The sequence below is a fragment of the Dasypus novemcinctus genome, chromosome 16, assembly GCF_030445035.2.
Source record: "Dasypus novemcinctus isolate mDasNov1 chromosome 16, mDasNov1.1.hap2, whole genome shotgun sequence".
NCBI classification, from domain to species: Eukaryota; Metazoa; Chordata; class Mammalia; order Cingulata; family Dasypodidae; genus Dasypus; species Dasypus novemcinctus.
Window position 1 is genome coordinate 11,620,211 of NC_080688.1, and position 72,089 is coordinate 11,692,299.

Below are 72,089 nucleotides of genomic sequence, written 5' to 3' on the forward strand. Positions count from 1 at the left end.
ACTGAGAATTAAAAACCTCATAGTTGAAACTCTAAATTCTGAAATCTACACACCATTTTCACTTGGCTTCTGTTAGATGCAATTAAAAGTCAGGAGGCAGAAGGTCAAGCTTTAGTAGGCAGACCTCAGTCCAATAATGGATGTCTTCTCCCCACCGTGTAAATGCAGGTGCTCCAACCAGGTGCAGGTCCAGATGTGGTAGGGAATGTAGGTGCCTCTTCTCACCTTTGCCCATTCCTGTATAAATTCAGGGGAACATCATGTTTGTCCAGAAGGGTTTATGGCAATAACAGAATGGTTGTAACTCTCCTGAGGAAATACTGCCAAGGGACACTGATGGTGATCTGTGTTTATCAACAGTCTTAGGCCCTGGGGACATTCTGAATCAACATGGATCATTAACTAGTGCCCTGAGGCATAAAGCAGGGATGCTTCCCTTCAAACTCTCCAACATCTAGTAGGGTCAAGATAACAAACAAGAAGCATGAAAATTTGTCTCCTGATAAGAGATGGATTTACTACTTCATGTAGGTAAATCTGTATGTTTTTATAAGGATATAAATCTTGATGGACCCTTTACACACATCTCCTGTTTCTAAGCGTATTAGGTGGCTACATTAAATCTGAGGCATAATTAGTCCCATCCAAATGGAATAGGATCATTATTTTCCCCCCTGTAAATCTACTGAAAATATGGTAAAAAATAATCTGACACTATTTCACTAATAATATTCTGTGTGAAATGGAAAGAACCTGTTGTCCTGGTTAATGGAAAAATTTCATAGGTACATCAATTAATCAAAAGTTTTATTAAGTGTTGGAGCTAACAGGGAAAACTGTTTTCTTATTTCTTTTGAATTTGAAAAAAGGAGGTCAGCATGTATGGGTTTATACTTTAGCTTTAACAACTACCAAAGGGATATTGAGCATGTATCATGAACCCCCTGATAAACTAAATCAGGTATATTTATGCTATTTTCAGAGAAATATCAGAATAATTAATGTGAGCCATTTGACAAAAAATTATAAAATTGTTATTCTGGTACATTTGGGTCGATATAATTATAGATTCAGAGAGCAAGGGGACTATCCCATAAAGATGAACATTCATATTTGTAGATTATGTATCTATACTCATTCAAGTCACCTCCATCCTTCTCTTATCTCTGTATATTAATATTAGAGAAGGGGATCCAGCAGGAGCAGCAGAAGCATACATAAAACATGCATAGAGAAGCTGGTGCTCAGAGAACAGATTTAATAGATCCCAGTGTTCCAATTTTTCTTTCCATTGGGACCCTAGAAATCAAAATCACTAATCTAAATTTGCTCCATTCCTTCTGCCTGCTAATGAGGTTATTTTACTTCTCACTCCAAATCAGCCCCACATTTCACTCTCCTCCAACTTTCCTTCAGTTAGGGCTTTTTCAACATACCAGGATAATTAGTATATTTAGTTGGTTCACTTACCAGATGACTCACCTGATTTGGAGTGGAGGCATCTTATTTGTTGTCTGAATAAATCATCCAGTCTTCTGCTAAAGTACAGACATAGTTGTGGAAGGTTACATTTTAGGAAAACCAAGAGTTCAAATATAGGATTTGATAGTTTAATCAACTTTTGTAGAAAGAAGGGAATTTGATTGTCAATTAGCTTAATGATATGTCCATAAGGGGAAGAAAAAACAATGATCAGCATGATATGAACTGAAAAATATCCAATGAATAATAAAAGAAAGTGGGCCTCTAAAAAGAGGAGTGCACATATAATGGGGAGGAGATCCAAGGCATTACATTTATAGAAAAATTAACCCTACTACACAAGTCAAATGAAAGGAGGTACACAAAGTTGGAAGAGTTGTTTTAAAAATAAAGCTTTGGTATCTTTAAGTTTAATGAAAGCTCCCCAAACCCGAAGAGAGTATACTGTTCTTAGATGTGGCATATGGGATATTGAGGCAGTGCATAATTCAAAACTGTCACTGTGATGTTATTGGATATTCAGACTAGTGGAGGTACCTGGTCCTGCCAAATTATTGTATCACTGGAATCCATCATCTTCACAAACATTTCTATTAAAATATTCTCTATATGGAAAAATTGATTTGACTCCCTCAAAACTTTACATTAAATTTTATTATTCAGCGGTTTCTAGTTATAAATCACAACAATGACAAGAAGAACATCACTGTAACATTTACAATTCACAGAACATATTCAGGTCTATCATTTAATTCTGCCCTCCAGATAGATAGTCAATCATTTATTCATTTAGCACAGAGGCGTTTGAGTGACAATCACGCACAAAGCATTGTTTTAGGTTTTCTTTGTCAATGAAAGGACAGATAAGATCCCCTCACTCATGGTGCTGGAATGCTGCCAAGAAAAGGCAAAAAAACAAAGAGACAAGAAAGCTAGATCATATATTTAATGCTGAGAAGTAATCCTCAAAAAATGACGACTATTGAGCCCAGTGAAGGGGTTGGGAAGATGGGCTTTGGGGCAGAGTTCCCATATTAAATGAGTAGTCCTAACTAAGAAGTTGGAATTTGAGCAGGAGTAAAGGGAAAGAGTCAAGGGGACCTCTGGGAAGAGAGAAAAACAGGCAGTGAACACAGCTGAGAAAAGGCCTTGTGTTAAAAATGCCTAGATCCAGTCAGAAAGCCAGAGTAGAAAAAAAAGCAAGCAGAGGCAGATGGAATCAAGGGGGCCACATCCTCTAAGGCATTAGAGTTCATTATGAAGATGTTGACTTTAACTCTAAGTTGAATGAGAAGTCACTTTAGGATGTGGCCCAGATAAGTGGGATGGCTGACTTGTATTAAAAGAGATGGTCTAGCTGCTAAGTTCAAAATAGTTGGGCAGGTGTAGGAATAGAGACAGGAGAATTTACCAGATCATAAGAAATACAGAAGGAGTGGAGGCTGCTCAGACCAGGGCTATAAATTGTTAGGACTGGCTAAACTCTGCATGTATGTGGAGAGTAGAGCCAATAGATTTGCTGGTGTAATTGGGGAGAAATTTAGGGTTAAGATTTAGGTATATTGAATTTAAAATACCTACTTTGAGGTCAAGTGAAGAATTGAATATGTAAGTCTGACAATCTTGGGAAAGGTTAGAGGAAGAAGGTAAATGGAAAGTCAGTAAATAGGTATCGATGTAAAGGATTTTCCTGATAAGGAATGAGAATTACAGAGGGAAGAGTGGAAAGTTTTAGGAGTTGGTAAAGGAGGGAAAAGAGGCCATAATAGGAGATGCAGAAAGCTTTGAGAAGCTTAAAGTGCACAGGATGAAGGAGATTAGTGACTGACAAAAACCTTGATAAAAAAAATGCATAAGGTTAGGTTGTAGGGAGAAATCCCTGTTCACTCCATGTAAAGGATGGAGACATGCAAATTAGTCCTCTTCCTGCCTGGCAGGTACTCTTGTCTCTGAAGAATGGAAAAAATAATCATGGAGACATTTCTTTATCATGCTGCTTCACTCCTCATCCCATAGAGAAGGGAGTCTATTGCTGAGGCTTTCTTCTGATGTTCTCTGTCAGGACCCTTGCGTGACCTTCCACTGGAGCTAGGATTCATACTAAATTACCAGCCTCAATTTTAACCCTGATGACAGAGACCCAGTGCATGAACACCTTCCCTAACCTGATCATGGATAGAAGAGACTGAGGGTATGTATGATCTGTAAAATACCAACAAGAGAAATGGTTTGTTCATGATCAGAGAGGTAAAATGTCAAGTAATAAAAGAATGTTAATAATATTTTTGGAAGGAAATTGAAGGTTGTCAATCAAAGAAAGCTCCCTGGAAGTGAAAATTTCTTGCCCTAAGTTTCAAATTAAAGAGGAATAAACTTTTTAATAAGTTACTATCAGGAGGATTAGCTAATTTTACCATTAATTAATATTTACCTAGCATTTAGAAGAGTTGGAGTATTCAATTATGTAGTGTACATAGATACAGAGAAAGATGACAGCAAACAGATTACAATGACATTAAAAAGTTTACTTGGGATGCAACAGAATAAACTTTAAAAATAAATCCAAAATTATTATTTCATTTTCATCATTATCATCATAATCATAATCATCTTTAAATTGTATTTAAATAGTGAAATTGAATTTACTTCAATTACATCACTTATGACCAAACTTTTCTCACAGCCCTGTGAGACTAGTATCATTGTTCTGCATTTAGGAACTTTAACAAGTAGCTCAGAATGAAAGAAATTTTGTTTGAGGTCTCTTTTATCAAATTTCTTGGTCATAAGATCACAGCTATATGAAATCAAAATTCTGATAATTTATACTATAAAAATGTATTAAAATAATTGGCAAAATTTAATATCTTAGGTAAGGTCTGTGAAACAGTGATATTAGAGTTAGAGGAATGACTCCCATAATCTACAAAAACCAGTTTCAGAATATGGAGAGTTTAAATAAATTAAATATAGTGATAGGAAATTTGAATGTACAAAAATGATTTTCAGACATATATTAATACAGAAGAAAATGGAAGGTTCAAATGCATAAAAAGTTAAGAACAGGAAAGCAAGAGGGGGAAACCAAGAGAGATGAAGAGGAAGCAGAAGGAGAGGGAAAGTACAGAAAAAGAAGGAAAAGGACAAGAAAGAGAATTAGGAAGAGGTGGAGGAGAGAGAGGAAGGAGGGAGACTTATGAAGGAGAAGAGATCAAGGAGAAGAAACTGAATTATGAATGTGTTGCTGGAAAATAGTGGAGAGAGGGACAATGGGAACCAAAATAAATATTCAGTTGCCCTGAACCAACTTAAGAATTGACATTTCTCATTCTTAATATAAAAAAACTTGGAGTGAAAGGATATTGAAAGGAATGAATAATTACGTTAATGTATAGGGATAGTAGTTTAATACAAGGTCCATTAATGTGAAGAAATACTCATCAAGAAAGTTTGTGGAGTCATCTAGAAATAGAGTTTGATGAAATTCGTCCATTTCTAAAAGGATAACACTCTACAATACACTTAAAAGTACAGATATTTATATATTCTCTTTTGTCTCTATGGGAAAATTTCCATATGAACAATTAAGTTCTACCTAAATGAGGGCATCTTTTGAGGCTTAGTATATTTGTACCCTCTTCTTTACTCCAGGAGCCATTTCTTGGCATGAGGTGTATCTTGAGAACAGAGTTTCAGTAGGGTCAAGATGACCCATGGGATGCCCAATTCTCTGACTCATTTTCCATAATAGGTGACAAGATAATAGGAGTCATGTCGCAGATGAAAAAATAAGGTCGGAGAACACGAGAGAACAGTTGGTTGAATGTGTAGATATAAGACCCATGTGTGACATTGTAAAATGAAATTTCACCAGCATCGTAGTCCAAGAAAATCCCAATGCAGCGGGGTCGTTCCAGCTGGAGGACTGGAACAGATGGTGAGGTAAGAACCATGTACTCATTTCCTTTCAGTAGCCACATGGCCCAGACTCCATTCTCAGGAGATGGCGTGGTTTCCCCTTTCCTTGGGACTGTGTCTTCACAGACACCTAACCCCCACTCTGCTCTTTCTCCCACCAAGACTTCCCAGTAATGCCTTCCTGAGGAGAAGTTCTGCAAACCCAGGATACAGGGCCATGTGTCAAAGCGCTCAGGGTTGTTGGGGACATCTTTCCACAGTTCTCCATCGTGCACACTGCGCAGGTCAGCAGTCAAGAGGAGACTAGGATGAGCCGTAGCAGGATCCAGCTTTACATCAACTGTGGAAATAATTTTGTAGCACAGAAAAAATGGTAAAAACTCAGGGAGCTGTGACAATGAGGTAATAGTCACATAGTTTCTCATTCATCTCTCTCTAATAACCCCTAAAGAAAGCAAAATATTGATTTTAACTTGTAGGTCCCTGAGCATATTCTTTATTGCCTTCTGGTGTATTCCCTTATTATATCTGCATGTTCCATCATCCAGGATTTATTATGGTCCAATGTATACATAACCATTCTTATGATAAAACAAATCAAGAACATAACCATTTGCATTCCTTTCATTTACACCCAAAACACTTGTATCCACTTAGAGGGATTGTCTGCATTTAAAATGATTGCAGTTTTTTCCCTCAAAACCTACAGGAAAACCACATTATTATAAAATCCACTACTTTCAAAGCTAAGGTACTTCGGTTGGCAGAATTCCGTGATGGACCCCATAACCACCATACTGTGGTATTATTCACATGATTTTGTTGCAGTATATGACAGAAGGAAAATTATCTGAGTGAGTCTAATCTAATCACAGGAGTCCATTTAATTCAAAAGTTTTCTCTGGCTGGAGAACTGGGAGCAGACAGGAAATTCAGAGAAATTCACATTCAGTTTTCCATTAGCAGCTTTGTAGATGGAGGAGTCATGGAATGAGGAATGCAAGTAAACTTGAAGGAGGTTTGAGTCACCCTCAACTGACATTAAGATCTTTTGTGTGTGTGTGTGTGTTTTTTTATCTGATCAAATGCAGGGAGGGATTCTCTGTCTTTCTTCAGATTTTATTATATTTCATAATCACTAAAAATAAAAAGTCACCTTTTCCTTATTGTATCACAGATTAAAAGTAGCAGAAAGAATAGCCCTTAATCAGCATATGCTATTTTTAAAAGTAACAATTTGGAATTTGGTTATTTGTTTTTTGTTTGTTTCTTTTTAATGATAACTGTAAAGATTTGACTCTTCCGAAACAGTGCTTAGATTTAGTGATAGTTCAGGCCTTTTTTAAAAGAAAACAATATACTTTGCATTAAAAAATCATCATTAAGAATTGTTAAGTCAGTGTTTTAAACAAATGTTTCACTCCAAATTAAATGTTTAAAGTAGCTGTTGTTTTGCCAAATAAACTGCTAGATTTCATTGAATAATAAACATACAATTAACAAACTCTATGTGATCATTCCCTATGGCCAAAATAAAAAATTTAAATGATCCTTTTGTCTTTTATAATAAGATGATGGTTCTGAAGCAATGCTCTAACCTAGAAAAACCCATTCATAAACCACAACTTCATCTCAGTTTTTGGAAGTCAGTACATTCATTGATTTTAAATAGGCATGATGATCCAGCTAAGAGTTCTGAGTTTCAATCAGTTGTGGTTTTTTCTCCCAGTGGAAGGCGTTCTCATAAATGGAGCAACTGTTCACCAACTTGAGGTTCTAGTTCCTGCCCATCTCTGCCTATTTGGACTTTCTTGTTGTCATTCCAAGGATTAAGTAAATCACTGGACAACTTCCAAAGTATCTTATAAACAGATTTACATCCAGTGCAGCACTAGAAAGAATTAGTTTCAAAGTTGGGTGATTTTGCAGCAAATCTCTTAACTTTGTAAGTAAAAAATCAAAAATCGATCCCTTTCATGAGATCTTTGACCTAAAACTGAAAGGAACTGCATTCTGCTAACAATTTGAATGAGAGTGGAGATTAAGTCTTCCTTGGAACTTTCAGAAAAGAGCCCAACCTAGTCAACACCTTGAATGTGGTCTTGTGAGTGCCTAAGCTAAAGACCCAGCTGAGCCAGTCTGGACATCAGTGTCAGAGTTTATGTAATTTTCCTAATCTTTTGTAGCAATAAATAGTAGAGATTAGATATATAGGCCATAGAATTGTATTAGGCCAATTCAACATACCTGTCTTTATATATGATTCCTATGCCAGCACATTTCTTACTCCCTTTACAACTAAAGGCCTTGAAATGACTTTTTTTGGTCCTTATTTATTTTTTAAATGTTACATTAAAAAAATATGAGGTCCCCATATACCTCCCACCCCTCCCCCCACCACACTCCTTCCATAACAACAACCTCCTCCATCATCATGGGACATTCATTGCGCTTGGTGAATACATCTCTGAGCACTGCTGTATCACATGGCCAATGGTCCACATTATAGTTTACACTCTCCCCCAGTCCACCCAGTGGGCTATGGGAGGACATACACTGTCCGGTCAAGGTCTGCCTCCTATTCTTTCCTATTTTCATTCTCTCTAAACTCAATTGCTGGTAATAGACTCATACCCCCAACCAAAACTGTATGTGTCCTTATTACCATGACCACATTGATGAAGGGTCAGATATCAGAGTTCATCCTACATGACTTTTCTATAACACCTTACAATGTTGAGAATCCCATTGTCCTGGAAAACCTTCCTTCTATTTTCCTAGGACAAGTGTCAACTCTACCTCCCCGGCCCTCCTCCCTCACCCCCCCCCCCCCCCCCCCCCGTTTTACTCATCATCCCTGTCTCCATTACCATTTTCTTCTTTTCCTCCATCACTAACATTGGAGAAACCAGTCATCTCAGGAAATGTACCTCTTCTCTGTGTTGGCTAATGGGTTGATTAAATTCCATTCATATGCTTCCTGATTCCAAATGCCTATCTCTAACCCAGACCTTTCCCGAAAATTGTATTGGTAAATCCTTCTTAACTGCCATCAATAAGTGGATAGTTAACATTCATCAGAACACCAACATGTGCCTAACCCACCTTCTCTTCTGCCTCACCTTCAGCTTTCTCCATCAATGTTAATGGCAAATTCATTATGCCAGTCCTTGAGATCCAAAATCTTGGAGTTATTCATAACTTTTCTCTTTCTCTGATACTTTGTATTAGTTTTATTTTATTTTATTTGTTTATTTTTTAATGCTGCTATAACAAAGTCTCACAAACTGGATGGATTAAAACAACAGAAATGTATTGTCTCAGTTCTGGAGATTGGAAGTTTAAAATCAATGTACCACCAGGGCCATGCTTCCTTTGAAGCCTAGGAAGAATCTATTACATGTCTCTCTCCTGGCTTCAGCTGGTGTTTTGCTGGCAATCCACAGCACACTCTGCATCAGTCACCATGTGACTGTCTTATGTTTGTGTAAAATTATCACCACCTTTCAATGACAACAGTCATATTAGATTAGGGTCCACCCTACCGTAGAATGGCCTCATTTTACCTTTCCTAATTCCATTTGTAATGGCCCTATTTCCAAATAATGTCACATACTGAGGTACTGGGAATTAAGACTTGAACATACCATTTGGGGGGACACAATTCAAGCCACCACAGATAAGTGCAGTCCAAATACCCATTCCCTTTTATAAGACCCTACTTGGAAACAGGATCTTTACAGATGTTGTTAGATAAGATGATGTCAAACTAGATCAGGTTTGTCCCTTTCTTCAATATGCAGACTGTCTTTATAAGAAGAGAAAATTTGTATACAGAGAGGGAGAGGGGAGAAAATTAAGAGACAACTGAGACGTAGAATGCTGTAAGTGTGTGTGTGGCATACACACATATCCTCTTGGTTCTAATTCCTTGGAAAACTCTGACCGATAAATATCTATTTTGGGGTGCCCAATATACCTAAGGGCATACGTCATATCCAATACAACAGAAAATCTTGTCAACTCTACCTTCCAAATATACTGAGATTTATCCATTTTGCAAAGCCTCTAGTACTGTCCCCATGTTCCAATACACCATCATCTCTTAATGAATTACCACAAAATTTCCCTACTGCTTTTCCCATTTCAGTCCTTAGCCCTCTGTCATTTATTCTCATCAGTGCATGCAGAGTGATCCCTTTAAAACATGCATCCAATGCTGTTATTCCTCCATTTACAATATTTTGGTGATTTCCTATTTCATGCAGAGAGAAAGCATCACACTTGAGTGGCTTCTCTACAGGGACTTGTACTACCTGGTCCTTCACTGACTTCTCTGACTCTCCTCTCAAACACTCTCCTGCACCACACTAGCTTGTTTGCAAATCCTGAAACACACCCAACATGCTTCCATCTCAGTCTATGGCATTAGTTTGCACTGCCTGGTACTTTCTCTTCCAGATGAGATATTTTCTGCTTTACCACCTGCTCTGTGAGGTCTTCCCTGATCACCAAATTTAAATTTATATGACGCATCCCAGAAATTCTGGTAAAACATATTTCATTCTTTTTTTTTCCTTTTCTACAGTATTTTGAATCATCTTCAAACATTCTGTGTAACATAATTAAAATTTTAAACATGAAGTTGTGGATCAGTGCAAATTTTTGTTTCGTTCAGTGATACACTCCAGGGCTTAAAAGAGTGAGTGGTAAAATAGACAATTATTTGTTGCATTAATTTATTATTTACATAATATTGTAAAAAGCAATATAAAATATTAAGATACTGAATATGGACGTTTCTATGACTTGCATCAAGTCATACTGTTAGTACATATTATCTGCAGTTAGAACATGGGTTGAATCATTGAACAGTAATGCTAAGATGGGTTTTCTCATAGGACAAAATTTTCTTGCTGTAATAGTATAGCTCCTATTAAGGAACAGTCAGTTTTTATTTCATGGCATGAATTGGATTAAAGAATGAAATTTTAAAATATTGGTACTACACTGTTTTAAACAATAATATAATTAAATGGAAACAACAAGTTTATGACATTACATTTATTCTCAAATCAGCATAATTGATTATTCCTGGTTTTATGGACTGGCTAATTCAAGCCACTTCTCAAATTGACAGTCAAAAAATCAAACCCTTCTTATTTATATTTTGTAACATTTTCATATTGATTATTTTTGCATATGTGTTTTCAAATACAGTTTATTAAGTCCTCTAAACAATCATATTCTTCCATTTTTATAAACAAGGAAATGCAGAGCAATTGTTACTATTGTTCCTAACGTTAGAACTGATAAGAGTTTTCAAGTCCATTGTGCTTACATGGATGCCAATGAATATGATTGTCTTTAGGAATATTCACAAAAATCCCTATGCTCATCTTTCTGAACACAGGAAGCTGTTCCATTTCATAGTTTGGCATGGTCCTGTGATTGAATTTGGCTACTGAAATTATCAGGGAAGAGATGTGCACCACTTCAGCAGGGATGCATTTAAGAAGCAATGTGGTTGATGTGGAAAAGATTGGGAGGCTGAGGGGGTGGGGCATATGGGAATCCCCTATATTTTTTATGTAACATTTATGTAATCTAAAGCTTCTTTAAAAATTTAATAGAAAAAGAACTTCTGTGGATCATAAGAATAAATGTAAACAGAAAAAAAAAAGCAGTGTGTGATACATCCTAAGCTTGCTCTTTTCTATGGCAATCAGCACCATGACTGAAGTGGAGCCACTATCAGCCAGGGATGCAGAGTGAGGGCCTCAGAGTGAGAGGATGGGGACCAGAAGCCCCAGTAACAAATAGACACCTTGCTGATTTGAGACACTAAGCCTCTGAAATCTTGACTGATACTTTAACAAACTGCAATGATACCCTACCAGAGGTACGGCATTTTCCCAACATACCTTGGAACTTCCTTAGCATTTCCCTCATTCCAGGGACATGACATCTTGTTCTCAGCTCCATGGAGATGATCTCTGGTTCCAAGAGTGTGACACTGTTACTTCTGAAAGCGCACAGAGCAAAACATCTCAGTGTTGCTCCTGAGGTCTAGGGTTATCCACTGACCGCCTAGGTCGCTCTCAACACCCTCGCTGACTTGAAAAGTAAACATACCTGCTCAAGACTTCTCTCACACCCTGAAAGTGAAAGGAAAACACAGTCATGTGTCAATTAGACCTCTGAATTGCTTTTTTTTTTTAAGGTTTTCTTCCTTTGTTTAAGTTTTATTATAGATAATATGCATAAAAACAAGTTCAGATATCATGCGTGAGAAGCTTAATGAATTTTCATGACCTGAAAATAGCCCAATAAACAGAAGAAAACAGAGCATTGCCGATACTACAGAGCACTCCATTTCACTGTTTTCTAGTCACAACCTTTCCTGTAAAGGTAATGCCTATTTTGAAGCAAAGATTGATTTCTTTAGACAGTAGTTGTAAAGTTATGGTCATTTTAATATATATGCATAAAAATCCACCATTTCTATATGTCAAGTTATATGAACTTGAAAATACATACAATTGTGTAACTGCAATCAAACTACAGAACATTCCCATCATGCTCAAATGTCCTCTCAACCACACTGAAGTCAGTCACTTCCATATATTTCCAGTTTTGGGAGCCAGCAGGTGATGTAAGTAGAATCACAATGTATGCAACTTTCTGAGTTTGGCTTCTTCCACTCAGCATAATGTATTTGATACATTATGATATATATGAACACATATACTACAATTATCTTTTCCATTCACTTGTGGATGGACGTGATTATTTCCATTTATGGAACATAAACACTATTATATAGGTTTTTATGTGAATACATGTTTTCATTTCTTTCGGTAAATGAAAAAGAGAAAGATCACTGGGTTAGGGTAAGTGAGTCCTTTCCAGAAACAGAAGAGTTTCAATTACTCTACATACCTACAAGTGTTTTGTATTATCAGTTATTAACATTCATTTTTATTTTATGCATTTTACTAAGTGCATGAGAACTCAGTGTGGTTTTAAATTGTACCTCCCTAATGATGAACGGTAATGACAATATTTTTCTGGGCTTAATTGTCATCTGTGTATCTTCTTATTTTTTTCTTACAGTAAGACTGAGGGCATTCAACATAAAAATCTCTTTGGAAATTATTGGAAATCATTAACTATTAAGACAAAATTATGGAGAACAATGAACATTCTCCTTTTTAGAAAATTAAAACCAAAGATAAACTGTCATTTCATTTTCTCATCAATTTGAAATATTTAAATCAATTCCTTTCTATTAGAAATGAATCAGAATAGACAAAGTCTAGGTTAAGTCTTATAACATCTATCTATTTTTATATTTTCCAAATTGATAATTTTGACACTTTGTTGTTATACTAAAGAGGATATTATATATCTGTTGCAAATAAAATTAGAGTAAAAATAGATTGTAAGTATTCACATAATTTATTTATGGAACAGATAAAGTTATAATCATAAAATATTATCCTAAATATCTCTGTAAAAGAAGCATAAATTCCAAAATTTTTGAACCAACATACCACAGCTATAAACTAATATGTGAGTAAGGTACCTAATGGATAAAATGGAAGTCATATCTAGTAATGTTTTATTTTAAAATAGATTATTTTAAAAGTCACTTACTGCTTATTTTTAAAAGTCAGCTGTCAAATAAATTGTGACAAAGTATAAAAGCAAGGAAATTATTAGCCTTATCCTTTATAGGAATGATAGAACCTAGTCTTGGCAATAGAGGTAAAATGTAGCTTATAGGTACTGGGGAAGAAAGAAAAAGGAAAACATAAATATACACATAACTTTTTGAGAATATATTCTTCATAAGATTTGTATTATACATTATTTTGAACATGCATTTGGGACTAAAAAATACTCATTTAAAATAAAGTTGATATTTGAGATGAAGTAAGATGATAGATGTGCTATTTAAAATAGCTAGTTCAATACGTGTTTATCAGTTGTACCAAATGTACCACACTAATGAAGATGTGGTTACTGTTGGAAAGTATGGGAGGTGAAGGGGTTAGAGATATGGGAAACCCCTATATTTTTGAAGTAACATTTTTGTAATCTAAAGCTTCATTAAAAATTGAAATATATATATATTCAAAAAAGAAAATAGCTAAGTTTTTGTTTATTTACTGTCTGATATTTAAAAAATTAATTCCATTTTGACTCTGATTTAGACCTGACTTAGTATATATAGCTATTTTGAAGATATAATGAGACAAATGAAATAAAACTGTTTTTATATATTCATTCGATAATCTCTCACTGTGTGCCAGACACTGTTTAGTCACTGTATTTGTAAATATTTATATCCAACTCACTTTCAGTGTCTGTATCTATACTTGAAAAGGTAAAATTTGTGGGTTAATTCCTAAATGAAAATATGAATAGTTCAGAATTCACCAAAAGAATACTTGGGGATGAGATAGAATAAAGAATGCCCAGACGAATGGATACATTGTAACACTAACACATATTCATTAATACCTATAGCTTTTCTGTTTCACTTGAAGCTTATTATCTTCTCAGGAGGATTAAGAACAAATTCTTATTACACATATCCTCTTATATTATCCCAAATAGATAGACTCAACACATTGATGGAAGCCCACATCAATTCCTCCTTGTGTGCCCGGAATGGTCATGAAATATGGGTTAGGAAATTAGCATTGACCTTAAATTTTAAAGTAAAAATTTCAAACTAGGCAATTTAAAATATGATTCAAACTTTTGGTTCTTTGCCTTGAAATAAGTTAGTAAAGATGACTCCAAAATGTCCATCACTGGAAAGTAACAATATCATCGACAGATTGTGAAGTTTTAAGAAGTGTTCAAGAGCTGACTTAGTACAGAAAAAAAAAATTATGTAAATCTTTAAATTGATTTTAATGAACTGAAATATTTAAACTTTTCAACTTTAAAATTAGCTGTGTGATACTCTAAGTTCCCTTCTGATTCTGATGCTAGGATTTGGGATTATAATGCTATCCAATAAATTATAGAATGGCTTTTTCCAAAAGAAAGTAAATGCATAAGCCACCCATCTAAAAATTCCACAGTCAGAGTATCTATCTTGACCATCTCACAGCCTACCCTCTAACTCTGGCCTCACCTCCAGTAGACCCAGGGCAGGACGCTGACACCTCTCCTCCAACTCCTCTGCCAATTCCTTCAGGACCTTGCTTTGCTGAAACAATCTGTTCTTGCTCTCCCGCAGCTTCTGCAGGGTTGTCTGTTCCTCCTCTCCCAGACGCCTCAGCTGAAGTTGCTCCTCCTGGGCCAGGAAGCCACGATGCTTCTCAAACTCTGACCTGAAGCACTGCCTCCGCATTTCTACTTTCTCCTATAGGGACATAATGTGTCAAATCTTCAGTGATTGGCACCTGTGTGACACAGGAAAAGGCTCAGGCTGGACTTCCACCCTCACGTATTGGATGATGTAGCAGGAAAAGTTAATGTCTGGAGTCCACTACGCTCATACTTCTGTGGACTGATTGGCTGTATTCTAATATTTAGAAACAATAGACCATTCATAAAAGATGTGGCCTAGTAACGGTTTGTAAGTTAGAGTCTGACAAAGACTGATGGATTTGTGTGCTCGTTTTACCATACCCTTGGGGGCAATGCACTTAAATATTGTTATTTTAATTCTACATGTGAAATGTGGAAAAGAAGTAGTAAGAAAATTAGAGCTAAATACCAAGTAAACTCTGAGTACGTGACTAGTATAAGGCAGTCATACAATAAATATTACTATTAACTATTAGACTAGTCAATAGAATGAGAAATATGTAGAATCATGATTAGATTAGAAAGACCAGCCTTTGTATCATGAATAAAAAAAAGATTTAGACATTAAGAAACATAAACTTCCCTTTGAAATTTGATAATCATGATACAGTAAAGGCAAAGGCTCTCTGCCTAAGTAAAAAAAAAATAGTAAATGTTCTCTAGGCCATTTATTGTTGTTTACTTCAAGGATTTAATCCTGGTTTCTAGTCTGAATCTCACACCTACAATTTATGAATAGACTAAGGAAAATGCAAGCATGCAGGATTATAGCATCTAAATATTATTCTCTTGAGATTGGTATATGTTGGAAAGTAGTTTCAAACTCATTATGAAATTATCTTCCCAGTCTAAAGTCTCATATCCATCTCCCATTACTAACTACTATAATGTCTTCATTTGATTAAAGGATATAAGCTACTAACATTTTTTAACCTCTAATAATGGTTCCCCCCAACCCCAAAGAACACTCAAATCCTTTCTTCAATTTTCCATTGCCACCTTCTTCTAACCACACTCTAAACTACTAGATGCAATATGTTCCTGGCTTTCTTCTAAAATTGAGCAACTCAAAATTCCTTATTCTGATTTCCGTAAGATACAACCATATAAATATGACCAATTCATCTCCCATATTAAAGATTTGGTTATTGAAGAGTAGGTCTTATATTCAGGCATTGGCATGGAGTGGGGTTATATTGGAGAAGAGAAGCAAGGTGCAGTGGGAATGTATTTGGTTGCAATTCCTCCTTCTTTGACACTGTCTTTTTGAGTAATACAATTATATGTACAGATATAGAGAGAAGAAGGTTTATATTAGAATTTAGAGTTCATTTTTATCACAATTGGTGCTTCTTGCATTTTGCTAACAAGGATACATTCTTGATGCTAAAGTTCATGGAAGCTTACATGGCATAAAACAGGATCCTAACTTCATTTCTCTACTTTAATTAGAAGAGGTTTTAAAAATGTGGGGTTTCAGATCATGGATATGGAGATTCTTATTTTATAATCCTCTGGTGAGGCCAAGGTTGGAAACACTTGACTTAGATTAGAAGACTGGGAAGAACAAAAATTGTTAAGCAATGTTTAATTTTACATATAATGTGTGTAACAATGGGAAAGGATTAAGCCATTTATGAAAGAAAACTGAAACAAAAATTATTCTTCTGTAAATATCTGTGTAAGGATATAGTTTAAGAGACAATTTTCAAAGAGAAGAGAGAAATAGAATAATATAAAATTAAGCAGAGAAGAATAGTTATTTGGAGGAGAAAGAACAGGTATAGTCTATATAATATATTGAACATATGTATTATATATTCTATAAATATATGGAACTACAGCTTCTAGAAATACATATAGTTTCTCAAACTAAGCACTATTGATTTTTTTTTTACCATGTATTTCTTTATTTTGTAAGACTGTCCTTATGCAATGTAAGATATTTAGCACTAGATGTCCGTAACAGCACTTCCGCTCCCCTTTTATTAACATGACAACAAAAGATATCTTCAGACATGGCAAAATGTACATGGGGGGATAAAATCTCCCTGGTTGAGAATGGTGTATCCCTGGTTGCAACCACATGTGCATAAATAAAAATGGTGGGGAAAGGAAAAATAAACTCAGGGTGTAGAAAAGAGGAAATATATATCTAAAAGCACATTGCCAAGAAAAGAGACTGAAAATTCAGATTATCCTCTCCTATGTAAAATGGTCAACATTATGCATATATCATTGGTCATAATGTTGTGAAATGTTCATTATTTCTTTCATCCAACAAATGTTTTTAAACAGTGATAGCATGATGATCTCTTGTGTGAAATAAAGAGTACAACAGTGAATTTTAAAGTAAGATCAAAACCAGTAAAGCTATTTATTTATCATTTGGATATGATAGTATCAAGAAAGATAAAAAGAAGAACCAGATAGACAATATAATTTTAGGATAAAAGGATGATCCGGGGTGGTACTGAGATATTTTGTTCTTCAGTGTGTGGAGCTCGAGTGTTAGAAGAGTGGAGAAGACAGTCAGTGAATGGGATGAGCGAGCTTCTTGAAAGCCCAATATCTCATTACCTTCCATATGACAGTCTTCTTCCCCACATTGGCTTCCTGAGTCAAAGTTTCCTCAATTTCTTTCCTTACAAGTCCCAGAGCCATTTGAAGCTTTACCTGTTTGAGAAAGAATGATGAAATCTGTACATATGCCTGCATTCAGGTACCTAAGGTCCAGCCAGATATTTCAGGAAATATAAAATCAACTTAAATAGTACCTGTCCACTACGTTAAACATAAATATATTTTAAAAGGGTAATATCAGGGTAGAAACAAAAATTTAATTAAAAGTATGGTCATTGCAACATTATTTAAAATATTAAAAGTACAATTAATGTAAAAGTTAAAAATAAAGTAGTGTTGCAGCATATTTAATTGCAGGAACGGCTCACAAATGTGAGTTAGTAAAATAAGTATATTTATATGTAATTTGATATCAATTTGAGGGAAAAATAGTACTTGTAATGAATATAAAATTTAGGTAGAGATTGTTAAAAATATACAATAGATGAAATGACTCTTATTGCAAGCTTGGAAAGTGAGGATATTTTATCTTTATATTTCAACTTATCAAAAATATTAATTCATAATGAGAAAATTGTTAACAGTATTATCATTATTGTTAAATTATTATTACTATTATTATTTTGGGCTAGAGTGAACTTCCTAAGTTAACATAAATGAAAAATAAATACAATAAGTGGTAAAAACTCTCAAAGGGTAACACAATAATACAATAACAGCTAAATTTCCTTTCAACTCTAGAATCCTTGCTAGGGGTAAACACATTTCCTTTGCTTACAGGAGACACCCACAAAGATATACATATCACCCATTTTCAGTAAAAAAAAACCTTATTTCCAAAGTCATTTACAATTCTTATGTACAAATTGTTTTTAAAAGGAGAATGGAATTAATATTGTCCATAGTGCTGCACATAAAATAATAGAATTGGCATAAGCATTTGGCAAGATCAGAAAGTGATATTTGTTTTGGGGTTTGGAAGTAATAAAGCACTTGTAGAGCATTTTCAAAGAAGAAATAAAACGTAAACCACAGCAAGGAGATGAAAAAGTTGTGACATATTTGGGTTCAACGATGATTCGGCTAATTTTGTTGGATCTCATGGTTAGTTAAGACAAGAGCTGAGCAGCTTGACTCAGGAGCCTAGAAATTCTAGATGTACAGACCAGAGTGTGGGCAATGCATGAAGGTGGAGGGTTTGAAGGTGATCTAACCCAGGTGCTATGGTTCATTTAACCAATGCTTAACCAGGGCTCAAACCTGACGGTCTTTTGGGTGACAATATTAATTAACATTAAGGTAGCTGTAAGCACCTTGCAGAGAGCAAGGCCTTATAGGAAGGAGTTATTGTGGAGAGTTGGCTGCAAAGATGCAGGGTAAATGAGAACCCTTCAGAGAAAGCAGCCCTACGAGCAGAGTCAAAGTTGTAGAGTCCAGGCCAGTCATCAGGAAGAGTAAGACCTGCATGGCATTAAATGATGGGCAAAGGGCAATCAAAGAGTCTGTCCCAGGCAGCGGGAAAGGGGCAGAAGCAGGGAAGGCAAAGGCTGTCCCCTCCTAAGGCAGGGTTGTTTGGGTTCAGGCCCCAAGCATCACTCCTCTTGAGAGTCCATCAGGGGAAAAGTCTGCTGGAGCAAAAAAGGAGAGAGCCGCTAGGGCCACAGGCAGAATAAGAGATGGACTCTCAGGGGGCCAGGATAAGTGGGGGGCCTCCAGGGACTGGAGGGGCTTCCTGGGGTGGGGGAATGGAGCAGCAGTGTCTTCTTGTTCCCTTTTCCACTCCAGCCCCAGCCATGGCCTATTCTTTTCATGCCCCTTCCACAGGAGAGAAGCTGTGGCTCTGGCCATGTCATCGTGCCCGTGTACCCTGCATGTTCCCCACCCTTTCTTTGCGGGAAGCCCATTACAATAAATTCTTAAAAAATAAGTAAATGACGGGGTAAGGCTTTCTGGGAGAGCTCATCTTAAAGAATGTGGGGGCCTGAGCAGGGATCCCAAAGGGTGATCACCGGGACCAGAAGCAAGACGTTCCAACCTGAGGGTGAATTTTCAGGAAGGAGATGGGGAGGTAGGCAGTGAGGTGGGAGTCACTCAGGATACTGGGTGCTATCCTTTGCCTCTGTTTCTCTGGGCAAGTTAACATCTCCGGCTCTGCCTGCTCCTCGGTCAAAGCCTCACGTCGAGATCCGGAATGAGGCCTCTCCACGCGCGCGGCGCTTAGGATGCAGCTCTCACCTGGTAGGCTCTGGCGGCCTCCTGCAGAGGCGTGATGCGGTGGCTCCGGTGCTCGGGGGTGGTGTCGCAGATCCAGCAGAGCGCCTCCTGGTCCTCCTCGCAGAAGTGGCTCAGCTCCTCGCCGTGCAGCGCGCACAGGCGCGTCCCCGCGCGCCCCGCGCCCAGCCCCAGCTGCCGCACGCTGTCCACCAGGCTGGCCAGCTGCCTGTTGGGCCGGAAGCTCTCCCTGCAGAAGCGGCCGCGGCACTGCGGGCAGGCGTAGACGCCGCCCTGGGCGCTGTCGGACTTCTCGCAGAACTCGGAGATGCACCTGAGGCAGAAACTGTGGCCGCACTCGACGCTGACCGGGTCCTGCAGGAAATCCAGGCACACCGGGCACCTCGCCTCTTCCAGCAGCCGCTCCCCGACAGGCCCCGAGGCCATGGCCTGCCCTGCCTCGCCTGGCCCCGCTGATAGCAGCCTTGCCTGGCCCCGGCTGCCCGCACTATCTCCTCTCGTGGTCTGGCACAGAAAGGGAGGGATCCCACAGCTTCAGGAAAAGCAGGCACGGGATGGGCTTGATACACTGGCTCGGGTTCAAGAGTCCAAATAAGCCCCTCCCGGTGACAAGCTGTGTTTGAGACATCCTCAATCACAAGTATGAAATGGACATGCTCATAAGCCCTCACCCTAGAGGACAGTGGGTGTTTCTAATTGCAATCTGTCATTTTGAACCTTAAGGGCGTCTATAATCTCACATTTCCCATTGTCAATAGCTTTGAGGAATTGCTGATTTTTTTTTTCTTTTAATTTTTAGCTCAGTAGTTAAAACTATTTACTATATTTACAGTATTGACTATACCTGGGCCCTCCCTTCCTTACACACAAGACCAATTTTCATAATATTTTTTTCAAAAGGTCAATTTTCCATCTTTGATTAATTACCTCATGGAAAAGAAATGACAATATCTCAAGGGGAAATGGCAAAGTGTATACAATAATGATTGGTCTTTTTCCCAGGACTAATTCAATACATGTAAATAAATAGGTAGTCCATTTAAGCAAATATCCTCAAATTCGGTCGTGTCACAATGGTTCCAAAGCACATTTTGGATGACAAAGCTACAGGCCAAGACATTCCTTGAAATGAATACTTCCACCAGAAGTCTATCCTTGCAGCACTGGTCGAATAGGGGAGGTTGAGACAGACATAGAAGGAGGAATATGATTGGAAAGCAAGGATGCCATCGCCACAGGGAAGGCTGAATCAAGATGAAAATGATGATCTCATACAGAAAGTAGACAAGTTCCAGGTAGTGTCATCTGAGTAAAATGTAATATCAATACACATGAGTTGAAATTGATGGTGGAACATGCCTTCAGCAATTCATTTCACCCTTAAATTCTTCACTCAGCACAGGTTTGATGCGAAAGTCTAAAAAACTACCTTGTACTTGGGGAAAAATGGTGAGTGAAATACATATGGCCCTGCCTCTCCAGGAGCATTAAGATCTATATGAAGAGGTCAACATGCCATCAGACTAGTTTATAATTACATCTAATAACTGGGAAAAATGGAATGCACCTATTTTGCAGGACTATAGAAGAGTAACCTAAACTATCTTCAGGGTAAGGGATGGGCCCTTGAGAGTCTTTGAGCTGCCATCTGAAGGATGAATGTGACTGGCGAGCAGGAAGGGTGTCTTTGGCAAGACAGTGCAGCCAGAGGGCACAGAATGCAAAGTGAACTGTGCCAGAAGGGAGCAGGATGCACCCAGATGCTCAGAGAATGCTGAGTAGGCTGGCATGAAGGGCCAGATAAATACAAACAGATCAAGTCACAGAGAGAGTCAGGGTCCATGACTCAGGAACTGAGGCTCCTGTGAAGTTTCTGGGTCCTTATTCTAAGGGGGAGGTCTTGGCCTGGAGCTTTGGCAGTGGTCAGGGTCTAAAGGTTTGAGGAATAATTGAAATGGACTGATTTTTGAGAATAAAATTGTCCAGGTATGAGCAAAGCATCAAAACTATGAGGATCACAAAATGCATGGGCTTAAGAATAGGAAAGCAGAAGCTGGACCCAGAATGAAGGTTATACTTCTTTACTTACCTTTAACTCATTTACAGTTACATAATTTCTTCTGTGGGAGTCATCTTGTATTGTTTTACGTATGATCTTGCATTACCTCTCCATGACTCTGGCAACTGCCAGAACTTTTTTTTTTTCTATTTTACAGATGTTTAAACTGAGGCACATTAGAACTATATATTTGTTCAAATTTATGGGCAACTTGCTGACACAGATAATCTTATTCCAGATTTCCTATTGCCTGGTAGGCTAAGGAAAGTTCACACTGGCTTGTACTGAAGGGGTCAATGGAGTGACAGTATTATCGTCAGATGGCACTTCTTTCCTCCTTGTTTCTGGAGTTACTGAGCTTATGCCTCTTTTTGTTTCTGGTACTGGTAGGCTAGGCATGAGGTTTATACCATTTTTATTGGAAAAACAAATTTCCATTATGGCACATCCATGCAGATAATAAGTGGACTTGATTAAAACTAGACTTCATTGTACTTACAAATGGATAAGTGAATTCATCTCCAGGTATTTTCTGGTTGCATAAACATGGGCTAAGTTAAGTTTGTATTTTTTCATGGACTTTCTTCTTCAAAGGTGAATTAGACACCTATTTGTTTGTCCTGATATAACACCATTTTGATGCACTGTCCATCTTTTTTTTTTCCAAAGATTTATTTACTTATTTCTCTCCCTTCCCCCCCCCCATTCCAGTTGTCTGTTCTCTGTGTTTATTTGCTGCGTCTTCTTTTTTCACTTCTGTTGTTGTCAGAGGCACGGGAATCTGTGTTTCTTTTTGTTGCGTCTTCTTGTTGTGTCAGCTCTCTGTGTGTGCAGCACCATTCCTGGGCAGGCTGCACTGTCTTTCGCGCTGGGCGGCTCTCCTTACGGGGGGCACTCCTAGCGCGTGGGACTCCCCTATGCGGGGGACACCCCTGTGTGGCAGGACACTCCTTGCGTGCATCAGCACTGCTCATGGGCCAGCTCCACACAGGTCATGGAGGCCCGGGGTTTGAACCGTGGACCTTCCATGTGGTAGACGGATGCCCTAACCACTGGGCCAAGTCCGCCGCTCTGATGCACTGTCCATCTTAACCTTGAGCCTAAATTCATCCTTTAACTCATTTATAGGTTATATACTTCCAAATCTTTTAGCTAACCACCACCCCCCTTCTCTAATATTCCTTTCTTTCTGTCTCTTGCCTTCTTTGACAAAATTTAAATTCATTTAAATCCGTAATCATCCATCATCTGGCCATTCCTCCCAGCTCTCTTTCTCTAACTTCTTCAACATTGCTGCTTTGAGTTCCTGAAACCAATTCTTTTTTTAAAATATATTTTTAATTTTTTAAAAGGTGCTTAGATTACATAAATGTTACAAAAAATGTAATGGATTCCCATATGGCCCATTCCCTACACCTCCCACATTTTCCCACATTAACAACATCCTTCATTAGTGTGGTATATTTGTTACAATTGATGAACACATTTTGAAGCTTTGCCACTCAGTGTGGATTATAGTTTACCTTGTCATTTACACCCTTTCTTATATAATTTTTTAAGTTATGGCAAGATATATAATGACCTGTATTTATCATTCTTTAGGACATAAACTTTTTATTCCCTGCCCTGAACCCTTCTCACAGATGCCCTTTGCTCTCCTTTGCCACATCCCCTTCCTCAGTTTCAGGGATTCACAAACTCCTTGGCCCTACGATATGGCCTATTCTGCAAAAACAACCAAAAAAAAAAAAAAAAAACCGAATTCACTCAACTCAACAACCACCAGCCACTGACTCAGCGTTTTATTTTTCTTGCTGTTTGTGGTTTTTAGATCCTCTTGTTTTCATTTACTCAAACTTCATTTTTTTCCCTTTTGCGTTTTTATTTTGTTTTTTTTTTGTTGCCTATGAGCAGTCTCATCTTTCTACAGAAAGCTGGGTAAAGGACTTCTGCCTTTTACCACACATGTGTATTTATAATGTACTGTGCTTAAGTGGGAAGAATTCAGAGAGAAAATTAAGCAAAGACAGTTTCTAGTAACTGTGAAGGAAAACGAAGGGCTAAAAGGTTTCCGTCAGAAGAAATGCTGGTCCTTGGCTGCCTTCCAAGCACATGAACTCCAGTCAGCATTGTGTAAGTTAACAGGGTTATATTAATATAATAATATTATATTTAAATTGTGATTTATATCAAGAAGTATTTTTTGCATAATATGACCGTTTCAAGGACAAGAATATATTCTGTTAATGTTTTTATTCCACAGTCCCTTCATATTGTGCCTGCACAGAATAAGAGCCATTATAGCTGCTGGAATAATTTAATAAATACCATGTCTCTTTTGAGATTTAAAATAAATTTCTGAAGTGGGTGTCTTATTTTAGATGTGAAAAGTTTGAGACATGAGAAAATGCAGCTTGTAAAAATGAATGTATTATTCTGGTTCTAAGCTAGTGTTCAATGACACTTGTGTGCTTCACAGACTGACCACATGCATCCATTTCATCAATCAATACACAGGTTTAGAAGCCAGGTACCACTTGAAGGGCACAAGATACAGAACAAGTTATGGAGAGGAGCCTAACACAGTCCAGCTACAGGGAAGAACTGGCCCATCAACAAAATATTAAAATTTGGTGGACAAGGTCACACCAATTGTAGTTTACCACGATTGGTGGTAATAGTCTGATGATATTATCTCATAATCTGTAACAAATGTTCCACCAAGGTGTGGAGTTGTACTGGAAATCTACACCTCTGTATGATTGTTTGGCAAGTCCACAATATCTGTAACAAAAATATATTTTAAAAATACAGTATGGGTTGGGAAAAATACAGCAAATATAAGATAAGGACTATAGTTGGTAGTAATATTTTGATGATGCTCTTGTAGTTCGTAACAAATGTTTCACACCAATGCAAAAAGTTGGTGGAGGGGTGATGTATGAGACCCCTGTGTGATGTTATGTATGTTTATTTTGTAAGTTCACAATCTTTACACTTATTGTTTATGTCATGTATGAGTAATATACTTCAATAAAAATTTTTTTAAAAATTAGTAGACATGGTTGAATCCCTCTATGGTCCAAGACTTCTTAAAAAATGAAACCTAATATATTGCCAAATTCAATTAATAGGAAAATGGAATAGTAATGATAGTTTTAGAGATTAGAAAAAGAATACATATTAATTCAGAAAAATTAAATACAGTAAAAATAAATTGCTGTTTTAAAAAATGAAAAATATCATAAAACTGTTTTTGACGTTTTGCCTGTCATCACTGTAATAGGTGTTGCCCTTTATGTTGTTGATGTGGGAGCAGTGAGGGGGTGGGGGTGGAGTATGTGGGAATCTCTTGTATTTTTTAATGTAACTTTTTGTGATCTATGTTTTTCAAAAAAATACACTAAAAAAAAAAAATAGTGGGCAAACATTACCAAGAATTGGGAATGAGTGATGGACTAGATTAAACTTACAGGTATTCTACTATAGACTTACTATGATCCTAGCAATGGAAAAACATTTATCACTGATACGGAAGCAGTGACCACCAGACATTCTGAGGGGAGGGAGAGGGAAAAACAGAGGTAATATGGGGGCATTTTGGGGACTTGGGAATTGTCCTGAATGCCATTGCAATGACAGATACAGGACATTATATATCTTGTCCTAAATTACAAATTTATGTGAGAGAGAGCGTAAACTACAATGTAAACTATAATCTGTGTTTAGTGACAATGCTGCAAAATGTGTTTCTCAATTGTAACAAAGGTATTACACTAATAAAGGATGTTGTTAATGGGGGAAAATGTGTCAAAGGTAGGGAGTGGGGCATATGGGAATCTGCTATATTTTTTATGTAACATTTATGTAATCTAAGTATCTTAAAGAAAATTATTATGAAAAATAAAAAAAAAATAGATATGCAAAAACAATATTTGGTACCTTGGAAATAGTTGCTTCTGTTGAAAATAAACAAAAAAACATATAGTCATAATACCTGGACAAAAGAAAAAAAAAAAGACTTTACCAGATACATCCACAAATATAATGAAAACAGCCAGATGGAAACAGTGTATGTGTGTGAAAATGGGGAAGGAAGGATCTGAGAAAGTTAACAAAGAAATGTTGTTTGAATGCAGTGCTCATGGGTGGTGTGGAATTGCCAGCCCCACCTCTGTAGTTTAAACAGTACAACAGTAGCTTGTGCAAAGTAAAGGGCACTAGAACGTGGTATATTTTGGCATGGCTGTAGCTTAGTTAGAGAAAGGGAAATGCCAAATGACTTTTTTGCATGTTTTGCAAAGGGTTGAGATTTTATTTACTGGCAATGAGTATCAATATTGATGATTTTCAATAATTATTATTGGATATTGATGTGGGCTATGGGTGGAAGGCTCTTTGTCTCTTCAGAGATAACTAAGTTGTTTGACTTGTGGGTGTGAAACGGTAAGAGGCTGCAGTCCTGCTCTTAGGGACCAGCAGGCTCCAGTCCCAGGAAATGTTTAACAAAGCAAGGGCTATAAACTTTAAGTATTTAGGGGAAATGCAAAAACCAAGGCTTATCTAAAATGTCTGGAGTCCTTGCTAAAAGCTTACCTAAGATGTGGAAGAGATATATGCTAATTGAAGCCTATTGAGAACTGAAACAAAGGGACCATTTGGCCTTTCCTCTCTGTATAAAAGACGTTTGAAAATCTTGTTCCGGGCTCGGGATTCAAACAGAAAGCTCCCGAGTCCGGCCGGCCGTCAATAAACCATTTTTCCTTCTCAAAATCATTCCTGAGTCCTGGCCTCTCTATACTCAAATAATTGAACTTCTCTTAAATTCCACAACATTAATGGCAACCACGAAGGGACAATAAATGAAGGCCAGAGACGGTAGCATTTTGCTGCCCCTTCCAAATCCCCGAGGAAGCCGGGAGGACTCGGGTGAACCCCAAATCTGGGCGCCCCTGGATTAAATTTAATCCAGAAAAGATGTGGGCTCCACCAGAATCTTCCCGACAAAATCAAGGGGCAATGGAAGGTCTGAAGAGAAAGATTCTGGGAACGAAAAAGAGCTCCGAACAGGGAAGAAGGTAAGACTCCCCGGGTGAGCAGAGTCTGGAAGGCCCTAGCTTTAATTGCTAGGAAGGGGAGGCTGATCACCTCCTGAGAGAACCCTAGTAGCCCCAGAAGGCTGGGGGGAAGCTGTTCTCTCTAGGCTTGGGAAAAGGAGGAAAACCGGGGAAAAGCCCTGGTGTTTTGGGTTTGTCTAACTGCATGTTAGAATCTGGTACTGGTCTTATATCCACTAAAGGAGTGGAGTCTCGATTTTAATAGGAAGGGTATTTATAGGTTTGAGTCCTAATATCCTGGAAATTGGTCTAGATTAAGGAAAACAAAACTTGGTTACAGGAAAATGGATCGGCTTTTCTGGTGGAGCTTGGTCTGGGTGTAAAGTTTAAACAGTGGAAAAGTCTAGCTGAAATCTTTTGTTATGGTGCTAATTTGTGAATGAATTTGCTTTATACCAAATGTTAAGTGTTCTGAGGTTTGTGATGGCTGTGGGGGCAGCCGTGGTGAAAATAAATATATAAACTTGTGAGTCAGATTAGTGACCTTTGTGCTTCTGTCTGTGTCAGCTCAATGTTAGTGTTGGAGTTGTGTCCTTACATGAAGTAGAATTACAGCTGAGCTGGAGCCCTCCCTTGCCATTGGCAAGGGGGTGAAATGATTCTGGGGCAAAAGCTGAGGAGTCTAGATGTTTGTGCATGTTCTGGTGTCTTGTCTCTGGTCTGGCCCTTTGCCGGGGCTTGGAGGCCATCTGTGTCCGCGCCAAGCACCCAAGTCTGTTGGGAATGTCCCAGTCAGGGCGGCTGGGTTCCTGGGAGAGTTGCCAAATTTGAGTAGGTTCTGTCTGCCCATTTTGGCTGAAAGCTGGAAAGGGGGGAGCGGCTTGCCCCTTTCCAGTGAGTCCACCCTTCTATTCATAAGCCGCATTCCTGTTTGTTGTGCACCCGACTGCCTGGAAGGGGGGGAAGTGAAGGAGGTGAAAAGCAGAATCAGAATAAATGCAGTAAAGTTCCCTCCTTAGGGTGTCAAAGCCAAAATACGTTTGCATTCTGCTCAGGTTCTTAGAAGGTATTGTAGTAACCTTAAGTAAGAGAATGTTCTGTGAAGGTAAAATTTGTGTTAAGGGTATAAATATAAAAGTTTTACAAAGCATTGTTTAAGGTATTTAAGTGGCTAATTGCAGAAAGTCATTTTTTAACAAAACTGAATTGATAATAATAATAATAAAAGGCAATTTTATAACAAACTTATTCGGCAGCCAATCTCCCCTGCCAACTTGCTTCCAAAAAAACTGTTTCTGGTATTACATGCTACTAAGTATTTAAAGTGAAGAAAAGTTCATTATTTTAACAAACTTGTTTAGTATTAATGGCAATTATATGTTGTAAGAAGTTTGCCTGGTAACTCAGTATGTGGGATATATGGAATGTGTTTTTATTGTTAAGGAAACAGAAGATGATTTTGTCCTAAGATAAAATGATTGATTATTGGAAAGAGTAGAGTGTGGGACAGAACCTGAATGAATACTGAAAGTGTAGAAGGTTTGTGGAAGGGAAATTTTTATGATTAAATTGAGTAAGATCAATATATAAAGAAAATCATTTATCAATAGCTTCTTGTGCTTTAACCTCATCATATCCTCAATGATTGAAGAAGAGTCTTACCTCTTTTAAAAGAACATTTTATCAAATCCTGAAAAGTAGCCTTTTATTTCAAACTAACTGCAAGAGATTTATTCTTTCACTTTAAAGGAAAAATTAAAGTAATAGTTAAGTTCATTTAATATGTTATAAGTTGAATGAAAGGTATTTAAAGGTGTTATAAAATTAATAGGTTTTAAAAAATTAATAAAAACTGTAACTAAGAGTTAAAATCATTTATAAATGCATTTATATTGTAAAACAGTGGAAAGACAATAACTGAGATTATAGCTGGGTGAATTTAGCCTGAAACTATTATTTAAGTGTAAATTCTACACTAACCTTTCCTTTGTTTATGGTTGCTTCAGGCCTAACCTCACCCTTTGCCTTTGCCTGTGGTTATTTCATAATTGAGAAGAGCTGGGACATCACTGTCTCCTCTTCTGGTATTAGTAACCCTTTCTCTCATGAATTCAAGTGTAAACTAAATAAATTGCTGCCTGATAGAATAAGGTTAAATGGCCACTGGAGTTTTATTATCTCCAAAATCAAAAAGGGGGGTGGAGGGGGAGAAGTCTCCTGCCTTGACGGTCAGTGTTCCTAAGAGTGGCAATTCATGAGAGAAAGCAGTCTGTCTCCCTGAGGCTTCAAATAGCCTCAGTAAATATATATAAAGTTAATCTTGTGGCTTATCCAAAATTCTGCTAATTTCAAAGTAAAATATAAAGTTCTAAAACAAAATGGTGCTAAGGCATTGAGAACATTTTGGTTATTACAATCCATTAAGTAAGAAAGAAAATTCTTGTGGTAAACTGCATGGTCATAGTGCAAATTAAGAAGAGTTTCAAAAGTCTTTGAAAAGTTTAAAGTAACTAAAGTCATGTTGTTGTGTCAAACTATTCATGTCTGCCTATTTGCTCAAATTGTTGAGGTTAAATATGCAGTTATATAAGTAATATGTATTTCTGGACCCCTAATTAATTAAGTTAAACAGTATATAAAATAATGCAAATTACAAGTAATATCAATGAGTTGTGTTTGTGTCTAACTCTTTGTGTCTGCCCATTTTTAAAAAAAAGCTCAATGTATGTCTTCATACATCAGGATAATATCAAATTAACAAATAAAAATTCTTAAAAGAGGTCTATTCAAATTGTTAAAAATTAAATATGCAGTTATATTTATAAATATTCTTAAAGCCCAAATTGAACTAAGCAGGATGAAAAAGTCATAGAAATCTGATTATGGAAACAATTGGGAAAGGGCCTCCTCTTTGCAAGGGCTTTTAAGGCAAGACTAGGTGTGGCAGATTAAACCTATCTACTAGGCTAGGGAATTAAGAATCAGTTTGCCTGGTAATTTCCCAGTTTAAACCTTTGTCAGCCATAAATTGGAAAAAAAAAAACAAAACAAAACAAAGATTAGGTTAATTTTCACAGAAGAAAAATGTTGATGTAACCCGGCGGCCTGCTGCCTCAGTCTCCCACTCCCGGGTTGGACAGCAGTGGAGGAGACCAGTTTAGGCCAGTCCTATGGGCAGTGGAAGGATGCCCAAGAAGGAGCTAACTAAGTCGGTGTCATTTCAGCACTAAATTCTATTCCTTATTTGACAAAGGGGGGGAGCAGGTAAAAACTAAAATGGTTGGAATGTGATAGAAGAAGCAGTTAAATCAAACTTTTGCATGGGAAAGTTAAATCTCAGATAAGCTGTAACTTCTGAAGTATCCAATCTATGGAAAAACAGGAAGAGCTTGCATGCTAGGCTTAGGGGTATAAATTGTGTCATTTTTCTTTGTTCGGGGCACCAGCCATATCTGGCTCTGCGCCCCTTCTTGCAAGATTGAGAATAAAGTATTTTCTTCTCCACAATCTGGTGAGCCTTATTTTCTTCCAGAAGATTTCTTTCCAACAAAATAAGGTAATTAGTGGCTCTATTAACAAATTTCAGTAAGTAAAGGAAAGTCCATAAAAACTATGGAGAGATCTTTCCTGGGTTATGATTTTAAAAAATTAAGTAATTGTGTAATGTGTTTTGAAACCTGGAAGTCAGTATGCATGTGTTTTAAAACCTGGTAGTCAGTTATGCTTTTAAATTAATAATTTTCATAACTTAAAGAAAAGAAGTTTTTAGCTTCCTGTAAGGGAAAAAGAGAACATTCCTTGCATAAACTATTATGGTTTCAATTTTATTTAACTTGAGTGTAATCTCCCATAGTTAATTTATAAACTAAATTAACATATGTACAAAATCTTTACAGTAATGAAAATTGTAAGTGAAAATTGTAAGTTCACATTGGTGAAATTAGGCTAAAGGGAAAAGATTGTAGATATGCTCTCTTAAATAGAGAGTAAATTTCTTTCATTGGTAATTGTAATTTAGTAAGTTTATTTAAACATGAGGTGTCTAGTCAATGCGGTTATAGTCAATTATAAAGAGTTTGTAAAACATCTTCCAAACTGAAAATGTTTAAATAATTCTAGTTGTAGAAGTCATTGTTAACTAAAGAAACTTAGATTGGTATTGGTAGCAGAAATAACTTCATGATAATAAACCTGTCTGAATGCCACTGCAAAATACACATTTAAGTAAATGGTAATAAAAAGTTGTCTTGATTCTATTGGAAATATTCTGTTTTCATTCTAACAATGAAAAGTATTTTTCCTCTATTACTAAAGTAAAGTACCTACTGTTATCTTCATAGTAAAATTGTGTAAGTAAATAGTCATTTGATATATGTATTGCGTTAAGTTGTTTAAAATATATATAAAACAAGGAATAAACTTTAACATTGTCAAACTCTTGTGCATTCGAACCAGGCCTTGTATACATTACAGGTGGCCTCTCCATGTGAGTTATTGGCTAGGCTGGTCACTGACCCCTCAATTAAAAAAATGTGCTATATCAGTCTCTGGTTCTGCTCCTGAAGTTGATGGAAACTATATTGCAGTTTCAAGCTCCTGCAGCCAATAATGACTCGGTACAGCCAAGTGTACAATGGATATCGCCTCCAGACTGGCACTGTTCCATGGTGCCAGAGAGCACTATGCACCAGGCTAGTAGAATACTGGAAAATCTCTGGAATACTGGAAGGATGCTGCAACTTGCTCACTGCATTGAAGAACATGCTGAGTGGAGCCATGATACCAGGAGACTGTAAGTAAAACTTGAGCACAATTGGCATTATGGCCTGCTCTCATGGAGAGATAACATGTAAAGTATTACAAACCTGAAACTCAAAACTAATAATGGCAACTCTGAATCCTTATGCATTAAGTAATACATTAGTTAATATTAAGTGCTGTACTTTTATCCTATACTAAATATATGCCTAATAATTGTAATGTTATCTTTTCTATTTTGGATCAAGTGCAGAAGTATATTAGACATGTTAAATTCCTGGTAAAATCATTTTCTAAACAGTTAATAACATGTCTATAGAATAAGGTGGCAGTCTCAGCCAGTCTCAGTTAGCAAAAGTGAGGCTTGCTTGCTGATGGTGAGTCACCTATTGAACAAGTCAAAATTGCTAGAAATTGTACAATGAAAACCAAGGTGTAAAAATCTTTATTCTGTAGTTCTGATCACTCCCACAGGTGAAAACTAAGAGTATTTCCAAATTAGTGTTCTAATCCTGAGTGAAGCCAGTTGCCCAAGGAGTGCCAGTTCACCAGGAGCATCTGACAGAGCGAATGAGTGTCAATCATTGAACAGCTTGGAATGTGTCTTCAGACAAAGCTAAGTGTCTGTTGCAATTTCTCTCTAAAGATGGATAACTTAAAAAAGAATATATATGCTGTTCCCACCAGCTTTTAAGGAATGCCATCTTTATAGGCATCTAATCTTGTCTATCTCTGTAATCCAATGTGTCCTCTTTTAAAAACGGGTATTCCAAATTTTTAATTAAGTTTGTTTCTTTCAGAGTGAACATCTTATTAACCATATGAAAACTTCATCCAACTTCGTACAGAATGCCAGATCCATCTTCCTCCAGTTAGAATAAATTAAAGAGTTTTACACCTTATTAGGCAATGACTACAGCCCATGGCCAGCAGGAAGCAGTTACAGAAAAGAGATCGTCTCCCTTCAGCACCCCTTTTAAATTAAAGGTGTAAACTCTTTAAGAGTAAAATAAAAGTAATAGATGGATCTGGAACCTGACTGGAAATCCACGTGAGTGCCAGTGGCAGCAGAATAACTGCGGGAGGCCCCTGCCCAAGATTCTGCTGTCCAGAATGAAAAGTTCTAAACTTCTAAAAACGGTCCTTGATGCTGTACTAAAGACTGATAAATAATCAGTCAAGACAACAAAAAGTCATCCACCTCATAGCTACAACAATAATTATGCCAAAGCTTAGCAAGTAAACTTTGACAAAGGGGGGGAATGATGTGGGCTATGGGTGGAAGGCTCTTTGTCTCTTCAGAGATAACTAAGTTGTTTGACTTGTGGGTGTGAAACGGTAAGAGGCTGCAGTCCTGCTCTTAGGGACCAGCAGGCTCCAGTCCCAGGAAATGTTTAACAAAGCAAGGGCTATAAACTTTAAGTATTTAGGGGAAATGCAAAAACCAAGGCTTATCTAAAATGTCTGGAGTCCTTGCTAAAAGCTTACCTAAGATGTGGAAGAGATATATGCTAATTGAAGCCTATTGAGAACTGAAACAAAGGGACCATTTGGCCTTTCCTCTCTGTATAAAAGACGTTTGAAAATCTTGTTCCGGGCTCGGGATTCAAACAGAAAGCTCCCGAGTCCGGCCGGCCGTCAATAAACCATTTTTCCTTCTCAAAATCATTCCTGAGTCCTGGCCTCTCTATACTCAAATAATTGAACTTCTCTTAAATTCCACAACAATATAATATCAAGTGCCTCTTTTCTGTCTCCAAGTGTTTGTTGGCACTGAAGTCCTATGAGTCATTGTGAATTAGAGGCTGTGTGTTTTCTCAGGGACTCTCTAAGTGAGTGGGGGAGAATGGGACTACAGAGTTTTGATGTTTTTGGTCAATTTTAAAGTCAGTCAAAATCAAACTTTACATGATTCTGTCTGATAAATGTAAAAGCAGATACACTTGGCCTCTCAGTCCACTCCTCCAAACAAGGCCTCAAAATTCCCCTAATGAGTTTGTGGCAATATCTGAATCCCCTATTCTTTTTCTATTCTGTGTAAAATGCACAGCAAAATAGAACATAGGTATTTAATATCCAGGTATATAAATATTCAGATATCCACAATGAATGGCCTTATATGGGATTCAGTGTTTGATATTAGATTATTGTTTAGATCAGTTTGTTCCAACAAAGTGTATTTACACCTAGTAATTACATAACATATCCATACTAAGAATACCCCTAAGTTCAAGAAGGTTCTGTAAACACATGAATATATCCCATAAAGAAAAAAATAATGTCATAATAGAGGATTTTTTAATTCTTTCTATATGATTTCAGAGAAGGGGTATATTTGTTGTTATTTATAAATGGTGGAGTGAGGGTGGGGGACAAGTCAGGAAGGAATTCATGAGAGTAAGTAAATGAAGAAAGTTTCCCTATAGTGGAAATAGCGCAAAGGAAAACATCCAAGAAATAATAACAGAGCATTATTTTAATTTTTTTTTTTAAGAAGTGAACAAATTTTCAAAGATTAGAAGTAAAGGACGCAATAGGGTCAAAGCTGGTCTTTTTTAAAGATATTAAAATTGATCTGAAAAGCAATTCTTCCTAGATAAATGTAGTGGGGAGAGGCATTATTACAAAAGGGAGTGGTGTGGTATCAATGTCCCTCAAGACCCCTTGTATCATCCAAGATGCTATGTCCTGAAAACTCTCTTCAGGTACAATCCTACAGGGGCATTTCTAACCAACTCCATCACTGGGAATCCCAGGGCACCACATTTGTGGGTTGAGTGAGTTCTCTTCAATTCAAGTATTATGTCTCTTCTTCATTTGTCTCTCTCTAACTGCTGAAGCAACCAAAAAAAGTTACTTAGCTGTTTTTGTTTCACCTACTCCTTTGCCAGTCAGGTGAAAACCACAGACCACTTCTCAGATTGTAGAAGCAGATATTTTATGATGTTCAGCTAACGTCAGGTCTAACAACCACCATAATTTTCAAGTATGGATGAGCGTTAGTGATTTTTTGAGATAGGCTACAACTGTACTGTGATATGAAATGAATACTACTGTAATTTATTGAATATATTCATAAGTGAAGGAAATGCTAAATTTCAGCTAGAGGGTAGAGAAAATAAAGATAATAAGTTTATTTTTTTCAATTCAAGCTCAAACATTCCATGAAATCTTTCATTGGGCCCCATGCCTAAGAATCCCTGAACTAGAAAAATGAGATATCTTTCATCATTCATATAACTAGCATTTCCTCATTTCCTCTGGTAATTTTTGAGCCCAATTCCACTAGGTTGGCACCTGCAATTCCCATGAATGTCTTTAAAGAAGTGCTTGTTAGAGACTGATCATGGAATTGTAGCTAAAACAGACCTGAATCCAAACACCACTGCTATGATTTAGAGTTGTGTGACCCTGATGAATGATTTAAGCCTCCCTATTTATGTCCTCATGAAAGGAATGGGTCCTTTCTTAAGGCATATGTGTGATATTAAAGTGTTTGGCACCTAATGTGTACTAATCAAATGCTAATCCAAATCCCTTGGTCTCCAGTTATACAGCACACCTGGGAGAAAGAAATGTAAAGGCATATCTTTGGGGAAATGTTGGGTTCAATTGTCTGGAGAAGATAATTGCTTTGAAGTTTAATTACTTCTATTGTGTGCTGACAAGGAGATGTTCGGGAGTGAAGGCTTTTTCCCTGATTATGTAACAGGAGGTTTATTACAATAATAAAATAATACATGCTAATTTCAATTGTGGCTATCTTTAAAAGAATAATTATTGATTCCTAGGTTGTTTGTTTATTTTCTGTGGCTGGTTGTTTCAACTGAAACACCAGCTTTACTCAGTTACTTGATTCTAGATTTAAGTAACAATCTTGTTAAAGTTTGTCGTTGAACATTAAGGAATTCTAAAAAATAAAATAAAATAAATTATTCTATTAAAAAGATAATGCAAACCATAATCTACACTCATAGTGGACTCACATCACAGTTTAAATAAATATACAGAAAATACAATATGTAGTGAGATACAAAATTTGAGTAATGACAAATCTCACTTTAAAAAAAAGTCTAAGTTAAAGACAATACATTTGACAATACTCTTCAAATCACTTAGATTGCTGGACCTGGAATTTTTGTATTCCTGACTCTATCCACAAATCATCCAACCCCATGAAAACTAAGAAATTAAGTCTTTAGAATGACTTTGAAAGAGGGAGAGACTCTTCTTTGGAAATAAAGAACAATGACTAGTGTATCCTGATAAATCTTTTCCTCTCTATCCCTGTTTAGAGATAATATCAATACTGACAGAGTGGGATTTAGATTTTGTCAGCAATCACTATAAGTAGTTTAAATTAAGTTTTGTCCATCAAATCAGAAGTCAGAAATCACCGGAATGTCTACCCTATATATCCAATAGATTTTTTAGTAGAAAAACTAACCAAGACGTAATCTGTTTGAAGATCTTCAGTCATCAGTTTTAGAATGTTTGTCACTTTATGGAACAATAGCATATTTTCCTAAGGGCTCCATCTATTAATGGTATTTCTACCTACTATGGTCAGAGCCATTGAAATTCCTCTTGTAAATTCATCCTCACTTATCTTCTCTATGTTTTTCTAAATCAGATTACATACCTCAATCTCCTTTTCATCACTTTTCTCTTGGCATGATCTTAAGTTCTCACTACAATCTCCATTGAATATATGCCACCTTAGCTAGGAGACTCTTGAGCACAGCCCTCAAACAAGAAGGCAGTATGCTCCAGGAAGTATATGTAGATAATGCAGGTTTGTCCTCATGCTCACTTTGTGAGACTCCTATTCGTTTAAATCTAAGATTGCTTCCCCTTTGTTAGTTTGGGAACAGGTGTATCTGGAAAGCCAGGGCTCTACCACTCAATATTTGTATCTAAAGAAGCAGGAAAGTGTTGGGGACATGTTGGGTTTACAAGTATAGCCTCTTGATTCAGGTACTCAGGATGGTCAATATACTCAGGAGTCACTATTGTGACCCTCAAGCAGGATGACTGTGAATGAATCACTCACTTTCTAGGCTTCAACTTTCTTACTTGTAAGTGGATACCCAAGTACTGTGAAAGTTAACTAAAATAATATGTGTATAAATGTTGGCATTGTGACTCAAACCAAATATATACTCATGAAATGTTGGTTGTATTATTATAATAATCTATATATGTTATATTTCCTTAGAAGGACATAAGGTATTTCTTAATGAAGACCACCTAATAAAATAATATATTCTTACTATCTTAAATTGGAATGATTTTGGTAACATTTTGATTAGTTTTAATATTACTCCTAAATATCTAGGATTTTCACATAAACTAAAATACGACTGTGATAATTTCAGATTTCCTGTCCACTGATAAATGAATTAAACATATGCTTATAAAGAAAACTTAAAATAGAAAACTATTCGAAAATGGTTTTAAAATAGAATTTCTAGATGAAAAAAGTGAGTTAACTGGTTATTTGACTCAGAAACACATAAATGAACTTATTTTTAACTCAACAATATAATAGTTAATATGGAAGAGATATGAAAAAAAATAATCTTATATTCAAAATAAGAACAGTGCTAGATTCTCATTCCTTCATGAAAGAATATACATAGTAATGGCCATAGTTGAATATCCCTTGGGGTATATTATAAAATACATTATCTGAAATATAATAAATGACTATTAGAAACACAACTTGAGTTACATTTGGAAGTGGGGTGAAAGAAAGCTGACCTAGTAGGATGAGGCTGCAGAAATAGACCTTCAAAAATTATGTTATTTCATAGATCATGGATGAGAGTTAATGTTATGAATATTACCTCTAATGTCACTACCAACTGAAACCTCTAATTTATACTATCAATTGTAATTTATATTGCATAATGTGTGCTTTAAATCATCAATATGCACCTCACTCTCAGAGGGGATATTTATCCACCTAAATTCTAGAATATTCTTGCCACAGAGAACAGACCCTGCTTTCATGAAACAATAGAATATTGGAGGGAACTCCCTGATTTCCTACCATGCTCCATATCTCCTCTTACTCTGGTGGATATGCTGACTTCTAAAGCTCTGGTTTGTGGCTATGCATTTTGCTCATCTTTCACATGCTCTCTGTCTTATTGTCTCTAATGCATAGACTGGAATTTCCTTTGAAAACCCTCTCATCTCCATCTATCCAGCTATAGCTGATGTGTACTGAAGTTATTTCTCCTCTGCAGCTACCAGAGATAATGAAACCATAATCTGCTTTGCAAGAGCGTCATATTTTTTCTCTGTTTTTCTGCAAAGACATAGAAGTTACAAGAATTTATTCGGAATCAGAGCTGAAGAGTTTACCCCTAATACCATTCTATTATGCAGTCTTTAAATGTTGTTTTAAATATGTTTTTTCAAAATTTCATGATGTAAGAAAATGCCTATGAATAGAAATTTCCTCAAAGCAACAGGATAGAAGCTATGTATAATAATAATGAAATTGTATTACATTATGTATCTATATTTTTTCCAAGTTTTCTACAAAATATACACATGAATCATATTGTTTTGACAAACATATATTAGTTAAATCAAACATTATAAATAATGAAATTATCAGCTCATCCCATCAGACTATAATTTTTGTATGATTTTTCAGTATAATCCAGTCAGCATATATGTGAGTCACTGATGTATCCTAATCAAGTTTATGTTAATCACAGGTACACATGAATGCATGGAAAAGCATCTGGTACAAAGTAAGTGCTAAAGAAATATCTGGTAAATAAATAAATAATCTCAATGTCATTCAGAAAAATTCCAATATCCCCAAAATGCCCCATATTTCAACTATTTTAACCTTTTTCACCCCTCAGAACAAACCATTACACATTTTTAAAAACCTATAAAAATTGCAGGTGCAAAGTGAAAACTAAGAACTATGGACCGTGGTTAGCAGCAATGCTGCAATATGTGTTCTCAATTGTAGCAAATGTCCCACACAAATGAAAGATGCTGTTAAGGTATGAGGGGAAGTGTGTTGGCTATATGGGAATCCCCTTTATTATCAATGTATCGTTAAGGAATCTAAAGCTTCATTAAAAATAAAATAAATCATTCAACAGTAAAAAAGTACAAATTTTGTTTTCTTTCATTACTTTATTATCTTCTTTAAAACCAAAATTTTAATTTAACTAGAAATATTAATAGATAAGTTCATCTTAATTAGAGAGAGTCTCATACACTTGGATTGATTTTCCCCAATACTGGAATATTACAGAGGAGTTGTGAACATTTTCACTGCTGGCTAATATTCTTAAAAAAAAAAAAAAACTAAATATAAAACAGATTCTTAGACAAATTCAGATGTGGTTTTTTGGCAAATTGACCATCACACAATTAACTTAGATACACATTGGTAACTGTTAATTACAAAATTAAATCCATCTTCTTAACGTTTTATCAATATCCAGCCTCAGTGGGCAAAATTGAATCTCGGAAGACGGGCTTCATTATTTAGTAGCTTGATTGGAAAATACAGAAGAATATTTGGGAGCAGGATTCTCAGAAGCGCAAGGTCCCTCAGAAACCTGGGATTTTAAAAGCAGGCAATGGTTTTACCTAGTGCCTCACATCAGCAGATATTGTCAAATTTCATTTCAAGTAAAGAAAGCACAATCCATGTTTGGGTCAGAGGAAAGCAATGCAGATCTGGGCTGGACTGTGTGGAAAGACGCATGGCTCTGCAAAGCCTTCCCCGGCCCGAGTGTTCTGGAAAGTGATCCAGGACCTGTGCTGGTTCAGGTGGAGAGAACAGGTAAGTGACAAAAATGTAGTCAAGGAGTGTTCTTTAAGCAGGAAGTCAATGTGTGAGTGTCTTAGTGTCAAAGCCATGTCTTTCTTATTTGGTGGCTGTGGCTGGTGGTTGTTAAAGAATAAAATTAATCAGACCTGGATAAATTGCTCTTCATTATCCAGTAAATTCAGCCTTTCCATATACCCCCTCTCTAGGGAAATGAAAATAATCTTGCCTATTTTGGATAATATGTAAAACTGTAATAAGTTGAAAGTAACCAGTAAAGAGATCTTGAGAAACCAAGGTAATAACATTTTTGAATATGTTTATTTTCATATAATTTTGAAGAAAGTGACAAATTTAAATGTAAATATATTGGTTGCTAGAGTAGTGGTAAGTGAAACAGGCTCAGTATTTTATGAATTTTTAGCTCTTTGTAATTTTGATAGCTCTAGCACTTGGAAGTAATTGGCATTTAAATAATCAGTATTGCAAGAGATGTGATTACCTCATTGCTGAAATTATTTAAGCAAAGAATGGTGAGTAACAAATTTCAGCTATTTGTGCCTTTGAACAAGTATCATGGAAAGACTTTAGATTACTAGGAAATATCGTCAGAAGTCTTTAGAGTTTAGTCTATGGTAACATAATGCAATTTTGTTATTTTTCCCTATGTTAAAACTAGATTTTATTGACTACTGTTCATTTTTTTGTAATTTTTTAAAAGAAGCTTTAGATTACATAAATGTTACATAGATAGATAGATAGATAGATAGATAGATAGATAGATAGATAGATAGATAGATGTGGGCTATGGGTGGGAGGCTCTTTGTATCTTTGGAGATAACCTTAACCTAAGCTGTCTGTCCTGACTTGTGGGTGTGGGATGGTGAGAGGCTGCAGTCCTGCCTTTTGTAACCAGGGCAATGACTCCAGTCCCAGGAAACAGTTTATCAATGCAAACTCTATAAACTTTAAATATTCAGGAAAAATGCAAACCAAATGTGCTAAAAGCTTATGTAGAATGTATAAAGTCCATGCTAAAAGTTTACCTAGGATGTGAAAATATACATGCTAATTCAAACCTATTGAGCACTGAAACAAAGAAAGATTTAGCCCTTCTTCTGTATAAAAGGAACTCAAAATTCTTGTTCGGGGTTCAGGTTTGCAACAGAAAGCTCCCGAGTCCGACCGGCCATCAGTAAACCCGTTTTCCTTCTCAAAATCATTCCTGAGTCCTGGCCTTTCTATACGCAAATAATTGAACCTCTCTCAAATTCTACAACAATATTACATAAATATATATATATGCACACACACACAGGGGGATTCATATATTCCCCATCCTCTCTCCTCTCACACTTTCCCACATCAAAAACAACCTTCATTAGTGTGATACATTTGCTAAAATTGATGATCAAATACTGAAGCATTGCTAGTAACTAGAGACTATAGTTTGCATTATAGTTTATACTCTGCCCTGCACAATGTCATAGGTTATGACAAAATGTATAGTGGCCTCTATCCAACATTGCAATGTCAAGCACAACAGTTCCAACTTCCCCACGATGCCCCCATTTGCACCTATTCTTTCCTAACCTCCCATCAGAACCTCTGGTGGCTCCTGCCTTTATATCAATGATAAAAGTTCTTCTATAGCTAGTGAAGCACAGTAATAAATCTGTAATAGAATAGTAATGTCTAATTTTCTATTTTTCATTCTCCAATGCTGAGTATTTTGGAATGCAGGAGACCAGAGTAGCATTGAGATATTTTGTAATTTTTTTTTTTAAACAGGGAGAGAAAACCAGCATTTGTGCATGCTGAGGGAATGACTCAGTAGAGGGGGTCATTCCTGATTCAGGAGAGCAAGAGTGTAATATTTGCAGTACCTGCTAGTATACAGGAAGGTGCAAAAATTAGCTTACAACTAAAGGGATTTGTCTTAGATGTGACATAATTTTCTAAGGTGCACAAGAAAAAATGTTGGTAGGTGGGTGGATTTACAGAACTTGTGGATGCTGCCATCAAAGGATTTCAATTTTTCAATAAAATATTATTTTGCTTAAAGTACTGGGATGCTTACAATTGTTGGATGTTTGAAAAGAAAATGAACATAGTAAAATATTCATTGAGGAATGCATAAGATTGAATAGATGAGGAAAATATAAGAGCACTGCTCTGTAGTATTTTCATATTGGCTTTAATCAGACCTGGGTTTCATGACTGAATTAAATGAAAGCAAGGAAAGGCAACATTCAATGTGTAAATTAGAAAGTGAATATATTGCCAGACAGTGCTATCTAATTTGTTAAGAAAATTGAGAGTGTAGTAGGAAGAATTTAGCCTAGCACAAGTCTTCACACACAAACACCCATACACAGGCACACCACACACATACACAACAAGTGTTTTGAGAAATAATTGGAGGTAAGAATGGATGAAATTGCTCAAAATATTAATAGGGCATATGGTATCTGTCTTCTTTTCAGAGAAAGACCACTTGTGAGAAAAAAAAGGTATTTGTTTCTTTATATGTCTCAGTTTTTAAGGCTTTTTCATGATTGTTAGTTTCTGTCTTTGTTTGCACGAAGTGTTGTCACAAATCCACGCAATGAGTTGTTTTAAACACCAAGCATTTATTGGCTCACAGTTTCAAGACCATAAACTCAACATCAAGATATCTGCAAGACTTGCTTTCTTCCCTAAGACTTCAGCATTCTCTTGTGACCTGCTAGCAATACTTGTAGATCCTTGGCTTTACATTCAAATGCAAAGAATTTCCCTTTCTTCTGCTGTTTTGGTTTTCAGCTGATTCCCAGCTTCTGACTTTTCATAAGGACTCTAGTAATCTGGATTAAGACTCACCCTGATTGACTTGGGCACACCTTATCTACAAATAACATCTTCAAGAAGTCCTATTTTCTATGTGTTCATACCCACAGAAATATGGATTAAGATTAAAAGCATGTCTAAATTGAGTTACATAATTTAATCTACCACAGTTTCTGTATTAGGTGTTAATCACAGTTCTTATTTTTGCCTGTATCATTATATCCTTAGTATTTTCTATGCGTAGTAAAATATATGCAAAATACAGAGTCCATGAGCTGAATTCACATTCAGCTTCTGACTTTAGAATGTATGCTAATGAAAGAGAGATGAAATTGTACTTTATCAAGGAAATTATTCCTGTACCAGAATCTCTGCCACTCTAAAAAGATGGATACAAAATTCTAAACTATTAAACATAAATCTCAGAGTTTCCAATCATTGATGTGAAATAGGTGAAAATATTTTTAAGCATTGCATGTTATCTTTTTCAGAAGTATTTTTCTCCACAGAAAATGGGGCCACAGAATGTGTCCACTGTCACTGAGTGGCAGGCTTTGCTCTTTGCTTGTTTCCTGTTTATCTACTTTCTCACAAGAACAATGACTGCACTCACCTATGTACACATTCAAACACCTCTCCTTTCTGGAGATCTGGTATATCTTCACCATTGTACCACTTCTCCTATCCAACCTGCTTTTAAAGGGCCAATCTATCTCATTCTCTGCCTGTATGACACAACTTTGTTTCTTTGTGTCCTTTGGAGCTACTGAGTGCTTTCTTCTGGCTATGATGGCCTATGACCAATATCTGGTCATCTGTACTCTACTCCCCTACTCTTTCCTGATGAGTCCTCAGTTCTGCAACAAGTTGGTGGCAATCACTTGGTTGGCAGGGGTTGGAACAGGCTTTCTGCCTTCCATGATGATTTCCAAGTTAGACTTCCATGGATCCAATCAGATCAAACATGTCTTTTGTGACCTCCTTCCCCTCATGCAGCTTTCATGTTCCAGTGTTTATATCACTGAGATGGCAACCTTTTCTTGTCAATTGCTGTGCTGTGCATTTGTTTTTTCTTACAGTTATTTCCTGTTTTTATTGTGTCCTCTATATTGAGAATTCCTTCAACCTCTGGCAAGATGAAGACTTTTTCCACATGTGGCTACCATTTGGATTTTGTTACTATCTACTGTGGAACCATGATCTTGAAGTATGTTTGCCCCAGTGCACACCTGTCACCAGAAATCAATAAGTTAATTTTGATCTTCTATACTGTTGTCACTGCACTACTGAACCCTGTTATCTACAGCTTGAGGATTAAAGACTTCAAAGAGGCTGTTAGAAAAAAAGTATGATATGCTTTTTGTAGACACTAACTATCAAAGAATGTTTATTAAGAGCCGAAACACCTTTTATATTTTAATATATTGAGTCAATATTTACTGGGTTTTTGGATTTTAAATTAAGAGAAATGGATGATTATGGAAGCATCTTAATCCTTCATGTTTTACTAAAGTCTAATTGATGTTTATAAAGTAGAATGGAAGACAGGGAGAGTTACAGAGGACATTGTTAAAGTACATATGTAAGAGGAGTTCAGCCTGAATTTAGGGTTGAGTGCTGTAGCCCCTGACAGGAAAAGCCTCATACATGAGGAAATCAGGACTAGAAAAACAGTTATTGCTCAATCTTTCCCTTGCACTGATATGAGTTTGTACCCTCTTCACAGACTTGTTCCACATGAGTCAATGAACTTCAAGGCTAAGTATGATTTGATCCTTTAGCTCACACACATTCCTCAAAACAGATCTTTGTGTTATCACATTTTACTTTCCTTCTTGGTCTTGGCCTCTGAGGAGTGTTGTTATTCCTTCCTTAATTCATCTAATTTGAACTTTGAATAGAAGAGTAATGCTCTGGAATCAGAAATAGGAAGGAAATTGGTGAGTGGAGACTTATGCTTATATATCTGTGATTTTGAGTAGAATCAGCTATCTTACACTGCAAAGGTTTATCTCTGATTAGTATTTTGATTGTGCCTTCCATTTAATCAGACCTAAGTTAGCTTACCAAAGCTCCTTTTTAATGTGTTAAATTTGATAGGTGCTGTGCTATGTATAGAAGGAGAAAAAGATTTTCAATTAGCATTGGAGAGACTTCAGGAAATCAGGTTGTTTTAGTTTCCTACCTGGTAAAACAAATACCATACAATAGGTTGGCTTACCAAAAGCAATTTATGAGCTTCATGACATCAGAAGTGTAGAAGGCTTGTTTCTTCCTGGAGTCTATTCCTTCAGAGTGGCTGGAAAACTGGAATTACTTGGCCATAAAGAAAAGAAGATAGAGTTTGAAGAAATTGTCAAAGGTATGCAAAACTCATGTTGTATAGAGTTAGAGTTCACTGAAGCCTGGGTAGGATTTAGGAGCAATATTGAGATGCTAGTGGACATTATTTTCATTTTATCACAATACTGATCTGCCTGGCTGTACCCTTTGTTTTAAGCTCACTCAGCCTTGTGGGCTCAGAGACACATGGAGAATGATAGGGATCATTTGGGGGTAGGCACTTAGTTGTGGGCATGGCTGGATAGAAAAGCAGGGTGGTGATGGTCTGCAGAGTTTTAGATTGCCATTAAAAGAAAGGAATGCATGTAGAGGTAAGTGAAGAAATCAGTGAAATTTTAAAAAAGTTCAAAAATGCAGTTAATATAGGTTTTTTGAGCTAAATGGATCTACAGAAAGTGTTATTTATGGGTTTGGTTGTTTGAATTAGTGATTTAAGCCATGGTTCAGTTTGGGGTCTTACCAAAATGAAAAGTATGGCTATAAGGATGACCGAAGTAAACAAGCTACAGGAGGAAAGATAGCCAAAGACCTGACAAAAAAGATGCCTGGATAGGTGGACCCCTGGCTGAGGGTAAAAATTCCAGAAGAAAAGAAAGCCATGATCTTCATTTCATCTGTAAATGAGAAAGAGTAGCCAATGATTAAGGGAATAGTCTTGAATCTTGGAGAGTGGATTTTGTACATTGATAGCGTAAGTCTTTACAAAAACATGTTTTATAAGGAAATGTGGAACCAACATTCTGAGCAAAGCTTTAAATAGCAAGAAGTATGTTAGGTCCACAAATTGACTCTGAAATACAAAGGAAAAGAGATATTAAGCAATTCTACCTGAGAGAATTTGTTAAGGCAAGGAGGCAGAGTAAAACCCATAAGATTATCAAAAATAAAGAAGCAATTACTAATTTTTGGAAAAAGAGATCCAAAGTTATGTATTTATATGATCTACTCAGTGCTGTCAGAGTTTTTTCAAACACCTCTCTGGGGCCTGGAAATGTCACTGCTCTCTAAAGGTTTCACTCCATCCTCTAGTAGATATTAGAGCACACCTGCTTTTGATGGTGGATTGAATGTTGTTCAAGTTAAACAGAATTTTATTCTTAGTTCTATTAAAAAGAAGGTCTAGACCACTGGGTTATAGTGTTAAAGGAGACTACATTACATGTTTTATTGGTTAATATACTCTCTTGTCTGATAAGAACTAAAAGTTTTATTTTCTTACAGAATAATTTCAAAATTTTAAAAGGTTTTTGTAATAAAAAGGAAAATTGAATGAAAGTCACAATAAAGAGCATTGTCACAGCTGGGAAAAATAGCTAGGACTGCTTGATTTACCAATAGAAACAAATAAGATATCATTTTCTTTAACAAATTTAATCATGGAGCTGATGTGTCTATTAAATGAGCAAAATGAAAAAAAAATCACATTTGTAATGATATAAAAATCAATTTAATGATAATAAAGAAAAGGGAAACTAACATGCAATTGTCATGCAATATAAGAAACACCTTTTTAATGCAAATTGAGAAAAGCATGGCTGATTTACATTTAATCTTCTCAACCAGTACATGTTATTATACAACTATAATACTGGTAACATTTGCTTCAGATCTTACAGACAGTAAATGGGGTTGAAATCCAAATTCTCTTTTGGGCTCCTGAAGTTTTTATCTTATTCACAGATATTTTTGGTCGTGCTATTTTGGTTTGTTTTTTGTTTGCTTCTTTTAAGTATTTGGATATGAGGAATGAAATTCAAAAATCTAGTTGTAGAAGTATCCCAGGAAAATGACATCAAAGTAGGAAGGCAGGGCTCAAATCTTTCACAAAAACAACAGAGAAAGGTCCAAAAGATTTTCAAGGGACCAACTTTGGTGGTCAGCAGACCAGGATAGTGTTGTGCAACTCCCAGGAAGGTGATTGGCAGAGAGACAAAAAACCTGAAACAGCCAATGTGAATTACTAAACCCCTGTGGTGGCCAGAAAGACATCTCATCTCCAAGCCTTAAGACATTAAGTTAGATAAAATTCTGGCTCAAAGAAGCTGACTGGGAAAGGATCTTATGTCTTTTTCCCTGTCAGCAGTTACAAGTTAAGTGGGAGGATGAGTCAGAGGGCTTCCCTTAAGTGAGTTTGGCCAGCAGAGCCCACTTTGAATCTTGGGTCTGGACAGACTAGAAAAAAGTGAAAGCAGAGATTGATAGAAATATCTCCTTGGAAATGGTTACCAAAAAGTGATTTCTGCTGACTCCCTAGGAAATGGCAAGGAGAAAACATTTTAGGTCTCTTTTTACCCCATAACTGGGAGAAAATCTGCACTCCATTATTATGTCCCTGGCCCAATTTTGACAACTTAAGTGGGGCAATTTTAAAGACTTAGAATAAGTTGAACAAAATATTAAAGAACTTTGGGGGGGGGGGGAACTAAGCAAGAGAAAGAAATTGACCATCAGAGGAAATTTAACAACATAGTCAGTTATCTAAACATCAACAAAAAATACAAACCATAATAAGAAACAGTAAGTGATGGTGCAACCTAAGGAACAAACCAAATATAGTGATAAGATACAGGATTTAAGAAAACAAATCAATGATAGCCTCACAAATTGCCTAATAATTTCAGACTTTATGGAATTTATGACAAAAGAGATAAAGGATATTAAGAAGACACTAGGAGTGCATAAAGAACACTTTGAAAACCTGCAAAGAAAAGTAACAGTTTATGGAAATGAAAGACATGATGAATTAAATTAAAAATATTTAAGGAAGGAAGCAGCTGTGGCTCAATCAATTGGGCTCCTTTCTACCATATGAGAGGCCCTGGGTTCACATCCCAGGGTCCCTTGTGAAGACAAGCTGGCCTACACCCACACCCACAGATAGCTGATGACCCGTGCCTGCAGAGAGCTGGCTTAGCAAGATGACACAAAAAAGGGAGACAAGCAGACACAGAAAAATGCTCAGTGAGTGGACACAGAGAGCAGACAGCAAGCAAGCTGCAAGGGGAGGGAATAAATAAATAATAAAATCTTAAACAAAACAAAATAAACAAACAAACACATTAGGAAGAAACAACAGCATATTTGAATGGCTTGAAGACAGATTTAGTGATTTCTAGGACAGAACACCCAAAAGGGAAAATACAGGCAAACAGAAAGAGAAATGAACTGTAAAAAAAGGAACTGGGCTTCAGATAATTGAATGGTGATGCAAAGTGTACAATATTACACACTCTCAGCATTCCAGAAGAATAAGAGGATAGAAAAGGAGCAGAAAGAATATTTGAGGAAATAATGACTGAAATCTTCCTAGTCCTTATGAAATACATAAATTTCAATATCCAGGAAGGTCAATGTACACAAACAGAATAATTATGCATAGATGTACGCTGAGACAACTATTATGCAAAATGCCAAATATCAGAGACAAATAGAGGATTCTGAAAGCAGCAAAGGAAAAGAAAAGGATCACATAAAAGGGAACCTCAATCTGGTCATACTGACCTCTCATCAGAAAACATGGAAGCAAGAAAATATATGATGTACTTAAGGTAGTAAAAGAAAAATTTCCAGGGAAGAATTTTGTATGTGGCAAAATTGTCCTTCAAAGAGAACAGAGAAAGAGTTTAAAGTTTTAACAAATGAATACTGAGAGTATATTACCAAAACACCGGAATTACAAGAGATACTAAAACAAGTGCTGCAGCCTTAAAGGAAACCAAACCAAACAAAACAAAACAAAATAAGGGCAAGAAATTTGTAGAACAGTATAGGATGGAAGGTAATTAGAAAGGATAAATTGCAGGCTAAAAATAGATAATAGAAAGACTTTACAGCAATAACATTGAATGTTAATACCTTGAACTCCCCCCAAAAAACTGTAGACTGATAGAATGACAAAAATAATATAAGTCGTATATATGGTGTCTACAAGACACTCATTTCAGATGCAAAGACACAACCAGGTTGAAAGTGAAAGGTAGGGAAAAGTTAATCCATGAAAATAGTAATGAAAAATGAGTTTAAATAGTGAATACCAATACCAAACAAAATAAGTTTTCTATTCAAAGCTCTTAAAAGTGATGAAGAAAGTAATTATACATTAATAAAAGGGGGAATTCACCAAGCATAATTTACTATAATAAATATTTATGTACCCAACCTGGGTGCCCTAGGATAAATGTGGTACACATTGGCAAAATTGAAGGAAGATATAGATGTCTCTACAATAATTTTTGGAGATTCAATACAGCAATATCAGTATGGGATAGAACATCTGCACAGAAGATAAATAAAGGCACAGAGAGTCTGAATAATATGTGATAAATGAACTGAACATAACAGGTATTTATAGAGCATTGTTGCTCAAAATAGCAGGATATACATTCTTTTCAAGTGCTTGTGGATCCTTCTCTAGGATATACCATATGTTGGGTCACAAAACAGGGCTAAACACTTTTCGAACATTTGAAATTGTACAAAACACTTTAATTGTAACAAAATGAAGCTGAAAATCAATAATGGATGGAAGTAGGAAAAAATCATAAATATATGATGATTAAACAACCCCACACTTAAAAAATCAGTGGGTAAAAGAGGAAATTACAAGATGATTCAGTAAATATCTTGTGACAATGAAAATGAGAACACAACATATTAAAGCCAATGGATCACAACAAAGACAGTGTTAGAAGTGATATTTAGAGACCCTGAAGCTTACATTAAAAAAGAAGAAAGGACTAAATTTAAAGATCTAACTGCACACCAAAAGGACTTAGGAAAACAACACCTAAGTAATCCCAATCCAAGCAAAGGAAAGAAGTAGTAAAGATCAGAGCAGAAAAATAAAATCAAGAACAACAACACAAAAAATTAGAGAAAATCAACAATACCAAAATTTGATTCTTTGAGAAGATCAACAAATCAATAAACCCTTAACTAGAATGACAAAAAGAAAAGACATAAATAAATAAGGACAAAAATGAGATGGGAGGCATCATCACTGACTATGCCAAAATAAGAGAGATCATAAGAGAATACTGTGAACAACTGTACGCCAAATCAATAGACAATGTAGAGGAGATGGACAAATTCCTAGAAATGCACAAACAAGCTACACTGACCATAGAAGAAATAGAAGATCATCACAAGGAAAGAGATTGAAGCAGTCTTCACAAAACTCCCAAAGAGGAAAAGCCCTGCCCCAGATGGTTTTAAAAGTAAATTCTAGGAATCATTCTAAGATGATCTAATATCAATCTTGCTTAGGCTCTTCCAAAAAAAAACGAACAGGAAAGAATGCTACAAATGAATTTCATGAAGTCAAAACCATGCTACCACCAAAACCAGACAATGATACTACAAAAAAAAAAAAAAAGACAATATAGGCTAATATCTCTAATGAAGAGAGATGCAAAAATCCTCAAGAAAATACTTGCAAACTGAATTTAAAAACACATCAAAATAATTATACACCATTATCAAGGGTTTTGTCCAAGGTATGCAAGGGTGTTTCAACACAAGAAAATCAAATAATGTAACAAACCATATAAATAAACTGAAGAAGAAAAAATCACATGGTTCTCTTGATTGGTGCACAAAAGGCATTTGACGAAATGCAGCATCTTTTCTTGATTAAAAATCAGTCCAAAAGTATGAGTAGAAGGAAACTTTCTCAATTTGTTAAAGTGCATGTATGTGTGTAAATATTTAGAGCCTCATTTCTTCCAGCCTCATTTCCTGCTGACTTGTGGGTTTGGGGATTTGTTTCATTGTTTCAGTCATTTTGTACTCTGATAATTCAACTGGAGATCTCTTATGGTTCAAAACAAATGTCCCACTGAAAGCTATTCAAATATCAACAGAATTATTTCAGGTTAAAACAGAAAATAAATAAATAAAGTGCATGTATGAGAAACCAACAGCAAGTTTTATACTGAACATTAAAAGACTGAAAGCTTTCCAGCTGAGGTCAGGAATAAGACAAAGATGCATAATGTCACCATTATTACTCAATATTGTGCTGGAAGTTAAAGCTAGAGCAATTAGTCTGATAGGGAAATAAAAGTTGCCCAATTAGGAAAGGAAGAATTAAAATTTCATTATTTGTTGATAATATGATCCTATATTTAGGAAATCTCGAAAAGTTCACAACAAAGACACTAGAATAAATACACATATTCAACTAAGTGGTAGGATACAAGATTAATATGCAAAATTCAATAGCATTTCAATACACTGATGAGCAATCTGGAAGGAAAATCTGAAAAAAAATCCATACATAAAGGACCTGTATTCCAAAAACTGCAAGACATCAGTAAAATAAACCATGTAAGTCTTGGATAAATTGGAGGACATTATGTATTCATGGACTGGAAGACTAAATTATTATTAAAATGTCAATTTTACCCAAATTTACTTACAGATACAACACAATCCTAATAAAAATTCCAACTGACTATTTGCATAAATGCAAAAGCCAATTATCACATTTATTTGCAAAGGTAATGGGCCCTGAGTTGCCAAAAATGTTTTTTAAAAAAAGACTGAAGATGAAAGACTCTCACTTCTTGATGCTAAAGCATATTACTTAACTACAGTGGTAAAAAAATATACATTGTACAGGAACAAATATATATTGACCAATAGAATTGTATTGAGAACTGAGAAATAGCCTCACACCTATGTTCAAATGATTTTTGACAAGACTGTAAATATCACCCAGGTAATCCAGAACACTCTATTCAACAAATTGTGCTGGGAGCACTGGATATCCATATCCAAAAGAAAGAAAGAATAAACCTTAACTCACACCTTATACAAAAATTAACTCAAAATTGATCAAGTATCTAAATACAGTAGTGACAACCATAAAACTCCTAGAAGAAAATGTAAGAAAATATCTTTGAGAGCTTGTGCTAGGCAGTAGTGTCTTAAACATTACATGAGAAAAAACAAGAACAAAAAATGGGTAAATGAGACCTCCTCAAAATTAAAAACTTTTGCACCTAAAAAGAATTTGTCAAAAGGGTGAAAAGGCAGTCAATTGAACGGAAGAAAATATTTGGAAATCACATATCCAAGAAAGGTTTCATATTCATGATACATAAATAGATTTACACTTGATAATAAAAACACAAATGACACATTTTTAAAAATAGAGTGAGTTAGGGGGAAAATACACCAAATGTAAGGTAATGACTATGTTTGGTAGTAATATTTTAAATATGCTCTTGCATAGTTCATAACAAATATTTCACAACGATGCAATGTGTTGTTGGAGGCACGATGTATGTTACCCCAGTGTGATGTTATGTATGTTTATTTTGTAAGTTCACTTATTTTTACGTGTGTTCATGTATGAATGATATACTTCAATAAAAATATATTTTTAAAAATGGGCAAAAGATTTGAGCAGACAATTATCCAAAGAAGAAATTCAAATGGTAATGTTGTAGAATTTGAGAGAGGTTCAATTATTTGCGTATAGAGAGGCCAGGACTCAGGAATGATTTTGAGAAGGAAAAATGGTTTATTGATGGCTGGTCGGACTTGGGAGCTTTCTGTTTCAATCAGGAGCCTGAAACAAGATTTTGAGTCCCTTTTATACAGAGAAGAAAGGCCAAATGGTCCTTTTGTTTCAGTTCTCAATAGGCTTGAAGTAGCATATTTATCTTCTACATCTTAGGTAAACTTTTAGCATGGACCTCAGGCATTCTAGATAAGCTTTTAGCATATTTGGTTTGCATTTCCCCTGAATACTTAAAGTTTATAGACCTTGCATTGTTAAACTGTTTCCTGGGACTGGAGTCCTTGCCATGGTCACCAAGGGCAGGACTGCAGTCTTTTACCATCTCACACCCACAAGTCACAGACAGCTTAGGTTATCTCTGAAGAGACAAAGAGCCTCCCACCCATAGCCCACATCATTTCCCCCCTTTGCCAAAGTTTAGCTTGCTAAGCTTTGGCATAATTATTTTTGGAGCTATGAGGTGGATGGTTGTCTGTTGTTTTGATTGATTATTTATCAATCTTTAGCATCCAGGACTGTTTTTAGAAGTTTAGAAGTTTTTATTCTGGACAGCAGAATCCTGGGGCAGGAGGCCCCTGCAGACATCCTGGGGCCACTGGCACTCACATGGATTTCTATTCAGGTTCCAGATCCATCTATTAATTTTGTTTTACCCTTAAAGAGTTTACACCTTTAATCTAAAAGGGATGCTGAAGGGAGATGATCTCTTTTCTGTAACTGCTTCCTGCTGGCCATGGACTGTAGTCATTGCCTAACAAGGTGTAAACTTCTTATTCTATTTTAACTGGAGGAAGATGGATCCGGCATTCTGTACAAAGTTGGATGATGTTGTCATATGGTAATGAGATGTTCACTCTGAAAGAAACAAACTTAATTAAAAAATTGAAATACCTGTTTTTAAAAGAGGACATTGGATTACAGAGGTAGACAAGGTTAGGTGCCTATAAAGATGACACTCCTTCTTAAAAGCTGGTGGGAACAGCATATATATTCTTTTTAAGTTATTTATCTTTAGAGAGAAATTGCAACAGACACTTAGCTTTGTCTGAAGACACATTCCAAACTGTTCAATGATTGGCAGTTATTCACTCCATCAGATGCTCCTGGTGAACTGGCACTCCTTGGGCAACCGGCTTCATTCAAGATTAAAACACTAAGTTGGAAATTCTCTTAGTTTTCAGCTGTGGGAGTGATCAGAACTACAGAATAAAGGTTTTTTTATACCTTGGTTTTAATTGTACAAATTCTAGCAATTTTGACTTGGTCAATAGGTGACTCACCATCAGCAAGCAAGCCTCACCTTTGCTACACAGTAGAGTACAGTAGAATATAGTAAGTTGACTGAGCCTGGCTGAGACTGCCACCTTATTCTATAGACATGTTTATTAACTGTTTAGAAAATGAATTTACTAGGAATTTAACATGTCTAATATACTTCTGCACTTGATCCAAAATAGAAAAGATAACGCTATAATTATTAGGCATATATTTAGTACAGGATAAAAGTACAGCACTTAATATTAACTAATGTATTACTTAATGCATTAAGGATTCAGAGTTGCAATTATTAGTTTTAAGTTTTAGGTTTGTAGTACTTTACATATTATCTCTCCATGAGAGCAGGCCATAATGCCAATTGTGTTTAAGTTTTACTTACAATATCCTGGTATCATGGCTCCACTTAGCATGTTCTTCACGCAGTAAGCAAGTCACAGCATAGTTGATCCTAGAGAGATTTTCCAGTATTCTACTAGCCTGGTGCATAGTGCTCTCTGGCACTATGGAACAGTGCCAGTGTGAGTCGATGTCCATTGTACACTTGGCTGTACCGAGTCATCATTGGCTGCTGCAGAAGCTTGAAACTGCAACATAGTTTCCATCGACCTTAGGAGCAGAACCAGAGGCTGATACAGCAAATATTTTAATTGAGGGGTCAGTGACCAGCCTAGCCAATAACTCACAGGGAGAGGCAAAATGCAATGTATACAAGGCTGGTTTGAATGCACAAAAGAGTTTGATAATGTTAAAGTTTATTCCTTGTGTGTATATATATGCATATATATATATATATTTTTTTAAACAATTTAATGCAACACATCATTTATCAAATGACTGTTTACTTACACAATTTTACCATGAAGATAACAGTAGGTACTTTAGTAATAGAGGAAAAAAATATTTTTCATTGTTAAAATGAAAACAGAATATTTCCAATAGAATCAAGATAACTTTTTATTACCATTTACTTAAATATGTACCTTGTGATGGCCTTCAGACAGGTTTTATTATCACAAAGTTATTTTTTTGCAACCAATACCAATCTAAGTTTCAGTTAATAATGACTTTTAGAACTGGAACTATTTAAACATTTTTAGTTTGGAAGATGTTTTACAAACTCTTTATAATTGACTATAACCACATTGACTAGCCACCTCATGTTTAAATAAACTTATTAAATTACAATTACCAAAGAAATTTACTCTATTTAAGAGAGCATATCTACAATTTTTTCTTTTAGCCTAATTTCACTGATGTGAACTTATAATTTTATTACTCTAAATATTTCATACATATAATGTTAATTTAGTTTATAAATTATCTATGGGAGATTACACTCAAGTTAAATAAAATTGAAACCATTATAGTTTATGCATGGAATGTTCTCTTTTTCCCTTACAGGAAGCTAAAAACTTTTCTTTGTTTAAGTTATGAAAATGAATAATTTAAAAGCATACTGACTACCAGGTTTTAAAACACATTACACAATTACTTAATTTGTTTAATCATAATCCAGGAAAGATCTCTCCATAGTTTTTATGGACTTTACTTACTGAAATTTGTTAATAGAGCCACTAATTACCTTTATTTTGTTGGAAAGAAATCTTCTGGAGGAAAATAAGGCTCACCAGATTGTGGAGAAGAAAAGAATTTATTATTCTCAATCTTGCAAAAAGTGGCACAGAGCCAGATATGACTGGCACCCTGAACAAAGAAAAATGACACAATTTATACCCCTAAGCCTAGCACGCAAGCTCTTCCTCTGTTTCTCCATAGAGTGGATACTTCAAAAGTTACAGCTTACCTGAGAAGATCTAACTTTCCCATGCAAAAGTTTGTGATTTAACTGCTTCCTCTATCACATTCTAACCATTTTAGTTTTTACCTGCTCCCCTTTGTTAAATAAGGAATAGAATTTAGTGCTGAAATGGCACCGACCTAGCTCCTTCTTGGGCATCCTTCCACTGCCCATAGGACTGGCCTAAGCTGGTCTTCTCCACTGCTGTCCAACCCAGGAGTGGGAGACTGAGGCAGCAGGCCCCCAGGTTACACCAATCAACATTTTTTTTCCTTTATGGGAAAACTAACCTAATCTTTGTTTGTTTGTTTTTTTACATTTTATGGCTGACAAAAGGTTTAAACTGGGAAATTATGGGCAAACTGATTCTTAATTCCCTAGCCTAGTAGATAAATTTAATCTGCCACACCTAGTCTTGCCTTTAAAGTTCTTGCAAAGAGGAGGCCTTTTCCCAATTATTTCTATAATCAGATTTCTTTATGACTTTTTCATCCTGCTTAGTTTAATTTGGGCTTTAAGAATATTTATTTACATATGTAACTGCATATTTAATTTTTTAACAATTTGAATAGAGCTCTTTTAAGAATTTTCATTTGTTAATTTGATATTAATATCCTGATGTATGAAGACATACACTGAGCAAATGGGCAGACACAAAGAGTTAGAAACAGAAACACAACTCATTGATATTACTTATAATTTGCATTATTTTATATACTGTTTAGCTTAATTTGGGGTCCAGAAATATATATTACTTATATAACTGCATATTTAACTTCAACAATTTGAGCAAATAGGCAGACATGAATAGTTTGACACAAAAACATAACTTTAGTTATTTTAAACTTCTAATTTTTACAAAACAAGTATGACTGCAAAACATTTTAAAGACTCCTGAAACTTTTCTTAATTTGCACTATGACCATGCAGTTTTACACAAGAATTTTCTTTCTTAACTAATGGACTCTAACCAAAATGTTCTCAATGCTTTAGCACTATTTTTGTTTCAGAACTTTATATTTCATTTTGAATTTAGCAGAATTTTGGATAAGCAATAAGATTAATTTTATATATATTTACTGAGGCTATTTGAAGCCTCAGGGAGACAGACTGATTTTTCTCATGAATTGCCACTCTTAGGAACACTGACAATCAAGGCAGGAGACTTCTTCCCTCCACCCCCCTTTTCATTTTGGAGATAATAAAACTCCAGTGGTCATTTAACCTTATTCCATCAGGCAGCAATTTATTTCATTTACACTTGAATTCATGAGAGAAAGGGTTACTAATACCAGGACAGGAGACAGTGATGTCCCAGCTCTTCTCTGGCCTGTAGGGGCAGAAGCTATTATGAAAAAAACATAGGCAAAGGTAAGGGGTGAGATTAGGCTTGAAGTAACTATAAACAAAGGAAAGGCTAGTTTAGAATTTACACTTAAATAATAGTTTCAGGCTAAATTCACTGAACTATAATTTCAGTTATTATCTTTCCACTGTTTTATAATATAAATGCATTTATAAATGATTTTAACTCTTAGTTACAGTTTTCATTAATTTTTTAAAACCTGTTAATTTTATAACACTTTAAACACTTTTTATTTGACTTATAATATACTAAATGAACTTAACTATTACTTTAATTTTTCCTTTAAGGTAAAAGAATACATCTCTTGCAGTTAGTTTGAAATAAAAAGCTACTTTTCAGGATTTGATTTCTAGAACATAATGTTCTTTTAAAAGAGATAAGACCCTTTCTTCTTCAAACACTTAGGAAATGATGAGGTTAAAGCACAAAAAGTTATTTTGATAAAAGATTTTCTTTGTATATTGATCTAACTCAATTTTAATCATAAAAATTTTCCTTCCACAAACCTTCTACACTTTCAGTATTCATTCAGGTTTTGTCCCACACTCTACTCTTTCCAATAATCAGTCATTTTATCTTAGGACAAAATCATCTTCTGTTTCCTTAACAATAAACACACATTCCATATATCCCACATACTAAGTTACCAGGCAAACTTCTTACAACATATAATTGCCATTAATACTAAACAAGCTTGTTAAAATAATGAACTTTTCTTCACTTTAAATACTTAGTAGCATGTAATACCAAAAACAGTTTTTTGGAATCAAGTTGGCAGGGAAGGCTGGAGGCCGACAAATTTTCTTGTTATAAAATTACTTTTTATTATTATTATTATCAATTCAGTTTTTGTTTAATAATGACTTTCTGCAATTAGCCATTTAGATACCTTAATTTAAACAATGTTTTGTTAAACTTTTATAATTATTTATACCTTTAAGACAAATTCTACTTTCACATTCTCTTACTTAAAGTTACTACAATACCTTCTAAGAACCTGGGCAGAATTCAAATATATTTTGGCTTTGACACCCTATGGAGGGAACTTACTGCATTTATTCTGATTCTGCTTTTCACCCCTTTCACTTCCCCCCTTCCAGGCAGTCAGGTGCACAACAAACAAACAGGAATGTGGCTTATGAATAGAAGCTCTGAACTCACTGGAAAGGGGCAAGCCCCTCTTCCCTTTCCAGCTTTCAGCCAAAATGAACTGACAGAACCTACTCAAATTCAGCATCTCTCCCAGGGACCCAGCCACCCTGACTGGGGCAGCCCCAACAAACTTGGGTGCATGGTGTGGACACAGATGGCCTCCAAGCCCTGGCAAAGGGGCAGACCAGAGACAAGACAGCAGAGCATGCACAAACATCTAGACTTGGAAAACATCCAGACTCCTCAGTTTTGTCCCATAATCATTTCACCCCATTGCCAATGGCAAGGGAGGGTTCCACCTCAACAGAATTCTACTTTACATAACCACACAACTCCAACCTAGCATTGAGCTGACACAGAAGCACAAACGTCACTGATCTGAACCACAAGTTTTATATATATATTTTCAGCATGGCTGCCCCCACAGCCATCACAAAACTTAGAACACTTAACATTTGGTATAAAGCAAATTCATTCACAATTTAGCACCATAACAAAAGATTTCAGCTAGACTTTTTCCACTGTTTAACTTTACATCCAGACCAAGCTCCACTAGAAAAGGCGATCCATTTTCCTGTAACCAAGTTGTTGTTGTTGTTGTTTTTTAATCTAGACCAATTTCCAGGATGTTAAGACTTGAACCTATAAATAGCCCTTTTTATTAAAATCAAGCCTCCACTCCTATAGTGGATATAAAACCAGTACCAGATTCTAACATGCAGTTAGACAAACCCAAAACACCAGGGCTTTTTCCTGGTTTTTCTCCTTATTCTAGACCTAGAGAGAACAGCTTCCCCCCAATTTTCTGGGGCTACTAGGGTTCCCTTGGGAGGTGATCAGCCTTCCCTTCCTAGCAATTAAAGCTAGGGCTTTCCAGACTGTGCTCACCCGGGGAGTCTACCTTCTTCCATGTTCGGAGTTCTTTTTCGTTCCCAGAATCTTTCTCTTCAGACTTTCCATTGCCCTCAATTTGTATCAGGAAGATTCTGGTGGAGCCCACATCTTTTCAGGATTAAATTTAATCCAGGGGCACCCAGATTTGGGGTTCGCCCAAGTCCTCCTGGCTTCCTCAGGGATTTGGAAGGGGCAGCAAAATGCTACTGTCTCTGGCCTTCGTTTGCTGTCCCTTCATGGTCACCAAAAATGTTGTAGAATTTGAGAGAGGTTCAATTATTTGCATATAGGGAGGCCAGGACCCAGGAATGATTTTGAGAAGGAAAAATGGTTTATTGATGGCTGGCCAGACTCGGGAGCTTTCTGTTTCAATCCTGAGCCTGGAACAAGATTTTTGAGTCCCTTTTATACAGAGAGGAAAGGCCAAATGGTCCTTTTGTTTCAGTTCTCAATAGGCTTGAAGTAGCATATTTATCTTTCACATCTTAGGTAAGCTTTTAGCATGGACCTCAGGCATTCTAGATAAGCTTTTAGCATATTTGGTTTGCATTTCCCCTGAATACTTAAAGTTTATAGACCTTGCATTGTTAAACTGTTTCCTGGGACTGGAGTCCTTGCCATGGTCACCAAGGGCAGGACTGCAGCCTCTTACCATCTCACACCCACAAGTCATAGACAGCTTAGGTTATCTCTGAAGAGACAAAGAGCTTCCCACCCATAGCCCACATCAGTAAAAACAAAAACATTCATAAAAATGATCAACATTACTAACAATTAAGGAAGTTCATATAAAAACTGCAGTGAGATATCATTTCACACCTATTAGAAAGGGCACTATTAAAAAGATGGAAAACTACAACTGCTGGAGATGCTGTAGAGACACAGGAACACTTTTTCACTCTTGAAAATGTATAAATGTACAATCACTGTGGAGGACTCTTTGGCATTTCCTAAGGGAATTGAATGTAGACTTCCCATGTGATCTGAAAGTAACACTACTATGTATATACCCAGAAGAATGAGAGCAGTGACAGAAACAAATGCCTGCACACCAATATTCATAGTGTAATTTTTCACAGTTGCCAAAAGATGGAAACAACCTTGGTATCTATCAACTGACAAATGAATAAAAAAATTGAGGTGTGTCCACACGATGTAATATTATGCAGTTGTAAGAAGAAATGAAGTTGTGAAGCATATGACAATATATGGATGAACCTGGAGAATATTTTGTTGAGCAAAACAAATCAGACACAGATGGACAAATACAGTATGATTATGTAATTATGAATACTAAATATATTGTGAAAACTCATGGATTTAATAATTAGAATAAAGGTCACCAGAAAATAGAAGGAATGTAGAGAATGCACAGAGTATTAATCTGTGCATAATTGGTAAAAAGGTTGTTTGTAAATCTTTGCAAATGATTGGAAAAGGTGAGTGTACATCATGGTGTTAGTGACTAGCAGAGCTATTATATGGGTATATGAATGTGATTGAAAAGGAAAGTCTAAGGACATGTGTGATTGTTAGGCTAAAGCATCAAATTGGCCAGGAAATTGTGCCTAGTTTGGTCAAGCAAATACTGGGCTAGTTGTAATGCAAGGACATTTATGGACTATCAGGAAGATTGCCATCCGCAATGTGTAAAGGTTTATCAAATCAGTTAAATGCTTTAAAAGGGGAAGTGATTTAAGCATTCAGAGAGAATTTCCCAGCTTAACTTTAGCAGCCACTCTCTCCAGGAAACTCATCAGGAATCTTCACTGGACTTCCATCAGAGCCCCTGGTGGCAGCCTGCCTGCAGAACTTGGACTTCGTGCATCCCCACAGCAATGTGAGAGACTCATGAAATCTTATACTATTGACAGATATCTCCTGTTGATTCTGTTTCCTAGAGAACCCTGACTAATACAACATGTATATTTCTTGAAAGAAAGCTAAACTTTTATAAAACTGAATTGTTATAACATAGTGAAAGTTCATGTGAAATATGAATATTGTTAATATGACATATATAAGGCTGTTTTTTATAAAATATAAGAACATATACACTAGAGAAATGGAAACAATAGCAGCTGTGTATGGCAGGGGAAATCAGAGATAGTGAGGGATGGTGAGGTTTCTTTGTTGTTTGCTTGTCTTTTTTGTTGTTTTTATTATTATTATTGGAATGATGAAAATGCTCTAATGATTAAAATAATGAACAATTATGTGATTATACAAAGCACCATTGATTCTACTCTTTTGATAAATTTATGCTTTATTAATGTGTATCAGTAAAATTGGTTTGTTAAAAATTTATCTAGGTTCCCAACAGATAAATCTGTCTCTAAGAAACACAGGATGACGACTTCCAACCCCAAAATCTCCAATATATTTTTGCATAATCATTATTTTATAAATGTTTTCTTAATGAATAATTTTCCCTGAAATCCATAATTTCAGAGTAGGAACAATGAATCTATTTCAGGACTTAACCCACAGCTCCACTCCCAGAAGACAGGAAATAAATAAATACAAGTGAAATATGGGCAGCAGGTTCCAATGTGAGACAAAGCTCTGCTGATTCTCTATGAGTCCAATGACCCTTTTCTGAGATGAATCTTCTTGTGACCACCATATTTCATGAATTAGAGTGGGCTGGGTAGATGTTTAGTTCATTTAGCACTTGGTGTTAAAAGTAGTTATTCATTAAATAACATAGTGGTCAAAAGAGCATACTTTGTCATCAGGTAACCATTAATTCAAATCCTACAATTTGACTCTTCCACAAAAAAGGAACATAAGATGTAAACACAAAGTAACATTTTATCAATCTTACCCTTAGATAAGCTGAATTTTAACAGGGCAAAAATAACATATGCTGCATGGTTGATTTCATGTAAATTTTTTGAGGGAGTGGTCTGCCTATATAATTAGTGTACTGGTATGTGCAAGGATATTGTGAGGCTCCATATCTCACACAACACAACACTTTGCCTTCCTCAGATCTAATACATCTCTGTTGTTGCTGCTGGAAATGTCCTATGCTCCTGACTCACACCTGTGTCCCTCTCTGAAATATGCACTTAGATGAAGGGACTGATACACTAGAATTTTTGCCCCACTGTGGGGAACACTGCAGCTGCTGAATGGATGATGCAAGGATAAAGAGACCTTTTATTTTGCCTTGATTTGGGGGAAAATCGGAGGCTATTACAGCTCCAGGTCACCTCTGCAATTGGAAAGACTCAGGTGCAACTGCACTCTGGGGCAGTTTTACCCTGCACCCTTATCTGCCTGCCTCACTTTTTCACAGATGCATCTCCTAAGAATGGTTCTAAAAACACTTTTTGCCTAATTCTCTGTCTTAGAATCTATGTCTGGGGAACTAAGACATTATGTACATCTAATTCTACAGCCACAGACTGCACTGTGAAATCAGAACATGGTTGTGCATATACTATTTCCAGGTGGTATGAAACAAGGAGGTGATGAAACCTCAAAACATTTAAACTCAGTAGGACCTGACACTGTGTAAAGACATTTTTGATACCAAAACTCACCATATGTTCAGGCATAAAAATTTATATATTTAAATTCTTTGTCAATAAATGCATTAATAATGTCAAGAACTGTACTTTGTGCTAGAGAGATTGATTAATCACATATATTGTCATGAAATTTGTACAGATGATAGGACAGGTGGGACTTCATACAAATAGTTACAGCTCATTTCCCTCATGAAATCAGGGATAGATATACTAAAGTGATAGGAAATGAAATCAAAGTAAAACATGGAAAGTAGATGAAAAAGTTATGCCATATTATTCAAAATATCAATGCTTTACAGACATAAAAGAGCAGGGAGGTTTGATACCTGACAATACAACTCAGAGACCTCCACTTCAGCAACTATTGGTTTTTCTACCCTCAGAATGGATCCAGTCCATGACTGATACATAATACTAACAAGGTGGTGCAAAATCTCACTAGAGCCATCACAGATAATAAACAAAACTTGTATTCAAAATGCAACTCTAGTGGTTGCTGCAGCTGATTCATACTGTTTTCCCAAAGCTAATTGCTAAAATTTTAGGAATTTTGCCAGTCAGTCTCATTAAACTGTTGGTAACTTGAAACCAACTGTTGTGGAAGAATTTATGCTCTGAAACCAACTAAAGACTTTCAGTATTTATTTGTTGTCATAAGAGCCCATTTTAAACATTTACCAGCAAAGTTCTACCTACTTATCTCTCTCAGCAGACATTAACATGATTATAGGAATATTATGCATACTTTCCAAAGTAAATATTGTACCTTGGGTCTTTCAGCCTTAAACATGACAACTTTTTCTCTGCCTTGTTTTGCAGAGATTATTTTTACTCTAGGCCGTGCAGCTAGGGATGGTCATTTGTCTCAAGTTTTACTGCATTAATTTATTTATCCTGCAGGTGATGAACTTTTATTGCCATACTGCGGGAATATATTTTTATCTGTCCTTTGTCTGTTAAATAAGGTACAGATATTTCCTCCTATTCTCTCTATTCTTTTGAATTTATTTAGGGTGTTTCACAGAAAATATTTTAGTTTTTATGTGTCAATCTTTCAAATTCACTATAAATTTCAAATTTGTTCTTACTTTCATTATCTTGTTTCTTACATTTTTACTAAAATGTGGCATTACTTTTCCTTTGTTGGAGTTTTTCCAACTAAGCAGGCAAAGACTAGGTAATCTTTAAATATATCTAGAAAAACATTACTAATTTATAACTTTAATATAAAGCTGCAGTGATTAGAACAGTGTGTCTTTGACATAAATATATACACATGCATAGATGGAACAGAATAGATACCAGAAACAGACACCCACATAGATGGTCAATTAAATCTTGGCAAAGATGTTAAGGTAATTCAGTGGACAAAGGATAGTATTTTCAACAAAATATTTTCATAAAATTGGAACACTATATTAAGAAAAGAAAAAAGAATATCCTTTATACTTGTCTTCCACCATTTACAAAAATCAAAAGAAAAAAGATTACAGGCTAAATGTAATATTAAACTTATCAAAGTTCTATTAGAAATCATAGGGGAAAATCTTTAAGTATTTGTTGTAGGCAAAGATTTCTTAAATGGATGTAAAGTTATAAACAAGAAAAGAAAAACATGATAAAATGAGTTTAATCCAAAACAAAATTTGTCCTCTTCAAATGATTCTATTAAAACAATTACAAAAAAAATCACACATCACATCACAGACTGGGATAAATTATTCGCAAAACACATAGCATATTAAAAACTTATATCTGGAATATATAAAGAACATTTTCAATTAAATAACAATAAGATAACAAGACAATTAAAAACGGCCAAAAATTTTTAATAGATACTTTATCAAAGATTGGACATGGGTGACAAATACATCATGAAAATATGGTTAACATCACTCAGTATTAGAGAATTTCAAATTAGAAACATATAAATCATACCCCATATTTCTACAATGGGTAAAATGAAAATAAAACAGAATTTCCAAATGTTGGAGAAGATGAGAGCAACTGAATATCTTACATATTTGTTGATAGGAAAGCTAAATTGTCAACACACACTATAGAACATACAATCCCATTCTTAAAAAAAAAGGAAAACATATATTCAAAGACCTGTACACTAACATTTATGACAAATTTATTCATTTTAAACAATATTTGGAAACTTATCAAATACCTATGGAAGTGAGAGATAAATGAATTGTGGGATATACCTGCAATGTAATATTCCTCAACATATGAAAGACTTAACTATCAATTTTTCAAACATGGGACTAATTTCAAAAACATGCTAATTGAAAGAATGAAGTCCCCAAAGATTAGATATATACTATTCTATTTATATGCTATTCTGGAAAAGGTAAGTCTATAGAATCAATTATCAAATTAAGGTCTGAAATTTTGTGAAAAGAAATTTTGTGTTGGGGTAATTTATATGCTGGAAATATCGCACACATCGGTTATGCAGTTTTTTATTGGTGGTGCTGAATATATATTTCAAATTTTTCAGAACTGTACAGACAAAAAGAATGAATCTTACTATATATAAACTATATTTCAATGAACCTGACTTGAAAAACAAAGCTTTTAAATTCCTTCCTGATTTTTACAATATAGCATTTCATTTCAAGAACAACGGTTTTATTCCTCTAGTGAGTTGTTTTATTTTTTCCAGCTGCTAAAACAAATACCATATAATGTTTTGGCTTAAGCAACGATAATTTGTTGGCTCATCAATTTGAGCACAAAATTCTAAAATCAAGGTGTCAGTAAGGTGATAGATATATTTTTCCCAGAAGTCTGGGACAGCTGCCTGAGACTGGCTGCAGTGATTGTTGGTCCTTGATTTTTCAGTCATGTTGCAATGCATTTGAGAGCATCTTTCTCTTCCAGGTTCCAGTGACTTTCAGCTTCGGACTGCTTCTTGGGGCATCTCACTTGCTGGTTTCCATTCTCCTTATAAAGGATTCTGCTTTTAAAAATACTCCAATGATATGGATTAATGCCCAACCAGATTCTTTGGCCACAACTTAACAGAAATAAAATATTGAAGAGTTCTTATTTACCATGGGTCTGCACCCACCAAATTGTAGACTAAAATCAAGAACATGTCTAAACTGTGTTATAAAATTGAGTTTTCCAGAGTCTACCTTTGAGTCCCAAAAAAAAAAAGACATGTTCTCCATTCATGCAAAATACTTTTTATCACAATATCCCCAAGGTTATAACTCATTTCAGTGATCATGTTAAGTAAAAAGTCCCATCAAAATTGATTATGGATGTGGTCTACCCAGGAAATTTGTAAAACCTAGAAAACAAGTTATGTGCTTCCATTATACAAGGGATGGGCAGGTATATATAGACATTCCCATTTCAGAAGGGAGAAATTTGAAGGAAAAGAGGAGTCATGGTTTCCAAACACCTCTGAAACCCACCAGGGCAAATTTCATTAGATTTCAAGGTCTGAGAGTCATCTGTGCATCTATGTTTTATCCTCTAGGCCTGAAAGAACAGCAGACTGACTCCTCCCAATAATTTTTTCAGGGTTCTTACACAGTCACCACTGTCTCCTAGCACCAGTGTGTCAGGATTATTCCTGACAAAAGGGCTCAAAGCCTACACCCTTGTTATGACAATTAAGTTCTGACCCTTAGGTCCTGCCAACCCAGTACACCCAATCAGCCCTATTTTGTTTAGGATCCAAGAACAGGGGCAGCAGTTTCCATAATAATATCTGACCAGAAGAGAAGAGCAAGCACTGAACTCTTCAGAGATAATGGAGCTTCTTTCACAAGTTTATTCCTCACAGTCCTGGTGAAAAGTGTGTCAGCTGAACATTCCTCAGTTGGTGGAAGAGATCTTTTGTAATTAAGCCACTCTAACATTCCAATCTCTCTAAGCCTATGGATTCTCTCATCTTTTTTATACAATGTACGTCTGGTGTTTCAATGCCAGATTATATAGGCCACGTTTTGGTACATGCTTCAGGCAATAATATGATAAAATTACATGATCTCTTTCTAACACCACAAGCTACACTGAACAATGAATCCAGGATATCTGCATTGTGGGGCTATATTAATAACTTTAGCCTGATCCAGCTTTATATTTCTTCCACAATTATCTAATGCCCTTAATATCCATTCCTAAACAAATTCCCCTGTTTTATGTCTATATCAATTGGAAAAACGCAGCTCTTTTGGAGTGCAGCATGCTTCCTCATTGTTCAACACTTTATAACTCATCTTTTGGGCTCTAGGACATCAGGCTAGTTATACACCTGGAATAAAAAGGAGGTTTGTGTGAATGTGTCCTGTGTATGTCTTACAAGCCAACTACTTCAGGATATTTCACCACAGCTTCATCTGTTGAAACAGGGTTAATCTCTTCAATCAGAGTTGTGAAGGCTGTCCCTGCAAGTGAAGCAGTTACAATTTAATCAGACACAGCAGGGTTTAAGTTTTCAGGTGGAGGCTGGACAGCTGATTCCTCAAGGCAAACCATAACAGATTTATCTGAAAAGGAAGAATCAGAAGAATCTAGGGGTTCAATTTCCCCATCATTATCATCAGCCTATGTGTCCTTGTTCTAATTTTCAGTGTCCCATTCCTTCTGAATCAATGCTCCCAATTTATCTGCAGTCACCCTGCAGCATTGGGAAATCAATTTGTTCTATAATCCATCCATTTACACAATGAGATTGTATCTGGTTTTCAGAAATCTTAAGTCTGCAACTATAAGAAATGAGTTTTTTATGAACATACATAGAAACTTTCATGTCCTTCATATGGCAGGTAAGCTGATAATTTGAAACCTTGAACTTATCCATATATTAAGAACTGTGCCCAGAATATTTAGGAACAATCAACTAACATTATTATTCTTTTTAATTCCCCAGTCTCTGCTAATGTATCAAATATATTGTTATCCAAAGCCTTATCTCATATTCACATTTGAGTAACAATATCCAATGATGATATTTTGCATATCTCTTTTGATAATTCATCCTATTGACTATAAGTTCCATATTGATAATAATAGGTAGAATCACTATTGGTTTTTCATCTAATCAAATTAGAGAACCAATTACAAAAACCTCAGAAATAATTCACAAATCATTTCCTTAAAATTCTCTTACTCAAGAACAACTCTTGGTACCAAAATCTGTATTATTCAGAGAAGCATAATCCACAGGATATATACAATATTTATATGTAAATATTATTGTAAAATTTATTATAAGAATAAGCACACAATACCGTGGGGATTGACAAGTCTGAATTCTGTAGGCAGGCCTCAAATTGGAAAGTCCAATGAAGGTCTTGACAAAGTCCCCATGAGAAACTGGTTGGCTGAAGTAGCAATGAAAATTTATTCTGACTACTGAAATCAACAGTTCTACTTTGAAAGCCTTCAACTGACTGGATGAGACTCCTCATTGCTGAAAGCAATCTCCTTTTTTAATTTAAATTATAATCAGCTATAGATGCTGTATTAGTCAGAGTTCTCTAGGGAAAACAGAATCAATAGGAGATGCCTGTCAACAGTAAAAGATTTTATAAGTCTCTCACATGACTCTGGGGATGCACAAGACCAGTTTCCACAGGCAGACTGCAAACCAGGGGATCCAGTGAAGGTTCAATGAAAGTCTTTGATGAGTTTCTGGGAGACTTTGGCTGTCCAAAGATGAGTTGCAATATTCTATCTCAATGCTAAAATCACTTTCCCTTTTAAGGCCTTCAACTGATTGGATAAATTCTCATTCATGGCTGACAGCAATCACCCTGATTGATCTAAATATAATCAGTTATCTATGCAGTAAAGTCACTGGTAATTAACATCCATAAATGTTCATGTATTACAATTAGCCAGTGCTTGCTTGACCAAACTGAGCACAATTACTTGTCTAAAAGCAACCCTGTTTGATTATAAAGAAAAGAGAAGGCCAAATCTGGGGATTATTTCTGTTAACAGGATGTTAGCTATAACATCTGTTCTCTTGGATATAACTGAGAATACTTTGACCCACATGGAGATACTTAATCTTTTTCATGGGTTGCATGAGGGTGAGGTCTAATTACCAAATTTATCATGGTTTAGCACCCGTATATTGGTGGGTTTTAAAAGAAAGGGTTGTAAGATTTCCATGGATATTAGTTTGCTACAAATGGAACAGTTTTTTCTTTATGATCACATTTAGGTGTTTTGAGAGTTCAGGACCATGTGGGAATTAGATAGGAGTTGTGAAAGTGGTTTGTGTCCTACATGTTACTGGTTGTGCAGGGAGATGAGAATGTCTTTTTAGGTCCAGTAAAAGGATTTTTATGCCTTTCATGAACCATCCCTCAATTTGTTTTGCTCCCATAAGGACAAATTTTAAAGTTTCTTCAGGTGTGTAAAGGGGGCAGGATACAGAAGTGCTAAGAAAATGGATATAACAGTGGAGTTTAAACTTGGATGTGGTGGGGTAGCCTGAGCTTTGGCTTCTGTGTCATCTTTGTTATTGATAGCAGATATAGGGGAATTTGATTTTTGGTGCCCTTTACAGTGAATTATAGCAACATGGGCTGGAAGTGATGCTGGCTTGAATAGTAGTAAGATAACATTTTTGTTGATGATGGAGGATCCACTAGAAATCAATAATCCACTTTTCTAGCAGATGGGCATCTGTGAATGCATCATATTTAGAGACAGTATAAATGTTTAGGTCTTGTCCGTTGCTTCTGAGCAATGCTCTGGTTAGGTCTAGGAGATCAGCTTGTTGTTAGGTTGTGCCAGGGAGAGGGGATCTGATTCAATGGTCTCAGTTAAGGTAATAATAGCATATCTGGCTTGGATGGTATTGTTAAGTTTAGTAGGACTGCCATCAATAAATCATGTTTGTGTAGGTTTAGGAAGACGTGTCTGAAATATTGGAGAGAGGTTTGGCAAGGAGGTCAAGTACTTCAACACAATCATGGATATAACCTGTGTCAGGTGTTTCCAAGAGTGGTTTAGGTCTAATGGGGAGAAGGGTGGCAGGATTGAGAGAAGGGCAGCAGTGTAAGAAGACACTGAGATTTTGTAGAAGGGTTGTATGAAGGGTCTGAGGATGGGTGGAAAATAGATGTAAAAAAAGAAATAAGGAATGTGAGGAAAAAACATTGAGGTGGTCTGTTGGAGATAGTTTAAAACGTTCTTAGACTTGAAGCACAGAGGCCAGCCAAGGGTTACAGGATATAACTATCTGGGGAAGTAGACAATGACTTGGTTATTAGGACCATATTTTGCATTAAGATTTCAAGAGCATATCCATGTCAGGTATCAACACAGAAAGAGAAGAACTTAGTGGGATTAGAAAAGACTGGAGAAGGTACAGTCAATAAGCCTTCTTTAAGTTCACAGAAGGGGATTTTGAGTGATAGGGGGTGATCAAATGGTTCTTGTGGGTCGCCAGAAGTGGCTTAGTAGAGCAGTTTAGATATAAGCCCAAAATTTGGCACTCAGATTTGGAAAAAGTTGAAGGAAAAGAGATCCACCTTGGTTTGTGGTAGGGGATAGTTTTTTGATTAGTCAGATTTGGTCTGAGGTTAGATGTTTATGTGAAGGGGACAGATGGAGACCTGGAAGATTACTTCAGATTTGAAAAATTGTTCTTTACTTGGGGAAACATAATATACTTTATCTCCAAGAAAGTTAAGCAGAGTAACAGTGTGAGTAATGGGAGTTTGTAAAGAGGGGCTACAAAGGAATAAGTTGTCAACGTATTGGAGGAGAGTGCCAGAGGTAAGTTAAAGGGTAGAAAGATCTCAGTGTAAAGCCAGTCCAAAGATGTTTGAACTATCCCTAAAGCCCTGGGAAAGGACTGTCCATCGTAACTTTTGGGGTTATACGGTTTCTTCAGGGTCTTTCCATGTGAAAGTAAAGTTGTCTTGGGAAGTTTCATCTAGAGGAATAGTAAAAAAAGCATCTTTGAGATCAATTATGGTAAAATGTATAGTTTGCAGAGGTATAGGAGACAAGAGACTGTACAGATTAGGAGCTAAAGAAACAATAGGTTGTTTGGTTTCATTAATGTTTCTAAGATCTTGCAAAAATGATAGCTTCAGTTTTAAAGGGTGAAACGGTTGGGCACAGAAGACCAGGAGCACAGAGTTTGTCAATAGTGAGTATTAGGCCTGTCAGACACTAATGGACAGGGGAAACTGAGGGATATTCATGAAAGAAGAGGGTTTTCTTAATACTATTCTAAAAGGGGGATGGTGTGTTGTGACCAAAGAAGAACTAGTATCCCAGACCTGGGGACCTATTTCTGCCTGCAATATGGGGGAAATATCAGTGGGAATTGAGAAGGGTATGGGTTGGGTGGGCAAGAGGAGAAAGAAGGTTTTTTGAGAGGATAGGAGAGTGAAGGAAATGGAGGAGTGGTGTTTGGACAATATGTCACAGCCTAGAAGAGGGAGAGGCAAGCAGGGATTATAAGGAATTGATAGGATAATATAAGATTTTCTACTGAGTATATGATTGGTTTGGTAATTAAAGGGAAAGTGGGGATGCTGTCACTCCCACAAGAGATCAAGGAAATGGATAGAGATCTTGAATATTTGAAAACTGAATATGTGGCCCCCATATCAATTAAAAAGATCAACTTACTTCCATAATGATAACACTCAGTTCAGGCTTACTGATGAAGATGTGTGGCTGTTTCAAACCAGGGACCTGCTGGTCATCTTCTGTCAATCCAGGGAGGTCTGAAAAGGAGGATTCTGGTTCTGTGTCTGTAAGGTATGTGGAGGAAGTCTCCTGGAAACAAGGTTTTCAAGACAGGCTGAATTCCAATGATTCTTATGACAACACACCAGGCAAGGTCACAGTGGGGGCCTAGGATAAGGGCAAGAATGTGCTCAATGCCCAAACTTTCCACATGTAACAGGGCCCAGGGGGAAGCCAAAAGGAAAAAGATGGATTAGATTTTTGAGAATTGAATCTGAGGGCAGAAGCTAGGAGAGAGGTTTTGGCCTGGTCCCATTTGTGTTTTTCTAATTTGGCTTCCTCTCTTCAATTGTTAAATACCTAAAAACCACTTTAAGCAGGTCTTTCTGAGGGATTTGAGGTCCATCCTCTAGGTTTTGTAACTTCTTTCTGATATTGGGATAAGATTGTGTGATGAAGTAGGTATGCAGGTAGTTGACAAAAGTCTGATTCAGGATCTAAGTTAGTGTATTTGACGAGAGACTCGGTCAATCTATTCTTGAATTTGGCTGAATTTTCATTAGGTTTCTGTGAAATTTCTTTAATTTTATCATAATTAATTGCCTTGAGGGCTGATTTTTTCATGTCCTCTATTATGCAGTTGAAAAGTTGGCCATGTGGGGAAGGTCAGGGAAATCTGGTTGTTAATTCCAGGATGGGCTAGTGGTTGGAACTGTGATGGGGCCTGCTAGGTGCCTATTGGGATCTTGGGTATGCATGGAATCTGCAAAAACGGTAGCAGTAGCCCAAATATGTTTTTCTTTTTTTCTTCTGGAGTAGTTGAGAAAGTATTAATAATGTATGTGTTGTGATAGATGGGGTCATAGGAATGGATGAGATGTTGGAATTCTTTAATGTATGCGGCAGGGTTTTCAGAGAATGACCTGAGTCAGTCTTCTATTTGACCTAAATCTGAAAGTGAAACAGGAAAGTGTAATTATGTATTCCTTCAGCTCCTACTACTACTTGGAGTGATAAAAGGGGAGCTGGTGTTTTTGTAGAGTTAAGATTGGGCTTTTTTGTCAGAAGTGGTGGGCAGTGATGCAGAAGGGAGAGGATGTAGTCCTTGTGAGCAGGTATGGGAAGGGGAGAATGGTGGGGGGAAATGTGGTGATGGGGAGGGAGAGGGTAAGGATGGAGATGACATTGAAGGTATATCTGGAAGAGATGCAGAGGGAGCTTGATCCAGTGGATCAAAGTCTAGATTTTGAGGGAATTTAGGGGGTGGGTGGGAGAAAGAGGTAGGTTTGTGAAGGGGTTTTTGATGCAAAAGAAGAATTTGGTAAGAGAAACAGGATTGGCAAAGGAGGAGTGGTTAAATATATAAAAGAAAGCCGCGGGATGGGTGGGGTGGGGGTGTATATGGGGAACTCATATTTTTTTTAATGTAACATTTA

At 36.2% G+C, this 72,089-nt stretch overlaps 1 protein-coding gene and 1 pseudogene across 1 annotated transcript; one reads left to right on the forward strand and one right to left on the reverse strand.

Moving 5' to 3' along the window:
• Positions 1-2,114: 2,114 nt before the first annotated feature.
• On the reverse strand, positions 2,115-20,048 carry TRIM58 (tripartite motif containing 58). The gene is made up of 6 exons (XM_004472324.5): positions 19,552-20,048; positions 17,314-17,409; positions 14,555-14,785; positions 11,536-11,558; positions 11,325-11,425; positions 2,115-5,740 (listed from the first exon to the last, which is right to left on the reverse strand). The coding sequence occupies exons 1-6, from the start codon at positions 19,972-19,974 to the stop codon at positions 5,184-5,186; spliced, it is 1,431 nt and encodes a 476-aa protein (XP_004472381.1). The 5' UTR covers positions 19,975-20,048; the 3' UTR covers positions 2,115-5,183.
• A 22,625-nt stretch (positions 20,049-42,673) lies between these two features.
• On the forward strand, positions 42,674-43,416 carry LOC105747488 (olfactory receptor 11L1-like; annotated as a pseudogene).
• The last annotated feature ends 28,673 nt before the right edge of the window (positions 43,417-72,089 follow it).

What these genes read in the sequence shown, in the direction of transcription:
- TRIM58 (XM_004472324.5), bottom strand. Translation starts at nt 19,974, where the DNA reads ATGGCCTCGGGGCCTGTCGGGGAGCGGCTGCTGGAAGAGGCGAGGTGC. An exon ending in GTGAGAGAAGTCTTGAGCAG is followed by an intron (nt 11,426 to 11,535) that starts GTATGTTTACTT and finishes GTGCGCTTTCAG; the next exon opens with AAGTAACAGTGTCACACTCT. An exon ending in AATGCTAAGGAAGTTCCAAG is followed by an intron (nt 5,741 to 11,324) that starts GTATGTTGGGAA and finishes TTATTTCCACAG; the next exon opens with TTGATGTAAAGCTGGATCCT.